Raw genomic sequence first — 72,089 nt, 5'->3', positions numbered from 1 at the left:
GCTTGTCTGTTAAGAAAAAAATAAGAAGCTACTATTAAAAATAGTGGGAATTGAAGCAGTTCATCTGGTCAAGGGATGGACTATAAAGCATAAGGAAGAGAAGAGAACAAAAGTGAGATTTACAAGCCTGGATGTGGTGATCGTTATCACTTGAACTGCGTCACTATCATTCGGACAAACATGACCACAGGAAATAGCACTGAGTTCAAAATCATAACAGCATTTACCCACTAAGAGAGGAGGAGGTAACAGCCAAACACACACACACACAAACATGAGGATCATAAAGCATCAATTGATTAGAGTGTAAATACCAGACTTGTATTTTACATAAAAATTATTAACCTGAATTTTTGTCTGATAGAGTGTATAAAAGTAAGTATTTTGTAGATGGAAATAATGAACAAGTGAAGACACAAAAGAATAACTCTGAAGCTGCTTATGGGCAAAGGTGTTAATACCATACAGACATAATTGGGGGTCCTGTTTATACACAACATTGTAAAAGGAACTGTTTCTCCCTAACTTCCTCCAAGTGATGAAGAACTAAAGAGCCTTCTGATGAATGTGAAAGAGGAGAGTTAAAAAGTTGGCTTAAAGCTCAACATTCAGAAAACTAAGATGATGGCATCTGGTCCCATCACTTCATGGCAAATAGATGGGAAAACAGTGGAAACAGTGTCAGACTTTATTTTTAGGGGCTCCAAAATCACTGCAGATGGTGATCGCAGCCATGAAATTAAAAGACACTTACTCCTTGGAAGGAAAGTTATGACCAACCTAGATAGCATATTAAAAACCAGAGACATTACTTTGTCAACAAAGGTCCGTCTAATCAAGGCTATAGTTTTTCCAGTAGTCATGTATGGATGTGAGAGTTGGACTGTGAAGAAGGCTGAGTGCCGAAGAATTGATGCTTTTGAACTGTGGTGTTGGAGAAGACTCCTGAGAGTCCCTTGGACTACAAGGAGAGCCAACCAGTCAATCCTAAAGGAAATCAGTCCTGAATATTCATTGGAAGGACTGGATGCTGAAGCTGAAACTCCAATACTTTGGCCACCTGATGCGAAGAACTGACTCATTGGAAAAGACCCTGATTCTGGGAAAGATTGAAGGCAGGAGGAGAAGGGGTGACAGAGGATGAGATGGTTGGATGCCATCACCAACTCGATGGCCATGAGTTTGAGTAAGCTCCAGGAGTTGGTGATGGACAAAGAGGCCTGGCATGCTGCAGTCCATGGGGTCACAAAGAGTCAGACCCAACTAAGTGACTGAACTAAACTCAACTTCCTCCTGAACTAGTATTATGACAGAACAGTGAGGAGAACAGAAAGTCTTCAAGACAGCCAATTCACATGAGAGGAAAAGAAAGCAGGAATGTGGCAAAAATAATTCCAGAAGAAAATGTGAATCAAACAGTCATGATTTAAAAGCCACCTATTCTTAGCAAGACTATACTGTACTTAAATGTCAGTTTTAGCAGGAACACAATCTGAAGTGAAAACATATTTTACAAATAACAGTAAGGTGCTTTTAAAAATAAAGACATGTTATTCTAATCCAGGTTAACATTAAATATCACCAGTATGCTTAAGCAGGTGACACCAATAGAAACCAAAGAGAGAAAAAGATAGACAGAGACAGGAAAATCAAGCAGAACACATGAGAGATTGTTCTTTTATATGGTGTTTTCTTGCCATTTCTTTAAAGAGTTAGAATGGAAAATTAAATGCTGTTTAAGATATAAATATAGTCTCTAATTTTGTATCCAAAATCCTTGGGGAGAAGTATAATTTAAGATTCACAGTTTTGCACTTTAAAATATAGTATGTACATATACATATATAAATAAACAGTGCCAATGGAATTTGGTGGTTCACCTTATAACCAAGCACATCAATATTTCCTCAGAAAAATGCATCAAACAAAAAACATACTTAGTTCATATTTTGGCACCAAACTTATAAAAATATTTTGCTTTATAAATATGTTGGTTTTAAGCATTGCAGAGGGCTTCCCTGGTGGCTCAGTGGTAAAGAATCTGCCTGCAAAGCAGGAAACACAGGTTTGATCCCTGAGTCAGGAAGATCCTCTGGAGGAGGGCATGGCAGCCCACTCCAGTATTCTTGCCTGGAGAATCCCATGGACAGAGGAGCCTGGTGGGTTACAGTCCATAGGGTCACACAGAGTCAGACATGACTGAAGCAACTTAACATGCACACATTGTAGATAAGTGATTAGAGACTTGTATCTCTCATGTCAGTATACTGAATAAATTATTCCCAATTCTTTCTTTACAAGACATGTTTGAAAACCCACCTCCTAGTTATTGAACCCTTCTACACATGGTTCCGTATTGATAATTAATTCGAGTGACCTTACCCACATTTACAGTAAAGAAGCTGACATATAGATTAGACAAGACAGGTTCAGTGAATCTCTGTGTTAAGTCATACTTCCGTTTGGGTATGAGAAGTATCTCTTGCAAAACACTCTGGTCTTATGTCCTTGGGAGACCTGGTTTCTTTTATCCTGCATCAGTCACTATCCCTTTCATCCTCCTTAGCCTTCCCCATGCTTTGCTCCTAACTCAGGTGCCGATTCTTGCAACATACATTTCACGGTTTCCATGTGAACCAGCTTCCAGTTCAGTCAATGGGAGGAATTGGCTTGATATTTGGAAGGTGAGAAGTGGGGGAGAAGCCTGGTGTTTTTGCTTTTCTCTCTTTGCTTCAGGCTACATCTCCTGCAGTGGCTACACGTGTCATGTGGCTTTAACTCCTGCAAACAACAACAGCTTCCCACCAGATAGTGTCCACTGTGGTCCCAGGTCTCATCAAGTGGCTCTGGGGGCCCACCTGCTCCCTTGGCTCCTTCAGCCCCGGGAATGGTCCCATCTTTCTGTTTTACTCATCTCTGGACTGTCTTTCTCCTGTTTGTCTTTCAACCCTGCAACTGCTTTGTAACTATTTCTCTGCATTAAGTTCACTCTATTGAATGATCTGGCCTGGGCTTTGTTTATCTGCCTAGACCCTCACCAGTATTGCAAGGCACACAAAATCTTCCCCATGAAACTTCTAGTACTCTGCCACCAGAAGCTATGGTTCTAACATCTTTTTTCAGAACACCCCTTCCACATCCATTTCCAAGCATCTTTGCTGTACTCTGTGCCCCTGGAAGCTAAAGTCTAAAAATTACATCATTCAGGCTTTCTTGCCTTCTGGTTTCTGGCTGGTTTAAGCTCTTGGAAGATATTACCAGGAGATCAGAAGGTGAGAGGGAAAAAAACAGACAAATTATTTAATATTTTCCTTCTTGATGGATAAGTCCCAGCAATGCCTAGAATCTGTCCCTTTAAATGCTTGGTATTTTCTGACCGTTAACAGTGGAACACAACGTGGATCATATCCTGCTGCCCTACACAGTGTTACCTAGGATATAGATAGCTTAAAAAATTTATTTACTTTATTCATTAAGACATAAAGGGACTTCCCTGGTGGCTCAGTAGGAAAGAATCTGCCGGCCAATGCAGGAGACACAGGTAAATCCCTAATCCAGGAAGATCCTACATGCCTAGAAACGACAAAGCCCATGCGCCACAACTGCTGAGCCTGTGCTCTAGAGCCCAGAGCCACAACTTCTGAAGCCCGTCTGCCCTAGAGCCTGTGCTCCGCAACAAGAGAAGCCACCGCGATGAGAAGCCTGAACACTGCAACGAAGAGTAGTCCCCGCTCGCCGCCATTAGAGAAAAGCCCGCAGAGCAACAAACACGCAGCACAGCCAAAAATAAACAAATAAACATTTTAAATATATATTTTAAGACATAAAAACTGAGTTCTGATAAAGTGCTTTCTGGAAGTCTTTTTTTCTATTGACTGCTAAAAAAATTTGCTATGTATTTATTATTAAATAAACCATCTGCATTCTGATATGACCCTTTTTTTTTTTTTCTGAAAGATTACTGGATTTTTTTCTGTGATTATTTTTAGTTTAAGTGTCACACATCTGGTCAACACACTCTAAATATGTAAAGGTGTCACTAACATATTCACTCACTGTACACCCCTCAACAGAATTTTCCAACCACAGCGTGACCAGCACTTGCCAGGGCTTTTAACACCTCGACCACTCTTGATGTTATCGTATTGCTTCTTGGGTAGTCTAAAAGGGCTTTAAGGAAAGGAGAAAGAAATTTCTGGAAAAAAGTAAGATTCTACTGCAGAAGATATTGAAATGAAAAGCTGTAAGGACCTATGAAATTGGCCAAGAAGCAGTGGATTTAGCTTAAAGGTAGAGAAGCAAATCAGAATGGAAATTTACAAACTTGGACATGGGGATAACTGCCACTTTAACTGTCACATCAGTACTGTTATTCATTGGACATGCATCATCACCGTTAGCAACAATGGCTTTAGAATTAAGACTAAACTTTCTTTTGGAAGAGAAAGCAGGGAGAAATGAAGTAACACAAATGCAAGTATGACTATGTAAATGTTACAGTCATGTTCTAAATGTGTACTTCTTGGAGATTTCTTCTCAATTGGGTATATTAAGGTAACATATTTTGTAAAGAGAAATAATGGGCAACTAAGCACATATATAAAAACCTGTCATACTGTTTATGGAAAACAAAGTATTTTACAATTTTGAACTTCTGAAAAAAATAAAATGGGATGAGGTGAAAGAACATTTTCAGAAAACATATTCAGGCATTCATATTATAGAATCAGAAAGCTAAACCATGATAAAATAATTCCTGAAATTATAAGTAAATTAAACAGCCATGATTTGCAGAATATATTGAAAAAAGTAATTTACTTTTGGCAATCAGTGGCAGAAACTGTACACTTAAGTGGCAGTTTCAGGAAGAATATAGTTTAAAGCTAAGGAATTATTTTGCAAATATTACTAGGTGGGGTTTAAATTCATGGAATAGCCTATATGGGATACACAAGAGAGTAACTACAAGAAAATAAAAAGGAATCAAGACAGCATCAGTTCAGGAATTATTCTTAAATACATGTTGAATGGAACAAGAGGAAGTGAGAAAGGTAGGGTCAAACATTTCTTTTGTGTATTTTTGAGGAGGTCATACCAAAGCCCAACAATACCAGGCACCTAGGTGTGGTTGGACGCATGGAGATGCATCATATACTTTAAATATTAGCCATTTTGAATGGTTTTTCATTCAATATAATGTGCACCAGCATCAGATTGCAAATGTTCTGGAAAGCTGAAAATTTGACAGGTTATTCTTGTGGAGACAAATTGGTATACTTAGAGATACTTGCTGTTGTATCTACCAAACTAAAGCCAATTATTTTAAAGGGACTACAAATATTTGAATATTAAGATTTTTAATACATGCAGGAATCCACAGCGAGTAGGTATTTGCTACTATATTTGATATACATAGACATGTGAGTTTTATAATATTTCATTTATTTATTTTTTTCTAATTGTTATTTTTATTTGATTTTGGTTTCAGCATGAATACAAATTTACTTAATTAGTATTATAAATTGGGCAGAAAATGTTTAGATTTGCATTAATTCTATTAAAAAAGAAGTTATGTAAGAGTAGGCCTGGCCTTCTCAGGTGACTCAGTAATAAAGAATCTGCCTGCCAGTGTAGGAGATGCCGGTTTGATCCCTGGGTCAGGAAGATCTCCTGAAAAAGTATGGCAACCCACTCCACTATGCTTGCTTGGAGAATCCCACAGACAGAGGAGCCGGGCAGGCTATGGTACATGGTGTTGCAAAAGAGCAGGCACAACAACAACAACAAACAACAATAGGCATAGAAATGGGAGCCTAAAGGCATAGAACTGAATAGTTTTGTAAAGCGTATTTTGATAGTCGAATTACATTTCTATTAAAGCTAAAAGACTGTATGGTGGCTAAGAAGTGCTTGGCACGATTTCTTGTGATCTGGATTCAAATTACCATTGACAGAGCAAAGGAGGTGGTTAGAGAAATATGGTCTTGAGTACAAAAATATCCAATTAGTGTGAACTATGTAATTGGACTAAGATTATACAACATTTTCTCAATATATGTAAACCAAAGAACTGTGTATCACAGAGTCACCAAAAGAGCAAGTTAACAATTTTGTATTAAACTTTGGATGACCACTTTTCCAGTCTTTCTTAAAGAGTAATCAGTAAAACACCCACCTCAATATCACCTACTATACTTGCTTCTACTCCAGATTCCTTAGTTTCAGCCCAGACGTTGATTCAGTTTCTCTAGTAGAACATGAGAATCTGAATTTTGGAAATTCTTAAGAATAATTAATACTGAAAAGCACTCTCTGCCTCCATAAACTTCTACCTGAGTTCTTTTAATTTAAATTTAAATTTTCTATCATAAGCCCATTCAGGTTTACCAGAGAAGTACAAAGTCCGTTGCAAAAGAATCAACAAAATATGTACGTCAACATCTTGCCTTTGCCACTATGCTTGTATTCTCTAGTTCTCTTCCTGTGGAATCCCTTATTGACTGAGGACCATTCACATAGTCCTTCACATATTCAGTTAATTGCTTTAATTCTTTTACCTTCCTCCACCTTTCTGCTCTATTTCCAGAGTCTCACTGTCAAATTCTGCTCATAAGATCTGGTTTTCTATGAATGTGTAACTTGTAAAGATATCCAGAATGTCATCTATACCTGTGCCGGATTCATTTCAATGTTTGGCAAAACCAATACAATACTGTAAAGTTTAAAAATAAAATAAAATTAAAAAAAAAAAGATGGGGAAAACCATGCTGTCTAGAACCTAAAGAGAATATGAAAAGACAAAAAAAAAAAAAAAGATTTCATCCTGTACCAAACCAGGGCAAATGCCACTGCAGTGAAAAATCGATTGAAATCCATAAAGACGGCAGAGATGAAGTCACCACAGGTAGATATATGGCCCTGGAAACAGAGCTGCCAGAGGAAGTCCTAAGTAACCAGAGGCAAAACACTGACCAAAATCAATACCTTTTACAAGAATGACAGTGAGCTTCTGGACAAAATTTTCCATTACCGCCTTAAATAGATTCCCAAGAAACAGAGTCATCAGGGAAGCCCAATTCTAGAAAGAGAAATACATTTTTAGAATCATTTTAGTAACATTACATTTAAAAAGGCAAGTTATGATTACATTATGAATTAAAAATTAAAACATTTCTTTATATTTTCCCCTTAAATCACAGACTTCTGCAGGGATGATTTATTATAGTCTCTCAAAAACTGTGGAATTATACATACATCTTTAATAGGAATCTACTTCTATGGCATTAATTTATAGTTAGGTTAGTTATACTAAAATATCTATTAAATTAGAACATAAGATACTTCATGGAAAGACCATGTCTTATTCATATCTTCTAAAACTTAAAATTTTTGCCTTTTCATACTGTCCATGGGGCTTTCAGGCAAGAATACTGGAGTGGGTTGCCATTTACTTCTCCCATGAACCAGATTTTGTCAAAACTCTTCACTATAACCAGTCCATCTTGCATGGCCCTGAATGGCATGGATCAGAGTTTCATTGAGTGATGCAAGCCCCTTCACCACAATAAGTCTGTGATCCATGAAGGGGAAATGAAGATTTTATAGGATAGTTGCTGTTTTTGTTGTTGTTTAGTCACAAAGTCTTGTCTGCCTCTTTTGAGACCCCATAGACTGTAGCCCTCCGGCTCCTCTGTCCATATAATTTCCTCGGCAAGAATACTGGAATAGGTTGCCATTTCCTTCTCCAAGGGATCTTCCTGACCCAGGGATCAAACCCATGTCTCCTGCATCTCCTGCATTGGCAGGCAGATTCTTTACCACTGAGCAACCTAAAGGCTGAAAGTAAAGAAGACCTAAAGAGCCACTTGATGAGAGTGAAAAAGCTAGCTTAAAACTCAACACTAAAAAAACTAAGATCATGGAATCCAGTTCCATCATTTCATGGCAAATAGAGGGCAAAAAATGAAAGCAGTAACAGATTTTATTTTCTTGGGCTCCAAACTTGCTCCTTAGAAGGAAAGCTATGACAAACCTAGATAGCATATTAAAAAGCAGAGACATCACTTTGCTGACAAAGGTCTATACAGTCAAAGCTATGGCTTTTCCTAGTAATCATGTACAGATATGAGAGTTGGACCACAAATAAGTCCAAGTGCTGAAGAATAGATGCTTTTGAATTGTGGTGCTGGAGAAGACTCTTGAGAGTTCCTTGGACTGCATGGAGATCAAACCAATCTATCCTAAAGGAAGTCAGTGCTTAATATTCATTGGAAGCTGAAGCTCTAATACTTTGGCCACCTGATGCAAAGAACTGACTCATTAGAAAAGACCATGATGCTGGGAAAGATTGAAGGCAGGAAGAGAAGGGGATGGCAAAGGATGAGATGATTGGATGGCATCACTGATTCAATTGACATGAAGTTGAGCAAACTCAGAAGATAGTGGAAGACAGAGAAGCATGATATCTGCAATCCATAGAGTCACAGAGTTGGACACAACTTAGCAACTAAACAAAAGCATATACTAGAGTACCTTTGCCATGGAAGACTTTATATTTGCAGAATTGATATAAATATTGAAGGTCTTTGTATTTTAGGTATCAAGGTGTAAAGCCATTGCTTGCTTTTTGCAGAATTGTGAGAGAAGTTTATTTAGACTATGCTACAAAAATAGATATCATAATTAGATCATGTGAAAGTGTGAAAGTGTTAGTCGCTCAATCGTGTCTGACTCTATGTGACCCCATGGATCCACTAGGCTGCTCTGTCCATGGGATTCTCCAGGCAAGAACTCTAGAGAGGTTTGCCATTCCCTTCTCCAGGGGTTCTTCCTGACCCAGGGTGCATGCTTACCTGCTAAGTCGCTTCAGTCTCATCCAACTCTGTGTGACCCTATGGACTGTAGCTCCCCAGGCTCCTCTGTCCATAGCATTCTGCAGGCAAGAATACTGGAGTGGGTTCCCATGCCCTCCTCCAGGGGATCTTCCCGACCCATGGATCAAGCCCATGTCTGTTATGTCTCCTGCATTGGCAGGTGGGTTCTTTACCACTAGTGTCACCTGGGAAGCCCTGACTCAGAGTGAAAGCGAGTCGCTCAGTCGTGTCCGACTCTCTGCAACCCCATGGACTATAGCCTACCAGGTCCCTCCACCCATGGATTTTCCAGGCAAGAATACTGGAGTGGGTTGCCATTTCCTTCTCCAGGAGATCTTCCCAACCCAGGGATTGAACCCGGGTCTCCTGCATTGTAGGTAGACACTTTACCACCTGAGCCACCAGGGAAGTCTATTGACCTGACTCAGGGTACTTTAAGCTAAATAGCAGAATAAAATACTATGTTGTATGGGAGTAAATAATCAAAAAAGTAAAGAAGGGAAATTTTTTTAATTTTTTAAATTGGAGTGTAATTTCTTTATAATGTTATTAGTTTCTGTTGTACAACATGAATCAGCTATATGTATAAGCACCTCCCCCCACTCTTGAGCCCCTGTCCCACCCCTCCCCAACACCACTCCTCTTGGTCATCACAGAGCACTGACATAGAGCTCCCTCCTTCCCCCCACCTCCATGTCCACAAGTTTATTCTCTACTTCTTTGCCTCTATTCCTGCCCTGTCAATAGATTCATCAGCACAATTTTTCTAGATTCCATGCATGCACACTTAGTCACTCACTCCTGTCCAACTCTTTGAGACCCCACGGACTTTAACCCACTAGACTCCTCTGTCCATGGGTTTCCCAGGAAAGATTACTGGAGAGGGTTGCCACTTCCTTTACCAAGGAATCTTCCCCACCCAGGGATTGATCTTGCATTGACTGTGTCTCCTGCATTGCAGGCAAATTCTTCCATATATATGCATTAAATACAATGCTTGCTTTTCTCTTTTTGACTTACTTCACTCTGTATGACAGATTCTAGGTTCATCCACATCACTATAAATGACCCACTTTCTTTCCTTTTTTGGCTAATATTTCATTGTATATACGTACTACATCTTCTTCATCTAAAAGACAACATTTTTGATAAGGTATCTAGTTACCACATTCTGTGAATTAAATAATGGTCTGAAGGGGAAGATAATTCATGTCACTCCAAATGGCTATGGACATCAGAAAAAGGCACAGGATGCTCAGTACTCCAGAAACAAGCCTCCACAGAAGAGGTGAGAACTCTCCTGAGAGGGAACTAAAAGCACAGGTAGAATCATAAGAGAGGCACCCCTACAAACAGAGACAGCTGTCCTTTGACCAAACAACAAAGGCCATTCAAGGGGGAAAGAGGCTTTTCAACAAATGGAGCTGAAACAACTGGACATTCAAATGAAAAAACATAAATCTAAACACAGACTTTAAACCTTTCCAAAAAATTGCCTCAAAATGAATCCTAGACCTAAATGTATAACAGATTTGGCAATAATTTTTAGGTACAACACCAAAAGCACAATACACACACACACACACACAAAAATCAATAAGCTGGACTTTATTAAAAACTAGACTGTGAAAGACATAAGAGAATGAAAAAGATAAAGTACAGAATGGAAGAAAAATTTTTCAAAGCACATATTTAGTAAAGGAGCTGTGTTCAAAATATACAAAGAACCCTTAAAACCCAAGATAAGAAAATACATAATCCAATTTTTAAATGAGCAAAATATCTGAACTGACCTCTCGAGTAAAGATATACAGATGACAAATATATATATAAAAAGTATTCAACATCATATGTCTTTGTTGTTGTTTAGTCCCTCAGTCGTGTCCAACTCTTTTGACTCCATGGACTACAGCACACCAGGCTTCCCTGTCCTTCACTATCTCCTTGAGCTTGCTCAAATTCATGTCCATTGAGTCGGTGATGCCATCCAACCATCTCATCCTCTGTCATCCCCTTATCCTCCTGCCCTTAATCTTTTCCAGCATCAGGGTTTTTTCCAATGAGTCAGCTCTTCACATCAGGTGGCCAAAGTACCGCAGATTCAGCCTTAGCCTCAGTCCTTCCTATGAATATTCAGGGTTGGAAATTCCAAATGACAGCAACAATGAACAATCATTACACTATTATTAGAGTGACTCAAATCCAAATTACTGACAGCATCCAGTGCTGATGAGGGTGTAGAAATACAGGCACTCTGGTTTATAGATGGTAGGAATGCAAAAAGGTACTTTAGAAGACAGTTAAACAGCTTTTTAAAATTTAAGCAACCTCTTAGCATATAATACAATGATTACACCCCTTGATTCACTCATCTAAGGGACTTGATAACTTATGTCCATAAAAAACCCACTAATAAACATTTACAGCAGCTTTATTCATAATTTCTGAAACTCAGAAGTCTAGATGAGATATATGGGAACTGTCTGCGCTTTCTGTTCAATTTTTCTATCACTTAAAGCTACTCTAAAAAAAATAAAGTATATGAATTTTTTTTAAAAAGCAGAAGAAATAGAGCAAGATCATAGGACAAGTAATTAATATAATGTTTATAGAACATTCTACAGTTAAATTATATTCAAATAATTTTAAAATATTTATTTGGCTGTGTTGGGTCTTAGTCTTGGCACAAGAGATCTTCTGCTGCAGCCCACAGGCTCAGTAGTTGTGGCACAAAGGTTTAGTTGCTATGTGGCATGTGGGATCTTAGTTCCCTGACCAGGAATGGATTCTTAATCACTGGACTACCAGGGAAGTCCCTCAAATACTTTTTAATTCTCACAGTCAGCCCATAAAATATTTTAATCTAATTTTAGACAATAATTAAATGTGAAAAAAATATTATTTCTATAAAGATTGTTGGTAAATATCAAATAATCAATTAATGGCAAAGTGTGTTAATAATTTATGAATTAAAATTCAGCTTCCAATTCTTCCTGTCTTTCAGTCTTTTCTTACTGTCTTTTCATTTCATAAAGTTGAAAGATAATAATGAGATGAATTAAAAATTAATTTTTAAACTGCACTAAGTCAAAATAGCAATTTATTCATTTAGGCAATGAACTCTTCCCTGCAATAAAAATAAAAGTGAATATATTAATTAGGATATATAATGACTTCTGCTTATTTTTCTTTCCTTCTTCCCTCCCTTCTCTAACCTAACTCAATGAACATATTTTAGAGTTCTCAATGTGCCATACAAGGATAGGAATTAATAGTGAAAATACAGAAAAATGTATCTCAGCCTCAGTTCAGTTCAGTTCAGTCACTCAGTCGTGTCTGACTCTTTGCATCCCCATGTACTGCAGCACGCTAGGCCTCCCTGTCCCTCACCAACTCCTGGAGCTTACTCAAACTCATGTCCATTGAGTCAGTGATACCATCCAACCTTCTCATCCTCTGTCGTCCCCTTCTCCTCCCATCTTCACTCTTTCTCAACATCAGGGTCTTTACAAATGAATCAGTTCTCGCATCAGGTAGCCAAAGTATTGGAGTTTCAGCTTCAGCATCAGTCCTTCCAATGAATATTCAGGACTGATTTTCTTTAGGATGGACTGGTTGGATCTCCTTAAAGTCCAAGAGACTCTCAAGAGCCTTCTCCAACACCACAGTTCAAAAGCATGAATTCTTCAGCGCTCAGCTTTCTTTATAGTCCAACTCTGGCATCCATACATGACTATTGGAAAAACCATAGCTTTGACTAGACGGACCTTTTTTGGCAAAGTAATGTTTCTGCTTTTTAGCACGCTGTCTAGGTTGGTCATAACTTTTTTTTCCAAGGAGCAAGCAAGCGTCTTTTAATTTCATGGCTGCAGTCAACATCTGCAGTGATTTTGGAGCCCAAGAAAATAAAGTCTGCCATTGTTTCCATCATTTCCCCATCTATTTCCCATGAAGTGATGGGACCAGATGCCATGATCTTAGTTTTCTGCATGTTGAGCTTTAAGCCAACCTTTTCACTCTCCTCTTTCACTTTCATCAAGAGGCTGTTTAGTTCTTCACTTTCTGTCATAAGGGGGGTGTTATCTGCATATCTGAGGTTATTGATATTTCTCCCAGCAATCTTGATTCCAGCTTGTGCTTCATCCAGTCCAGCATTTTCATGATCTCAGTCTCAAGGAGTCTATAAATTTGAGACAGAAAATCAGAAGCAACTCCATTTTTGGAACATTAAATATCAAAAAAGTCTGTGAGGATAACATTATCTGTTCTATTAACTTTATTCATCCCACTGAATTTCTTCTGGAATATCATTAAGGCACTTATCTCTGGACCTTTATTTTTTTCCTTAGTCATCACTTCTGCCATGACTTAATCACATCTTATGGTGAATGATTTCATTGCCACTAACTGCTTATTTTTCCAGAGCATATACCTAATTAACTGTTCCATTCAATTGATTAAATTTCATCTTCTTTCTTTCTGCATTGAGTTGCATATATCTCATGTAGGGAGTCAAACTATCTGATGCTAATTTGCATCAGGATCTCTAATCTCACTTCAATTCTTAGTGGCTTTTAATAAATTTATATTACTTATTCTTTGTATTTTTAAATTATACTTGATTTACAATGTAATATTAATTTCAGGTGTACAATATAGTGATTCAGTATTTTTGCAGATTATATTCCATTGAAAGTTATTACAAGATAATGGCTACAATTCACTGTTTTATACAATATATCCTTACTCCTTATCTATTTTATACAGAGTAGCTTGTAACTCTTAATCCCATACACTGAATTTGACCCTCCCCCTTCCCTCTCCCCTTTGGTAACCACAGTTTGTTTTTTATATCTGTGAGTGTTTCTGTATTGCATATACTTTAAGTTGTATTATTTTTTAGATTCTACATATAATTAATATAATACAGTATAGTGCTCTGATTTACTTTAGTAAGCATAATATTCTCTACATCCATCCATGTTGCTGCAAATGGGAGAATTTCATTATTTTATACAACTCAATATCCTCAAAAATCCAATCAATAAATAAGCAGAAGACCTGAATGGAAACTTTTCCAAAGAAGACATACAGATGTCTAACAGGTACATGAAAAGATGCTCAATATTAGTAATTATTAGAGAAATGCAATTTAAAACAACAAAGATATCACCTCACACCTGTCAGAATGGCCAAGAGCAAGTCTACAAGTAACAAATGTTGGAGACGACGTGGAGAAAAGGGAACACTTGTACATTGGTGCTGGGAAAATAAATTGATGCAACCACTGTGGAAAACAGTATGGAGATTCCTCAAAATAAAAATAGGACTATTATATGCTACTGATTTTTATATGCTAATTTTGTATTCTGCAGCTTTACTAAATTCATTAATTAGGCCTAATAGGCTTTTGGTTGAGTCTTAAGGATTTTCTTTTTGTAAAATTATGTCATTTTACTTCTGCTTTCCAATTCTGACATCTTTTTAAAAATTAATTAATTTATTTTAATTGGAGGCTAATTACTATACAATATTGTGGTGAGTTTTGCCATACATCAACATGAAGCAGCCATGGGTGTACATGTGTCCCACCATCCTGAACCTCCTCCCACCTCCTTCCCCACCCCATCCCTGTGGGTTGTCCCAGAGCACCAGCTTTGAGTGCCCTGCTTCATGCATCGAACTTGCACTAGTCATCTATTTTACATATGGTAATCGTCCTGGGTGTTCTTTGGAAGGACTGATGCTACAGCTGAAACTCCAATACTTTGGCCACCTCATTTGAAGAGTTGACTCATTGGAAAAGACCCTGATGCTTGGAGAGATTAGGGGCAGGAGGAGAAGGGGATGACAGAGGATGAGACGGCTGGATGGCATCACCGACTGGATGGACGTGAGTTTGAGTAAACTCAGGGGGTTGGTGATGGACATGGAGGCCTGGCGTGCTACGATTCATGGGGTCGCAAAGAGTTGGACACAACTGAGCGACTGAACTAAACTGAACTGAACTGAATATACACGTTTCGATGCCATTCTCTCATATTGTCCCACCCTCGTCTTCTCCCCCATAGTCCAAAAGTCTATTCTTTAAATCTGTGTCTCTTTGGCTGTCTTGCATATAGGGTCATTGTTACCATCTTTATAAATTCCATATATATGCATTCATATACTGTATTGGTGTTTCTCTTTCTGGCTTACTTCACTCTGTATAATAGGCTCTAGTTTCATCCATCTCACTAGAACTGACTCAAATATGTTCTTTTTTGTAGCTGAGTATATATGTACCATTCCATTGTGTGTATGTACCACTATTTCTTTATCCATTCATCTGCTGATGGACATTTTGGTTGCTTCTATGTCCTAGCTATGGTAAATAGTGCTGCAGTTAAGATTGGGGTACACGTGTCTCTTTCAATTCTTGTTTCCTCACTGTGTATGCTCAACAGTGGGATTGCTGGGTCATATGACAGTTCTATTTCCAGTTTAAGGAATCTCCACATTGTTCTCCACAGTGGCTGTACTAGTTTGCATTCCCACCAACAGCGTAAGAGGGTTCCCTTTTCTCCACACCCTCTCTAATATTTACTGTTTGTAGACTTTTTGATAGCAGCCATTCTGACTGGCGTGAGATGGTACTTCATTGTGATTTTGATTTGCATTTCTCTGATAATGAGAGATGTTGAACATTTTGTCATGTGTTTGTTAGCCATCTCTATGTCTTCTTTGAAGAAATGTCTGTTTGGTTCTTTGGCCCATTTTTTTTATTGTGTCATTTATTTTTCTAGTATTGAGCTGCATGAGCTGCTCAATGCCATTTATATCCTTTTCTGGCCTTATCACCCTAACTAGGACTTTCAGTACTATGTTGAATAGAAGTAGTAAGAGTGAGCATCGTTGTTTTGTTACTCGGCTTAGAAGAAAAATTTTCAGCCTTCACCATTGAGTATGATGTGAGCTTGTCATATAAAGCCTTTATTATACTGAGGTAGGGCTTCCCTGGTGGCTCAGATGGTAAAGAATTCACCTGCAATGCAGGAGACCCATGTTTGATCCCTGGGTCTGGAAGATACCCTGCAGAAGGGAATGGCTACCTGCTCCAGTATTCTAGCCTGGAAAATCCCATGAACAGAGGAGCTTGATGGGCTACAGTTCGTGGGGTCCCCAAAAGTCAGACACAACTAAGTGACTAAGCACACATACACATGTTCTTTCTATACATAAATTGTTTAGAGTTTTATCATAAATTGATAAAGAATTTTGTCAGATCTTTTCTTGTGTTTTTTGAGATTATCGTAATATTTTTTGTCATTGTATTAATGGGGTTTATCACGTCTACTGTGGTCAGAATGTAGCCATTCCTTTTACCCTTCAAACATAGTCCTTCTTGGTCTCTGTAGTCCAAGGGAGAATTTCACCCTCACCCGCATATTCTAGGATTTTCACAACATGTCTTATCTGTGGATAGTTGCTAGTTGTCTTCTTTGAGGGTGACTGGAATCAGAAAAGATCTATGTTTCTATTTTGGTGGTATCACTCCTCCAAGATTTTTCTTTTAAAGGTGTTCCAAATTAATGATGTTTCTATTAATATGTCACCTAGCAAAAGAAAATGCAAAGACTCTATAGCACAACTCTTTCATATCAGGTTTAATAAGCTCTCATAAATAAATTAGTGAAAAAAATGAAAATCTCAGAGTCAAAAGCAAACAAACTAAAAACTACGCACACAGGTAAGCAAGGGACCTTAGAAGGAAGCAGCAGGAATAAAAATAACAGCAGAAAATATTTACAGAATTATTACTGTAATAATCAGGGACATGTAAATTAATTGTATTTACTGTGTTCAAAGAAATATAAGACAAAATGGGCAATGTGTTTAGAGAAGAAACTTAAAATGATCAAGGAGATTTGAAAAAACACTAAATATAATTACTAATAAAACAGAATATTGGATAAGTTTACCTCTAATTTGACACAAATGAGGAGAAAATTAGTGAACTGGAAAATGTTTCTGAAGCCACTGTTTAAAATGCTGGAGATGGTGTGGAGAAAAGGGAACCCTCTTACACTGTTGGTGGGAATGCAAACTAGTACAGCCACTATGGAGAACAGTGTGGAGAGTCCTTAAAAAAACTAGAAATAGAACTGCCATACGACCCAGCAATCCCACTGCTGGGCATACACACTGAGAAAACCAGAATTGAAAGAGACATGTGTACCCCAATGTTCATCACAGCACTGTTTATAATAGCCAGGACATGGAAGCAACCTAGATGTCCATCAACAGATGAATGGATAAGAAAGCTGTGGTATGTATACACAGTGGAGTATTACTCAGCCATTAAAAAGAATACATTTGAATCAGTTCTAATGAGGTGGATGAAACTGGAGCCTATTATACAGAGTGAAGTAAGCCAGAAAGAAAAACACCAATACAGTATACTAATGCATATATATGGAATTTAGAAAGATGGTAACAATAACCGTGTATACGAGACAGCAAAAGACACACTGATGTATAGAACAGTCTTTTGGACTCTGTGGGAGAGGAAGAGGGTGGGGTGATTTGGGAGAATGGCATTGAAACACGTATAATATCATATATGAAATGAGTCACCAGTCCAGGTTCGATACATGATACTGGATGCTTGGGGCTGGTGCACTGGGACGACCCAGAGGGATGGTATGGGGAGGGAGGAGGGAGGAGGGTTCACGATGGGGAACATGTGAATACCCGTGGCGGATTCATGTTGATATATGGCAAAACCAATACAATATTGTAAAGATTAAAAATAAAATAAATTAAAAAAATGCAGTACATAAGACAAAAAGATAGAAATTATGAAAAATAAATTAAAGATGTAGCAAGCAGCATTTTAGAAAGAGTGAAGAAAGAGGCAGATGTGCCTTCTGTAAAATTAATAGCAAAGACTTTTTCAACCCAGTAATAATGAGAGACCAACCCATAGATTTATGAAGCCTACTTAACTTTAATCAAACAAAAGAGAGAAAAATAGTTCACAAAAATCACATTATAATAAAAACTGAAGAAGATCAAGAACAATGATACACTTCCAAAAGCAGCACTAGGAAGTCATCTTTGAATGCGTTGTTTATTCCCCTTCTGAATATGCATGTCATTTATCCTGGCTACATTTTGAAGTTATATTTAAAAATTATATTAAAATTATGATTACTATTGAACTGAAACTTTTAATTGTTATTAAAAACCCACCTTAAATACTATATTTTGCATTAGAGTGTATTTTGTCAGGTATCAAGAGCTTTTATTTGATCGGTGTTTGCATTTTTTATTTTTATTTTCAACCATCGTGCATCCTTATCTACTAGGTATGACTTCTGTAAATAACACATAACACTTAAATTTTTTTTTAATTTACACAATAGTTTTTATCTTTTAATCAGGACATTTAGAGCATCCACATTTACTTTTGAAGCATTTTATCTTTTTAATCAATATCATAATTTTGTGCTTTCTGTTTGTCCTGTCTATTGTTTTATTTTTCTGGGCTCCAAAATCACTGCAGATGGTGATTGCAGCCATGAAATTAAAAGACGCTTACTCCTTGGAAGGAAAGTTATGACCAACCTAGATAGCATATTCAAAAGCAGAGACATTACTTTGCCAACAAAGGTCCGTCTAGTCAAGGCTATGGTTTTTCTTATGGTCATGTATGGATGTGAGTGTTGGACTATGAAGAAGGCTGAGCGCCAAAGAATTGATGCTTTTGAACTGTGGTGTTGGAGAAGACTCTTGAGAGTCCCTTGGACTGCAAGGAGATCCAACCAGTCCATTCTAAAGGAGATCAACCCTGGGATTTCTTTGGAAGGAATGATGCTAAAGCTGAAACTCCAGCACTTTGGCCACCTCATGCGAAGAGTTGACTCATTGAAAAGACTCTGATGCTGGGAGGGATTGGGGGCAGGAGGAGAAGGGGACGACAGAGGATGAGATGGCTGGATGGCATCACTGACTCGATGGACATGAGTTTGAGTGAACTCCGGGAGTTGGTGATGGACAGGGAGGCCTGGTGTGCTGCGATTCATGGGGTCACGACTGAGCGACTGATCTGATCTGATCTGATTGTTCTATTTTCCCCCTATCTTTTCTTGTGCATTTATTTTTCTCAATTTATGTTTCCCTCTATAATTTTTGAAATTATTATTTCTTTTCTTCTTTTAGCCTTTACTCATATTTAAAGTATGTGTACCTAAATCATTAATGTCTATAAATGATCATTATCTTTACTCACTTCCAAAACAATACAAGACCCAAGAACATTCATAGTCTCCCTGTCAAATTACATTCTTGTGCTATGAAGTTCATTTCTATTGATCAAAGGTGAGGACAGGGGCCTCTGTGGTCACTGTGGTGTGTATATCTCAGAGCACACATTAGGCTGAGAATGAAATTTCACATGTACATATTTTAATTTTTTCAATGATAAAAATATGTTCATTAAAAGTAGCAACACAAAAATGGAAAACTACATATTTAAAATTAAGACTTACCAAGTTAGTCACTTAAATATTATTATATCAATCTTCAAGTACCAGGTTACACACATATTATTAAACTGTGAGCACATGGATAACAACAGATATTTTTTCTACCAAATATAATATAGCTTGCAATAATTTGAACCTTTTTTCTATTTATCACAGAACATTCGTACCAATATTTGTAGAACTGTCTCATTTATACTTAATGACTGTGAAAGTTTTATGGTAGGAATACATTATAATTTATCTCATTATTTAACTTATTGATAGTTACATTGTTCTTTTTACTTCTTTAAACAAAACATCAATTTGTCACTTGAAAAACAAAGAAAAGTTATGAATAATTATTTCAACAGAAGTTGTGTTGCGGGAACCGAGTTTTATGTCATTTTCATTTCCTCTAAGGTACCTTTTAACAATGATTATGAATATTTATAACCACAAAAAAGATATTTTTAAAAATCAGTATTTGTTACATTTTATTTGAATACAATATATCACTTGTTTACATAACAATGTTTTCATATTCTTTGTTCATTTATTATTTTTGAAAAATAACAGGGCAGAGAAAAGATCATTATAGTTAATATAATTTTAAAGTTTATCTTTGGAAATAAAGAGCTTCATTATACATGGAAGAATAACAAAGTTAATCTATTGGAGCTGAATTACATTGCCTTTTATTTTCTTAAGTGTAAAAAGTACTTTACATATTAAATTTAGAGTAAACATCCTGTCTGATGTTGCGTATGAAGAGATCTGTTTCCTTGATCCTGTTTCATTCTGACCCTCTGCTAAGCATCTGATCCATGCAATCTGCATTCAACTATGGAACCAAAGACACCAGCTCTGTCCGGCCCCTGTCCTGGTCATCAACGTTTGCCAGAGGAATTGCATGAACTAAATACAGGTAATGCTGCTATTGCTAAGTAATTCCTTTATTTACTGAGAAAATAATATTATAAATAACTAAGTCCATAGCTAGCTACTTTTAGAAGAAGGGTTTAAAACCTTTCGTTCTTGCAAATGAATTTTAGATTTTCCAATGGAAGGGAATTTAAAATACAATCACTGTCTGAGAAGTAAATATTTATAATTGATTAAGATTTAATATTATTTGGAAAAATATTATTGACTTGGTGGCTGTGAATTCTGCTTTTCTTGCACTGAAAGAGTACATATTGCTAAGAAAATTTATCTACCTAGCAAGAATTAGATGATTTTGTTTCTCACACTCTTTTCATTAACATTAAATTCAACTGTAAGAAGGAGCATTTGTAGACATTTAAATTATAGGTACTTAAACTAATTCTTAAATTTCTATTCTTTCTGCAACTGGTATTACTTCAGATACTATTGTCCATTATATTCTTATAATTACTATTCTAACTACTACTATGACTATTTTTATAATAATAAAACTTATTGCATGTTTATTGCTTCAAACACCATGCTATTGACTTTATATACATTAGCTTAATCTCCACAATATATATATGGATAAATATTACTGTTATTCTTATTTTATATAAGAAACTAAGGATAAAAAAAGCTTGCCACAATTCACAAAGCAACTGCCTAACTGAGCCAATTTTTAAAACTTTGTTCTAAGTCTAAAATAGGGACAATTTATGTTTCTAACATGCTTTTAATTCTGTCATTATAAATATATGTTTATATACATATGTATATATAAAATTATAATTATTTATTGCATGCATTTTTCTAACATACTTTCTAGAGTTTTGTGATGAAAGTGTAACATACTCAGAAGTCAAAGTTCGTGATTCTTCAAATATTCAGAAAAGAAAACTAACTAGGATTTGGAAAGCAAAAGGTAAAAAATGTAAAACCCTAAACTCCTTTTTTTGCCTTCATATTTTAATGAGAAGTCATGAAAATATAAGGACTAATCTTTCAAATGGAAATCATCTTTCATACACTTTTAAGCAGGTCATAAGGACCCAAAGTCTAGTGTTTAGAGCAAATGGAAATGAACAATGAACAACTGATCATTTTGCTCTGAATAATCAACCATGGCTTAAAATGATGTACCAAAGCCATAGAATAAAGAATGTTTCTAGATATTTTGGGGGTTGATATTTTAGCTTTGCAAAAGGTAAGTGCTCCTTTTATGCTACAATATTTCTAAAAATGAAATGGACTGTGGGAGGTATATCATAGTAGCCAGATTTTATCAAAACTATCACAGAGTATCTGTCAAGGTCAATAGCTAATGCAGAAGTTTTATTCTTAGTTCTGCTACAAAGATGGAAAAAAAAAATTGTTTAATTAAAGGAAGGTGATGAATTAAATCCCTTGTAGGGTTTCTGAAGTTCTCTTTTTGATTTTAAAATGTCTTTACTAGAGCAACTTGTTAGTTCAACATTCCTACATAAAAATATTCATATTTCCTTAGCTATATCCAAATCTTCAAAATAGTTTTTAAAGTTTTCCTTGCAGAGTGGGAATACCAATGATGCAGCACTCCTCTGGATTTAGATTTCATTCAAATTCTAATAGGATGAACATTCCTAGCCAAAATTCCTTCTAATCCCAACTCCTAATCTTGTTTCCATTGATCATCATGGTGAACTACTTTTTTTTCTCTTTGGGCAGAGTCTCCATGGTGCATTGCTACAGTGATATTTGCCTTGCTTTATTTAATTGCTCTTGCACTAGCTGCATTTATGATAGCTAAGGGTAAGTATTTTTCAGGTTTTCATTAACTTGTTAAAAGTTACTAGAATGGAATTTTGAAGCATTTGAAATTAATTCTAAGGCTTTACTAAAGTTATTTTTCTCATTTGTTATTTTAGTTGCATAAAAGTAATTTTACCAATTCAGTTTTTGAATTATCAACAATAGCTTTGTCCCAGGTGAGCTTATCAAAGATGTTGGTGGATAGCTGTGTATTTTGAAAAAAATGAAAAATAATAGCAATGTTCTTTATGTTATTGTATTTTTACTGACATTAGACTTAGCAACTGTGAGATGTAAGAAAACTTGGAGATATTTATAGAATTAATTATTTGGGCAGTTAAAAACTAACTGTAAGGACATCAAGTCAGAAATTTGAAAGAAATAATCTAATAGAAGAAATAAAATGATAATGGGCAGAGATTCATCAAAAAATGAAAAATTATTATCAGGATTTTGGACCAAGTCTATATATTGCTTGAACTCAGTGTCTTAATATTAGAAAATATATTAGCTTTTAAAAAAATAGACTCATAAATGGTACTATCTGCAAACCAGAAACATGAAAATTCTTTCAAAAATAGAAAGTAAGGTAATTTATGCTTACAAAGTAGAGAAAACAACAGCACAAAACATATGAAGGATAAATTTATTCAAAAGTTATAAGTAGATCTAAATCAGTAGAATATAGTATAATATATAATTTTCAGAAATAGAACTGCCATACGACCCAGCAATCCCACTGCTAGGCATACACACCGAGGAAACCAGAATTGAAAGAGAAACATGTACCCCAGTGTTCATCACAGCACTGTTTATAATAGCCAGGACATGGAAGCAACCTAGATGTCCATCAGCAGATGAATGGATAAGAAAGCTGTGGTACATATACACAGTGGAGTATTACTCAGCCATTCAAAAGAATACATTTGAATCCGTTCTAATGAGGTGGATGAAACTGGAGCCTATTACACAGAGTGAAGTAAGCCAGAAAGAAAAACACCAATACAGTATACTAACGCATATATATGGAATTTAGAAAGATGGTAACGACAACCCTGTATGCGAGACAGCAGAAGAGACACAGGTGTATAGAACAGTCTTTTAGACTCTGTGGGAGAAGGAGGCAGGGGATGATTTGGGAGAATGGCATTAAAACATGTATAATATCATATAAGAAACGAATCGCCAGTCCAGGTTCGATACAGGAGACACGAAGCTTGGGGCTGGTGCACTGGGATGACCCAGAGGGATGGTATGGGGAGGGAGGTGGGAGCGGGGTTCAGGATGGGGAACACAAGTACACCCGTGGCAGATGCATGTTGATATGTGGCAAAACCAATACAATATTGTAAAGTAAAAAAAAATAATAATAAAAATTTAAAAAAAAAGAAATAAACATAAAAACTTTGTGTACAATTTCAAACAAAGACATATATGATAATAAATGACAATGTAGAGAAATTGAATAAATATAGCTATATTTTATAGATAAATAAATATCTATTTGGATGCACAAAAATGGTAATTTTTAAGAATGAACTTGAAAAGATCTTAATAACAAAACATGCTGCTGCTGCTGCTGCTAAGTCGCTTCAGTCGTGTCTGACTCTGTGCGACCCCATAGATGGCAGCCCACCAGGCTCCCCCGTCCCTGGGATTCTCCAGGCAAGAGCACTGGAGTGGGTTGCCATTGCCTTCTCCGAACAAAACATGACTCCTAGACAAACTGTTTAGTAGCTAGCAAAAGATCAAAGAGTCCCATTCAAATTCATAAGGCAAGCGTGTGCTGTGCTATGCTTAGTCGCCCAGTCATGTCCGACTCTTTGGAACCCCATGGACTTCAAGCACACCAGGCTTCCCTGTCCTTCACTATCTTCCAGAGTCTGCTCAAATTCATGTCCATCAAGTTGGTGATGCCATCAAACCATCTCGTCCTCTGTCATCCCCTTCTCCTCCTGCCTTCTTTCCCAGCATCAATGTCTTTTCCAGAGAGTCAGCTCTTCGCATCAGGCAGCCGAAGTATTGGAGTTTCAGCTTCAGCATCTGTCCTTGCATTGAATATTCAGGGTTGATTTCCTTTAGGATGGACTGGTTGGATCTCCTTGCAGTCCAAGGGACTCTCGAGCGTCTTCTCCAGCACCACAGTTCGAAAGCATCAATTCTTTGGCACTTAGCCTTCTTTATGGCCCCACTCTCACATCCATACACGACTACTGGAAAAACCATAGCTTTGACTAGACAGACCTTTGTAGGCAAAGCAATGCCTCTGCTTTTTAATATGCTTCCAAGGAGCAAGTGTCTTTTAATTTTATGGCTGTAGTCATCTTCCACAGTGATCTTGGAGCCCAAGAAAGTAAAGTCTGTCACTGTTCCCATTGTTTCCCCGTCTATATGCCATGAAGTGATGAGACCAGATGCCATGATCTTAGTTTTTTTAATGTTGCTTTAAGCCAGATTTTTCACTTTCCTCTTTCACCTTCATCAAGTCTCTCTTTGCTTTTTGCCATAAGGATGGTGTTATCTGCATATCTGAGGCTGCTATTTCTCTCAGCAATCTTGATTCCAGCTTGTAATCCTTCCAGCCTTGCATTTCACAAGATGTACTCTGCATAGAAGTTAAATAAGCAGGGTGACACTATACAACCTTGATATACTCCTTTCCCAATTTTGAACCAGTCTATTGTTCCATGTTCAGTTCTAACTGTTGCTTCTTGACATGCACACAGGTTTATAATTGCTATTATTCTTTTGGATTTGATGGGCAAAGAAATCGATGTGGGAAAACCTTTTTAGATACAAATATTTGAAATTAAATACTAAAATTATCAGAGAAGGAAATGGCAACACACTCCAGTATACTTGCCTGGAAATTCTATAGACAGAGGAGACTGGTGGGCTATAGTCCAAGGGGTTGCAGAGTTGGACACGTCTGAACAGATACAAACACACACACTGAAAGTATATGTAGATGATGTGCTTTCTAACATAGATATACCAAGAAAATCTACTGAAAAAAAATTCATAATAAAGACACTTCAATAACAATGCTTGAAACAAAGTTAACAGAGTTTCATTATATACCATCTAGAGCTAACATCCAATATTCAGGTCCACATATTAAGCCTCTCACTTTGCATTTCTTCTTTGATATCTTGAAAAACACTTAGCCTACAATATTTTTAAATAGACTTTCTGCCCAGCCATGATCCTTACTGGCATCAGTGGGAAAGAAATACTTTAATACTGTTGTCTCTCTTGGCACCTGTCTAGTGAAACAAGCCTAGAAATCATCTGCATTGTTTAACTGCCACTGATTATTCCAATTTAGTGAATAAATACACTTCTCTACAGTTGCATTATTACCCATCTAATCTAAGCAATTCTTTCTCTCTCTTTCTCTCTCTTCCTTAGTCTAGGCTATAAACCTCCTAAAGGTCTAACTGCAATTCACCTTTGACCTCCTCCATTAAATTTCCAGAGTAACCTCTTCAAAATATAATTTTTTTTCTTTTCTTTTCTTTTCTTTTTTAACTTTACAACATTGTATTGGTTTTGCCATATATCAAAATAAATCTGCCACAGGTATACACGTGTTCCCCATCCTGAACCCTCCTCCCTCCTCCCTCCCTGTACCATCCCTCTGGGTCGTCCCAGTGCACCAGCCCCAAGCATCCAGTAGCATGCATCGAACCTGGACTGGGGATTCGTTTCATATATGATATTATACATGTTTCAATGCCATTCTCCCAAATCACCCCACCCTCTTCCTCTCCCACAGAGTCCAAAAGACTGTTCTGCACATCAGTGTCTCTTTTGCTGTCTCGTATACAGGGTTATTGTTACCATCTTTCTAAATTCCATATATATGCATTAGTATACTGTATTGGTGTTTTTCTTTCTGGCTTACTTCACTCTGTATAATAGGCTCCAGTTTCATCCACCTCATTAGAACTGATTCAAATGTATTCTTTTTAATGGCTGAGTAATACTCCATTGTGTATACATACCACAGCTTTCTTATCCATTCATCTGTTGATGGACATCTAGGTTGCTTCCATGTCCTGGCTATTATAAACAGTGCTGCGATGAACATTGAGATACACGTGTCTCTTTCAATTCTGGTTTCCTCGGTGTGTATGCCCAGCAGTGGGATTGCTGGGTCATAAGGCAGTTCGATTTCCAGTTTTTTAAGGAATCTCCACACTGTTCTCCATAGTGGCTGTACTAGTTTGCATTCCCGTCAACAGTGTAAGAGGGTTCCCCAATCAAAAAATGGGCCAAAGAACTAAATAATAGACATTTCTCCAAAGAAGACATACAGATGCTAACAAACACATGAAAAGATGCTCAACATCACTCATTATCAGAGAAATGCAAATCAAAATATAAATTTTATAAACCCACCAGACTTAGCCTATTAATACTCTGAATTCAATATAAATTTTAAAATCTTTAACATGGTGTATGAAGTCCTTCCTTACTTGGTCCATGGTTTCTATCCCAGCTAATATCACATACTTTCTCACTCTATGGGTTCCAATCACAGGTATCTTTTAGTTCCCTGAATGACTCATAGCTAGTATTACCATGTAGCATTATAAAAACAGGGATCATTTTAATAATGAAAATAGATGATGCTAATAATTACACTAGGACAACAAGCATAAATCAGGACTTCTCTGGGTAGACTGATATTAACCATAACTTTATCTGTAATCCTTCTTGCTACAAAGCATATGCTTAGACTGCTTTGGTTTTTTTGCCTGAAACAGCCTTTCTTCTACATTTCTTCTAAGTAGCTAATCCTTTAGTAATCAATTAACACTATCCATTTATAATTAAGCCAGATTTCTCTGTTACAATATCTTAATAGTGATTCATTTGTAGTACCTTTCACAATTTCACCTGTGTAATTATTTGTGTGATTATTTACTTAAGATCTGTCTCTCCCACTAGCTCGTTAGCTTCTTTAGAAAGAACCCACGTATATATTTGCTCTACATTTTAACCTTTGCTTTTGAAAACTATGTTGTCACATTAGAGGTACTTGGTAAATTTTTTATTAAATAAATTAATACACCTAATAAATGAATATGGCTTATTATGTAAAAGAGATTGTAATCCTTTTAATATTAAAAGACATAAAGAAATACATCTAATGAACTCAGTATATATTAAGTGTACCTTGGTGGGAAGACTAATACTGTGTAGATAATTATACAATTCTAGATTTATTTAAGATTTACATGATCCCAATACATGTGTATCTTCATGACAAGTATGTTAATTATAAATTATGTTGTTGTTGTTCAGTCACTAAGTCATGTCCAACTTTTTGTGACCTGCAGCACACAAGCATTCCCTGTCCTTCACTGTCTCCCGGAATTTGCTCAAATTCATGTCCATTGAGTTGGTGATGCTATCTAACCATCTCATCCTCTGCAGCCCTCTTCTCCTTTGCCTTCAATCTTTCCCAGCATAAGGGTATTTTCCAATGAGTCAGCTCTTCACATCAGATGGCCAAAGTATTGGAGCTTCAGCTTTAGAATCCAGTCCTTCCAATGAATATTCAGGGTTGATTTCCTTTAGGATTGACTCATTTAAGTCCCATAGAAGTAAAAAAAAAAAGATTAGCAAAATACATATTGAAATATATTAACAAGAGCAATAGCAATCTAGTCTTTCCAGGTACCAAAACAGTCTATAAAGCTAAAGATAATTTAACATTATAGTATTGGTATTAAATAAATATATTCAAAATAGGAAAAATGAAACAGCTTAATCATAAAATCATATGAATATGTATACCTATGGTATAGATATATTTAGCATTTTAGTTTGCTTGTTTTTTAATCAACATCCTGGCTTAAGTGATACTCAATCCTTACTATACATTTGCCTTTTCTGTTGGGATTTTCTCTTCTCTGTAGACTCTTTTTTTTTTTTTTTTTCTTTTCCATTTAGAGAAAACCCTTTAACATTCTTTTAGGGTAAGTTTAGTGCTGCTGAATTCTTTTAGTTTTTGTTTGTCTAAGATGTCTTTATCTCTCCTGCTTCACTCAATGATAATCTTGCTGAATATAGTATCCCAGGTTGCAGGGTTTTCCCATTCAGAACTCTGACTATATCACCCCATTCCCTTCCAGCCTCTAACTACGCAGAGAAATCAGCTCATAGCCTTATGGGTGTCCCCTTGTGACTGACTTTTTGTTTCTTCCTGCCTTTAGAATCCTCTATCTTTAAATTTCACCATTTTAATTGTGACATGTCTTCGTATGGGTCTGTTTGGTTTCATCTTATTTGAAACCCTGTGTGCTTTGTGTACCTGGATATCTGTTTCCTTCCTTAAGTTTAGGAAATGTTCAGCCATATTTTCTCCAAATACGTTTAAAAAAACATTTTATTGGAGCATAATTGCTTTACATTGTGATGTCAGTTTCTGCTCTACAATAAAGTAAATCAGTTATATGTACACATATATCCACTCATTTTTAGATTTCTTTCCCATTTAGGTCACCACAGAGCATTGTGTTAAATAGTAGGGTCTCATTAGTTATCTATGTTATAGATGGCATGCACTGAGTGAGGAATCTAGGAGCACAGTGAGGCAGCAGCTGCTACATCAGACCTCTTTCTGCTTTGTTTGAAGTGGAGTTTAAGCTTCTTCAGCCCCTCTCTCCATCCCAAATCTTCTCCAACAAGCCTAAGGGGCTTGCATCGTCCATGAAGGACCCCTGGACTGGGACACCTGGGCTGTGGCACAATCCTCTCATGTCCCTGGGCGAGTGTTCACCTGTACAATCCCCCTTTTGCTCTTAGTCTCCTCCAAGGACACAGGTTCTGCTTTTTTTTCCAGTCTTACCCAATTACATGTGTGTCATTCTCGTAGTCTTGGTTGCATAGGAGTACTTCTGCCAGTTTCCAGTTCATTTTCCATGACAATGATTCCACAGGTAGTTGCATTTTTGATGTGTGTAGGGGGTGGTGAATTCCATGTCTTCTTACTCTGCCTTTTTGATCCTCTTCTAGTACATTTATTCTTACGAGTCCAGCAATGCATCTGAGACTCAAACTGCAGTACTATGGTCAAGAGAATTTAAAGTCTCCCTCATATGAGCCTGCACTTGGCTGATTGAAACTTTATGTCCAACAAGTTACATGATCTTGTAGTTGGACTAGGATCAGATCCTTAAAAAGTAGGCATGCAGAAAGATTTTCTTTACAATTTGTGTGAAGTCTCCAAATTATCTTAGAAGCAACCATAGGCCATTCAGACTGAATAAAATAAATTCAAGCTAGGAGCGTTCCAGTCACTCTATTTTTTTCAAATCAAGTTTAGCCAATGAGAGGGCCAAATTCACCAAAACAAAACAAAATACATCATGTGAAATGATGTGGGTTAAAGGTTTCATATTTGAAAATAGAAATATGGATGTTAAGAAAAATGGCATAATTTTAGAAATTGTTTATTTTAATGAGCTTGAAATTTAAAATATAAATAATTGATAGCTTGAAGATCTTTGAAAGGGTAGCATTAGTAAAGCTGTGTAATGGGGGTGTTAATTTTAGAGGCATCTTGAAAAAAACAGTGGATAGTGATAGAGAGTTTGTAGAATATTATAAAAGTTCCACATAAAAATAATGAAAATCTGAATGGGGAAAAGGTTATGGTGCTGTGAAAAAGTAAATAGATATGTGAAGCACTGTAGTAATAGAATAAACAGTACTTTGTGACTAACTGGACGTGTGCTATGTCAAAGGCATTTGCTTCAGAGGCAACTTTGGTCATTATGTCCTAATTGGGTTTACTAATTGCTTAGAATAGCATCAATCAGATGTGGAAATCTGCAATGATTAAAGCATGGGTCATTACCTCATAAACATCTGTCATAAGAAAAATGTTTTATATTTAATGTCAGTTATTTGCAAGTGATAATTCCAATTTACTCCACAGCTAATCATTTTAAAAATAAATGGATAAGTTATATTTAAACTTTTCTGAATTTCTGTTTGCATTCTCAAAGGTTTGAAAGTGATAAATCTTAAAATGTATTTTCATTTGTAAATCTTACAAATTCCAGTTAATTGTCTAGAAGAAATTCTGAATACACAGCAAAACAATAAGTCAATTGTGCCTGGACGCTGCAACACAATATAGCAAAACAGAGGTAAGTATTGAATTGCAATGAGAATCTTGCTATCAATGTAAGTTATTTAAATTTAGATGCATATATACAATTAATAAATACAAAATCAAAGTTATAACTATGGCTCACTTTTCAGAAAAATTCTTAAATATCATGGGCTTCCCTTGAAGTTAGGGAGGATAATTAAAAACAATAATACAAAAATTATGATACACAGAGTTAGCATGGGTGACAAAGTTATCCTCATGGATGCATTTTTTGTTGTCAAGGTAATTGGTCCTTCTCTGAAGAAAACTGATATCTTATTTCTGCTGAAAATAATATCTTGGCAGCAAGGAAATTGTCCTGAAGACATACAACAAAGAAGAATTGGAAATGTATGGCACAATAACCCTTCCAACATTTTCTTATACAGAAGATAATTATAGAGACATTTTAACATTTTGTGTTCATTCAAGCATGCTAAACTCAACATACTGTAATAATTGGAGATCTCTTAATCAAACCCAAACATCAAAATGGTTATGTGATTTTTAAATTTTAAATATATTTGCACATAGAAGTAAATGCTAATATATTAAAATCTCAGACCCTGGTAAATAAATGACAGGAAACCACATATACACTAAGGAGCATTTAGTCACAATCAGCACTTAAAAAAAACCTAACATTTATTGATTGCTTCTAATGTTCCCAATACTACTTCAATGTATCACATATTAGATCATGTACTGCCCCAATAATTCCTACAAAACTGTACTATTTTTATGGCTGTCATATTAATAAAGAAACTGAGACGCAGAAAGAATGAGGAATTTTCCAAAGTTGTATAGCTAGTAAAAAATAATTTAAGCCAAGATAGGTTTACTCTAGAGATTACACATGGAACCATTATGCTATGCTGACCTCAGAACAATAAGTCATGTCAGATTAAGATGTAAAAATATTGCTTCTTCAAAAATAGTGAAGACTGCAGATTTACATTTTCCCTACCCGGCTGTATCTTTCAGAGAGAAACAAATGAGAAAAATAACTTTCAAGAATGAAATATTATACTAGCTCTTTATAAAGAGTATTTTATGAATATTTTATACTAATCATTCTCTGGAATATGGAAGAAAGAGACTAATAGAAGTGATATTTTTCACCTTAGTAGACTCCAGCAAGCTTAAAGAATATAGATCTCCTTTATTTTTAGTTCTCATCTACTATGTGACTGTATATTATTTCTTTTTTTATTGCATTCAAGTTCTGTTATTGCCTTTAATAAAGACTTCAGTCTATAGCATGATGATAAGTTGATGGCATATATGCTGACAATTTCCATATGATGCCTTTGGGAGACACACCTCATAATTTCAGCATTCCTCCCTGCCAAGGCTGGCCTCTGCTCTAAATAATTCCTGACAATCTTTCCCAGTTGCACTGCTACCATCTCAACCACACAAAATGCTCTAAATTGAAGTTGTATATACAGATCATTGGGCTTCCCGGGGCTCAATGATAATCTACCTGCCAATGTAGGAGATGCAGGAGACATGGGTTTGATCCCTGGGTTGGGAAGATGCCTTGGAGGAGAAAAGACAACCCACTCCAGTATGCTTGCCTGAAAAATCCTATGGACAGAGGAGTCTAATGGGCTACAGTCTATAGACTTGCAAAGAGTCAGACACCACTGAGTGACTGAGCATGCATACATATCAATAGTGAACTCTTTCCTCTTTCAGGAAAAACAATTTTTAAAATGTATATACAAAGTAACACATTTGTTAAGGCAGTGTCTCCTAATGATCTCTTACCTCAAAATGTGATTTTGTAAATACAGGTTACCCATAACTTACAGTGGAATAGCTAATATCTGTGAATATTCCAAAACTGATAGAAGACATCAAACTACATAATGCCAAAGCATTCTGAATTCCTGTCGGGTGAACAAAATAAAGACAGTGTTACATATATCATGTTTAACTGCTGAAAACCAAAGATAAATGGAAGCTGAAAGGCAGACAGTAAAATACAGAATATTTGTATTTGTATATAAATATACAAAATATATATTTGTATATTTATTTTTAATGCTTTTTTTTGTCTTTATTGAGTTTGTCACAACATTGCTTCTGTTTTCTGTTTTGGTTTTTTTGCCCATGAGGCACACGGGATCTTAGCTCCCTGACCAGGGATTAAACCCACATCCTCTGCATTGTAAAGTCGAGTCTTAACCACTGGACAACCAGGGAAGTCCAGAATTTACTTTTAAAGAAGTAATCAGTAGCTAATATTGGAGAAGGCAATGGCACCCCACTCCAGTACTCTTGTCTGGAAAATCCCATGGACAGAGGGGCCTGGAGGGCTGCAGTCCATGGAGTCGCTGGGAGTCAGACACGACTGAGTGACTTCACTTTATTTTTTCACTTTCATGCATTGGAGAAGGAAATGGCAACCCACTCCAGTGTTCTTGCCTGGAGAATCCCAAGGACGGGGGAGCCTGGTGGGCTGCCATCTATGGGTTCACACAGAGTCGGACACGACTGAAGCGACTTAGCAGTAGCAGCAGCAGTAGCTAATATATAAAAAGAAAAAAGAAAGCATGGAAGTATTGAAAGACAATTGTTATACAAAACTCTATCCCCAGAGAAAAGATAATTATATGAGAATCATATGAAGATATAATTATATTCCATAGGTGAAATAAAGATAATTTAAGATAGGTAGAGAAAAATTGTCATTACCTTAGGTCTATGCTAAGGATATACTATAATGTCCATTAGAAAATAATCCCAAATGGAACCTCTAAGATTCAGGATAAAGGGCAATGAAATAGGTAAATGCAGGTGTAAATCTAAATGAATAGTGATTATATAAAACCGTATTAGTGTCTCTAGTTTAAAATTGCATAAGCTTGAACTACACTGTAAATGTTGCATTTAAATTAAAAGGAGGATATGGAGTTAAAAGGACCTAAGACTATGGCCCAGAGAGTAAAGAATCTGCCTGCAATGTAGGACATGCAGGTTAAATCTCTGGGTCAGGAAGATCCCCTGGAAATATTGCTTGGGAAATCCTATGGACAGAGGAGACTGGGGAACTACAGTCCACGTGATCACAAAAGAGTTGGACGTGACAGCAAAAACAACAAGAAGGCTATTAAAATGTCTAAGAGGAGGTAAAAGAATTATTTATCTTAGTCATTACTAGGTCAAGAATGCATGTTGAAATTTTTAGTTATTTAGAATAACTGCTAAAATAATAAAATATTATGTAGTTATGAACTAATGTGGAGAAAGCAATGGCACCCCACTCCAGTACTCTTGCCTGGAAAATCCCATGGACGGAGGAGCCTCGTGGGCTGCAGTCCATGGGGTCGCAAAGAGTCGGATACGACTGAGCGACTTCCCTTTCACTTTTCACTTTCATGCATTGGAGAAGGAAATGGCAACCCACTCCAGTGCTCTTGCCTGGAGAATCCCAGGGACAGAGGAGCCTAGTGGGCTGCCGTCTATGGAGTCGCACAGAGTTGGACACGACTGAAGTGACTTAGCAGTAGCAGAAGCTAATGAAGGAATTAATTAATGGAATGATAATAATTTAGTGGATAATTCTTTTCCTTAATTTATTTATTTGTTTATTCATGTTTGGCTGTGCTAGGTCTTCCTTGCTGAGTGCAGGCTCTAGAGCTGAGGCTCATTAGTTGTGGCACACAGGCCTAGCTGTCCTGCATGTGGAATCTTCCCAGACCATGGACTAAACCAATGTCCTCCACATTGGCAGGCAGATTCTTAACCACTGGATCGCCAGGGAAGTCCAAACAGCTAATTCTTAATTAACAGATAATACTCCACGAAATCAATGAAGTAGAAGATTTCATATCAGAATCATTCTTAGACAAAGACAATCAATCTGAGGGTTGCAGGAGTTAAAGCAAGAATTTCAGCCTTATACTTTCTGGGTATTTAGGGGCCCATAAAGTATTGAGGGTGGATATTGGAGTATGAGAATAAATAATTCTAATCTCAAAAATGGAAGTAAGCTCAAATGCCTCCAAGTCAGAGTTTTCTTGTATTCTCCTTTTCCTATCAACTACTTTCACTACAGACTAATTTTATTTACTTCTGTCAATTGGTCATTTATTTAAAAACTACTTCAGCTCCCTTGACTTCTTCACAGTTCTTAACAGATTCATTTATCTCAGATGAATATATATAGTTTAGTAGCCCATAATGTAATTTTATCAGCCTCTTTTTCTAGAAAAAGAACCATGTGGTTTTGTGTGAGGAAGCCACACTAAGGAACTTCATCTTTGTGTAATCTAACTCCCCATTTATTTCAGCTTCAAGTAATGGCCTAATATAAATTTTCAAGGTCCTTTTTGCTCTATTTCTCTCCCTTAACATGTGTTTCTGTAAGAACTAGTTTATTATCTTCATGAGGAACTGATGGTAACTGATTCTTCAAATCATTTTAATAGCTGAGGCTCCAAATATACTTATTATCTTAATTTCTACTTTCAGTGAATTTTCTGCACTAGGATTTTACAGTCTCCAGATATAATTCCCGTGATTGTCTTATTACTGACTACTCTATTTAGGTTGAATGCCTCATCATTGTTCTCTCAAGAGAAAATGTGTGTATCTCACCCTAAGTTTGTTGTAAAGAATATGCTCCACTTCCAAAAGGCCATTATCTTGGGAAAGAGTAGTTTATAATGTTGATAATAGTAATAAACATGGCAGACACTGCAGGTAAAAGCTGAAGGACTCTACAGAACTATATATACTGGAGCAAGAGGTTAGAGGAAGAGACATACAACAGATCATCTAAAGACTCTGAGAACAAGCTGAGAAGTTAGGACATTTAAAAGCAGCCATATATGTGAGGGCAAAGAAGGCAATGGCACCCCACTCCAGTACTCTTGCTTAGAAAACCCCATGGACAGAGAAGCATGTTAGGCTGCAATCCATGGGGTTGCTAAGAGTCAGACACGACTGAGCGACTTCACTTTCACTTTTCACTTTCATGCATTGGAGAAGGAAATGGCAACCCACTCCAGTGTTCTTGCCTGGAGAATCCCAGGGACAGGGGAGCCTGGTGGGCTGCCTTCTATGGGGTCGCATAGAGTCGGACACGACTGAAGTAACTTAGCATAGCATATATGTGAGGGAATAAAAATCTGCACAGAGACTCAGGCAAGATGCAAGTTCAAAAAGGCCTGAGAATCTGGTTTGAGAAAAGCACGTTAGGAACTTGTTCGGAAATCAGTGATCTTTAACAAACAGCTGCTCTCATCTACTGATCTTGGACTTAAGCTGCAACAACAGCTCTTTAAGGATACCTGGCAACCCCTTAGAAATTTATTTTTCATAGCATTGGTGAAAGGTATATCTTCTGGATCACCTCCCACATGTGTGTGAGAGGGCCTTGAATGACAAATCCACTTTAATGTTCTTATCTCCTTAAGCCATTGATATTCCTTCCTCTACATTAAACCAAGGCAGGCCCAGCATTCAAGCTCACTCAGCATGGACTGTTTGTCGAATCTTTGTGTTGTACACCCCAAACTAATATATTGTATGTCAGTTATATCTCAGTGTAAACAAGATCTGTTGAAACTAATAAACTAAATCAGCAAAGTTACAGGATACAAATCAACACACAAAAATCAACTGCGTTTATATATACTAAAAATGAGCTAGTGAATTATGAAAAAATTAATCCCATTTATAATAGCATCAAAAAATAATAAAACACTTAATGATAAACTTAACCAAGGAGGTGAAAAACTTGTATACTGACAACAAATCATTAATGGAAGAAATTAAGGAAGGCACAAATGAATGAAAAGACAATCTATGTTTATGGATTGGAAGATTTAATATTGTGGAAATGTCCAAATATTGGGCTTCCCAGGTGGCGCTAATGGTAAAGAACCCACCTGCCGATGCAGGGGACATAAGAGACATGGGTTCAATCTCTGGGTCGGGAAGATACCCTGGGGAGAAGGCAATGGCAACCCACTCTGGTATTCTTACCTGAAAAATCTCCATGGACAGAGGAGCCTGGTGGGCTTTAGGCCATATAGGGTCACAGTGTTGGACACTACTGAAGCAACTTAACATGCACACACAGATGTCCATATTATTCAAACTGATCTGCAGATACAATGCAATTTCTATCAAAACCCGAATGGCCTTTCTTTTTAACAAAAAAATAAATAAACTGAATACTAAAATATGCATAGAACTGCAAGAGATCCTGAATAATCTAAGCAATTTTGAGCAAGAAGAACCAGCCTGAAGGTATCACACTCTTTGATTTCAAAACATATTACAAGGCTACAATAGTCAAAATAATATGATACTGGCATACGCAACAACACAGAGAAGCCTGGAAGACACAATAAGAGAAAGAAGCCAGACAGAAGGAAAAATACACATGATTCCACTTACATGAGGTAATGAAAAGAGTCAGATTCATAGAAACAGAGAACAGAATAGTGGTTACCAGAGACTGAGAATGGAGGAAACGGGGACCTGCTGCTCAATCAGTATAAAATTTTAGTTTTGCAATACAAATAAGTTCTAGAAATCTATGGTAGAGCATTGTCACTATACTTTAAAAATTTTTAAGAGGGTGGATATCATGTCATGTTCTTATCACAATAAAAATAAATAAAAATGTTCAGAGTGGTTAAAAAAAAGACAAGTTATTACACCCTATACTGTGATTAACTGAATTTCTACTACTATAGTTCTGTATGGTTAGAATGTATGGAGAAGAGAGGAAAAACCACATGCATACTACAGAAATTCTGACTCCAAAATAGTGTCCACTTTGTCACTATCTATTTCTGTCAACCCTTTAGAAAAAATGACTTCAGAAAACAGATTTTACCAGTTCTTTTTACTTCTGTTAAGTGACACTCCCATAACCATGTCTAAACCATTGCAGATTTTTTTTGTATTATCTCTTCAATGAATGAATGCATGCATGAATGTACAAATGGAGCCTGGACAGGAATAGCATTCTAAAATTGAGTAACTTTTAAGAACCAACCAAGATCTTGGGGAGTGGGAAGAAGAGAGGAGTAAGATAGAGAGAGGGGATTAAGTGATAAAATTACTATGTATAAAATAAATAGACTACAAGAATATATAGTACAGCACAGGGAGTATAGCTGATATTTTATAATAACTATAAATGAAATCTAACCTTTAAAAATTGTGAATCACTATGCTATATACCTGAAGCCTATATAATATTGTAAATCAACTATACCTCAATGAAGAAATAAATGCAAAGAATGTATTTTTATAAAAGAGGAAGAAAAGAATCAACTATGAATAGGTTCAACACCAATGTGAGAGTTGTTGTTGTTACTGTTAAAGCGCTAAGTCGTGTCCGACTCTTTAGAAACTCGTGAAATGCAGCACGCCAGGCTTCTCTGTCCTTCACCATCTCCCAGAATTTATTCACACTCATGTCCATTGAACTGATGATGCCATCCAATCATTTCATTCTCTGTCACCCTGTTCTCCTCTTGTCTTCAATCTTTCCCAGTATCTTTTCTAATGAGTTGGCTCTTCGCATTATGTGGCCAAAGTGTTGGAGCTTCAACTTCAGCATCAGTCCTTCCAATGAATAGTCAGGATTGATTTCTCATAGGATTGACTAATATGTAGGAAAGGAAAACTGAATTGAATAGATTTATTTAAAAATGATTATAATATTTCCAAGTTATCCACTGAGTGGGGTAATCTGATGAGAAAAAGTACAGAGTATCTAGAAAAGTAGCAGCACAAAGCTAAATGATATGACAACAGAATGACAAGCTATTTAGCATTCAAATCTAATTTTTTTTAACTTTTTACTGGGTATTGGAGTAACCAATTAACAATGTTGTGATAGTTGCAGGTAAACAGCCAAGGGACTCAATCATACACATACATGTATCCATTCTCCCCCAAACTCCCTCCCATCCAGGCTCCCACATAACATTGGGCAGAGTTCCCTGTGCTATAGAGTAGGTCCTTTTTGGCTATCCGCTGGAGTTTGAGATGGACAAATCTAATTTTAATTCATCCAAATTGGGTGGACATTCTCTTCCTTTCCTTCTTCAACCTGCTGAACAAGAGATGTCAAACGTCAATTGTTTCAAGTGCCAGATTCTGTTAAGTGTTAGATCTATAAACTTGAATAATATTCACAATGCCTAGAAGATTCATTCTCATCATCTGAAAAAAATGTGAAACTAAACTGAATAGAAATATGTCCTGAGAACAGTTCAATGTATAAACATATAAAAGTATTAACATATACCTAGCAACTACTACTACTAATAATAATTAGAAAAAAAAAAACATGTATGTTGGGGCTCACAGGACAGAGGGTGATATTTAGAGTAAGCTTGGAAATTAAATTTTAACTAAAGAACCTGCACCCTGATATGGCACAGTGCTGAAATTTTCAGAAATGCTACAAACATAGTCATTATCAATCAACCTGTCTTCTTTGTTCACACCTTTATGCATCAGTTGAATACGCTCTTATCAGTTCAATAGTTTATACATGTGTGGCTGAAACATCACACTGTACAGTACAGAATATTTCCAACCACAGATTTGTTGCTGCTCAAAACAACAGTTAACACTTACACTAGTCTTGATGTGACCATACAGTTCCGGGGAAGAGTTGGAAGGGTCACGGAAAACATGAAAACAGCATGGTTGATTAAAAGAACAAGCAGCAGCTGCAAAATATATTAGGAGTCAAAGCAGTGTACCTGGCCAAGGAGTAGAAGATGAAGTTTAAGGAGAGAAAGAGACCAAAAGTGAGGTGCGCAACCCTGGATGTGCGTGATCACTGTCACTTTAACATCATTGTTTGTGTTGTTATCATTCCGGCAGGCAAGTGTGATCACAGGAAATCACACTAGATTCAGAATCATGACAGCCTTTACCCACTAAAAGAGGAGGGTGAAAGAATAAAAACCCAAGCAAAAGAAAAATAAATAAATAAGTAAAGATGACAATCATAAAGCATTGACTGGCCTGTGGATACTCTAGCCACATTTTACATGAGATCTATTTTAACCTAAAAATTCATTTTAATATAATAGAATGCATGCTGCTGCTGCTAAGTTGCTTCAGTCCTGTCCAACTCTGTGCAACCCCATAGACGGTAGCCCACCAGGCTTCCCCGTCCCTGGGATTCTCCAAGCAAGAACACTGGAGTGGGTTGCCACTTCCCTCTCCAATGCATGAAAGTGAAAAGTGAAAGTGAAGTCGCTCAGTCGTGTCCGACTCTAGCGACTCCACAAACTGCAGCCTACCAGGCTCCTCCGTCCATGGGATTTTTTAGGCAAAAGTACTGGAGTGGGGTGCCACTGCCTTCTCCAAATAGAATGCAAAGAGGTAGCATAGAGGTAGCATATTCCGTAGATGGAAATACTGGAAAATAAAGACACATCAGGAACACCTAAATTGCCATGGGGAAGGGTCTCAATAATACCAAACAAAAGTTATTCTGCTTGCTATTAAATACGATTTTTAAAAAATATTTACCTTAGTAAATATCTTTATTGTCTGTCTCAATTTCCTCAGCACCACTGAACAGTGATTGAACTCAATGGAAAGTTTTCAGAACAGGCAACTCACACTGGAAGAAAAGAAAGCTATCATATGACAAAAATTATTCCTGAGATAAAAAGTGAATCACACAGCCATGGTTTTGCAGAATATATTAAGAGAATCAACCTATTCTTAGAAATCAGTTGTAAGACTGTGTAGTTAAATGTCAGTTTTAGCAAGAACACAATCTAAAATTTAAAGCTTATTTTACAAATAGAAGTCAAATTTCTAAATTTAAAACATGTTATTCTAATCCAGAGTGACATGAGACATAGCCAACATGAATCACACATAACATCCAACAGAGTCAGAAAATAAAGACAAATCAAACGACAAACAGTGATTGTTCTTTTATAGACAGTTCTTTCTCATCATTTCTTTAAAGAAAGTATAATGTGTAAAGTCCATGATATCATATGTAAAGCCTGTGAAGAAAAAGGAATTTTAAGATTAATACTTTTTATTAATAAGCATTACATATGAATACATATATGAATTAGTTCCCAGTGAGGTCATTTGAAAATCAATTATACAAAATTATATTTTATATATATATATACAAAATTATATTATATATATATATACAAAATCAATTATACAAAATAATATTTGTTCAGCAAAATGTGAAGTGGGAAATCTATAATTAGCTTAGTTCAGGCCCTGGGGCCAAACAGGTAAAAATGTTTTACTTTACAGAGATATGGATTTTGGCATTGTGGATAAGGGATAAGACACTTGTATCTCTCATGTCAGTATATCAAATAAAGTATTCTCAATTCTTTCTTTGCCAAACATGTTTTCAATACAACCCTCCCCCCACCATTCCTGAACCCTTCTACACATGGTTCCATATTGATAATTTATCTTAGTGATCTTACCCACATGTCACAATAAAGAAGCTGACATGCAGATTAGACAAGATAGGTTTAATGAATCTCTTCACAAAATAACTGTGTTAACAAGTCATACTTCTGATTGGGTACAAGAAATATCTCTCCCAAAACACTGGTCCTTTGTCCTTGGGAGACCTGCTTTCTTCCACCCTGTGTCAGTCACTACCCTTTTTGTCCCCCACCACTTTCCCCTGCTCTTCTCCTAACTCAGGTGCTGTTTCCCACAAAATATATGTCAATTTTCACACCAACCAAATCCGGTCCAATTCAGTCAATGGGAGCAAGTGGCTTGACATTTGAAAGGTGGAAAGTGGTGAGAAGCCTGGTGTTCTTGCATCTCTCTCTCTGCTTCAGGCTACATCTCCCACCATGGCTACATCTCCCACCATGGTTACACCAAATGGATTTAACTCCTGCCAAACAGCAACTGCCTCCACTTCCCAGGCCCCACCAGACACCATCCCACCAACTGGAACTGTGGTCCTAGTTCCCACTAAGTGGCTTTGAAGACCCACCTGCTCCCTCATCTCCTCCAGCCCTGGGAATGGTCCCCACTTTCTGTTTTTCTCATCTCTGGGCTGTCTTCTTTCTCCCTGTCTTTTCAGATCTATAACTGCTTTGGAAATATTTTCCTGTATTAAATTCCCTCCATTTAATGATCTGGCCTGGGCTTAGTGTACCTGACTGGACCCTCACCAGTGCTGCTCCCTTCTTCAAATAAGATCCAAACTAATCGACACATCCTTGCTTGCCTGACTAGTCCTCCAGTCTCATTTCCTATCCCTCTTCTCTTCATTCACTCAGCTCTGGTCACAATGCCTTCTTGCTGTTCCTCAAACAAACCATGCCATCTTGCATCTGAAAGCCTTTGCACTGTTTCCATCGCTCCTCCCCAAAATGTTTTGGAGGCTTGCTCCTTCATTTCGTTTATATTTTGTGCAGGTTTCATTCCTGGAAAATCCTCATGGAGCCCTGTACCTATAGTTGTCCTCACTGGGGCAGTGAACTTGCACCAATTTATTTTCCAATCATGATCATCCCCTCAAATCAGACATCCTGTGTCCCACACCTTCTGTTTGAGCTCTATATTTAAAAAATATATATTTATGTATTTATTTGGCTGTATCAGATCTTTTTTGCAGCACAAGTCATCTTTGTTGTATCATGCAGGGTCTTTGATCGTGGTGCACCAGCTCTCTAGTCGTGACATACATGCTCCAGAGTGTGCAGACTCAGGAACGCCATGGCATGTAGGACCTTTGCTCCCTGACCAGAGACTGAACCCAGGCCCCTGCAAGACCCTCAGGGAAGTCTGGTTGAGCTCTATATTTGACGAGACAATATTCTTATATAGTTGGAGAAGGGAATGCAACCCACTCCAGTATTCTTGCCTGGAAAATCCCATGGACAGAAGAGCCTGACAAGCTACAGTCCATGGGATCACAAAGAGTCTGACATGACTGAGCGACTGAGCACAGTCTTATATAGTATCTATATTTGTTTGCTATTGCTACAGCAAGGAATCACTACAATCTTAGTAAGTAAATGAAAACAACAGAAATTTATTCTCCTATAGCTTTGGAGGCTAGAAATCTAAATGAGGGCCAATGTTAAGATTTCATCAGGACTGGTTTCATCTGCAAGCTTCAAGTCTCATCCTTGCCTCATCCAGCTTTTGTGGCTGCCAGCATTTCTTGAATCGTGGCCACATCACTCCAGTCTCTGTTTCTGCAGCCACAACACTTTCCCGCCTCTCACTGATCACCTGTCAAGGCACACTCTACTTCCATCCTGAAAGGATACTTGTGATTACATTTACGACACACCTGGATAATCGAGAATAATCTTCCTATCTCAGGATTCTTAATTTGCAAGCTTAGAGGTGTGGGAACATGAACATTAGCATTATCAGTTGGGCATACATTATCACAAGTAATAGAATTAGCTTCAAAATCATGATTGCTTTTATTTGGAAGAGGAAGGAAAGAGGAAGAAGAGACAGAAAAAAATGTGAAATAATATGAGGCTGGAAAAGTCTTTAATGAAAGTTAGAATTATATTAGGATGGAGAAATCATTCATGCAAGTCATATATATGATGATATAAATGTTACAATCATATTCTAAATGATATATTTATTCCCCAGAGATTTCTTTTCAAGTGAGTGCATTGAGTAGCATATTTTTTAGAAGAAAATACTGGGAAAGAAAATGCATTATCAGGAAAAGCTCCCAAATACCTGGCATACTTTCCACTTGTATTAAAAAAAATAAAATTTTTTGAAAACTTGAATTATTCCCCCTTAGGGAACTAAATTGTAATTGGACAAGAAAGTTATAAGAACAGATATATAGATATTCATGCTAAGCAAAACAGAAAACTAGACTATGCAACCATGGTAAAAATAATTCCTAAAATAATAAGTGAATGAGACAGGCATGAGTTACAGAACATGTGGAAGGAAACAATCCATTCCTAGCAACCAGCTCTAAAACCTCTGTATTTAAATGGAAGTTTTAGGAAGATTATAGAAAGCTAAGAATTTAAAGCAATAAGATTTTAAAATCCATGTTTGTTATGAGACAAAACTTTAAGAGATGAATAAGAAAACTAACAGACAATAAAAAGGGTTAAAGACAGCACCAGTTCAGGGATTGTGTTAAGTACAAGATACGGTCACACTACTTCTTTTCTCTCTCTCTCTCTGTAGATTTATTTAGAGAGAAACACATTCCACAGACAGAGAGTAGCCATCTCAGAAGGCAAGAGGCCCCAAAATATGGGGTGATTAATTTTCATGGACTGGGTAATTTCAGTGCTTCCCTGATGGCTCAGCAGATAAAGAATCTGCCTGCAAAGCAAGAGACCTGAGTTTGATCCCTAGGTCAGGAAGTCCCCCTGAAGGAGGAAATAGCAACGCATTCCAGTTTTTTTGCCTGAAAAAAAACCCATGGACAGGGGAACCTGGTGGGCTACCGTCCAAATAGTCATAAAGAGTCAGACACAACTGAATGACCAAGCACACACAATGAACAGGAGAATTTTTTCAACATTTTGGGGAAGGGGCAGGGATTTCCAGGAATTGGTCCAGTGCCCACTCTGTTTCCTTTTATGGTCAGCTTCAGAACTGCCATGGTGCCTGTGGGTATGCCCTTTAGCTTATGCTAATGAATTATAATGAGCATATAAAGAGGCTCAAGGTCTACTGAAAGTTAAATCTTCCACCATCTTGGACCTAGTTGGTTCTAACTACATTTTCTTTTTCCAGTAATAGAACTAGATATAGATGCCAAATCCCTTATATGTTTTATTTTTGGTTGAAAATACACACACACACACACACACACGCATGTATCTTTCTGGGGAAAGCCTCATTCAGTGATCAAATTGCCTTACTAAGAAGAAGGAAAGGAGAGTCTTTCTTTCATTTCTTTCATAAATTTTTGAAGACGCCATACTAAAATTCAAAAACCACTAGATGCCCAAGAATGATATGGGTCATGGTGATCCGTTAAACACCTTAACTATTACCATTTTGAGTGGCTTTATATGAAAACAATCACAACGGTCAGAATATAAATAATCTCAAAAACTGAGGGCCTGGTACAGAGTAGTCATGTTGCTGGAATTGGTTGAGTAAAGTGAAATAGAAACACTATTGCTTAGAAAAGTGCTGACAACAGTGAGGCATCATGGGTAACTCCAAGAAGGGGTCAAGCATCTGATGTAATTAATCTACCAGGAGTAGGAAGGGAGAAATGCCCAGTGCTCTGTGGTCTCCTCCACCAGGAAACAATGGAGCCAACTTTAAGAATCAAAAGTCTAGTACATAGTAGAAGCCTATGCAATCAGAAGCAATCCTATACTTGGTGCTAATCTGTGATAACACGGCACCAAAACCCGACTGAATTCCATGAAAATGGTGAAAATGAAGTCATCATTTCTGGAAGTATGACTGTCAAAGTAAGGCTGCCAAAAGAACTCTAAAGTACAAATATAAAACCTTGCCCACCTTAGGAAAAAAAAATCAGTGGAAATTAATATCAATTTTTGTGTGAAATCTGAACATCACATATAATAACATAGATGAATCACACAAATATTACACTGGAAGAAAAAATGTTTTATACAAAACATAACAAAACAGAATTTGAAATAATTCTTGAAAAAGAATATACAAAATATACTAGAGAAATATCAGAATAGTGGTTGACTTTAAAGAGTGGGTAGGGATCTATTGGAATGAACTTGAGGGAATCTTCTGGGAAAGAGTAATAATCTTCGCCTTTTTAGAAAATAATTTAATTTATTTGTTTGTTTATTTTTGGCTGCACTGAGTCTTTGTTGCTATGAGCAGACTTTAGTTGCAGGGAGCAGGGGCTACTTTCTAGTTGCCGTGCAAGGCTTCTCATTGCGGTGGCTTCTCTTGTTGTGGAGCACAGGCTCTAGGGCAAGCAGGCTCAGCAGTTGTGGTGCATGGGCTTAGTTGCCCTATGGCACGTGGAATCTTCCCAGACCAGCAACTGAACCTGTGTCCCCTACATTGGTAGGATTCTTAACCCCTGGACCACCAGTGAAGACCAATACTCTGCATCTTGATCAGAATTTGCAGCAGACTGTATGATAAACTTATTGAATAATAACACAAAAATCTGTGCACTTATTGTATGCAAATTATAATTCAAAAGAACAAGAGAATTGTAAACAAATATTGAACTCTAGTGAGTGATATACATGCTATAGTACTCAGGAGGGAAGTGTGCTAATATCTGGAAATTATTTTGAAATGTATAAAAAATAAGGTGTATCAAGGTAGATAAAAGCATAGGAGACAGATAGGTAATGGAAAAAATATACTCAAATGTTAATGGTACAATCTGGGTGACGAATATATTTATGCTTGCTATAAAATTCTATCACCAGTTCTGTTAGTAAATTTTCACAATGTAACAATGATATGAATGGCAGTGCTTAATTTATTCTGTGGTTCAACAGCTTTTCAGGTTCTTCTTCAAAGGATAATGTTAATATATACTTCAGGGATATTTGGGGGAAATGTCTATAAATTATGTATGATATTTGCCTGCTTATACTAATAATTCAGTTATATTATTCACTGACTTCTAAACAAGATGAGTTGTAACACGGCATGTCAATGCTTCAGATATTGCCCTTCAAAAGTAGATAATAAAACCATGTATTGTAGCACGTGGGCTGCGTTGTTGTAAGTGATTATATAACTTTAAGGGAATCAAGTTGAAAGCATAGGCAGAGCACTCTCTGACATAAATCACAGAAAGATATTTTTGATCCACCTCCTAGAATAATAAAAATAAAAATAAACAAATGGGACCTAATTAAACTTAAAAGGTTTTACAAAGCAAAGGAAGCCATAAAGAAGATGAAAGATAACCCACAGAATGGGCGAAAATATTTGCAATGAAGTGACCCACAAGGGATTTATCTCCAAAATATACAAACAGCTCATGCAGCTCAATATCAAAAGAACAAACAACCCAATTAAAAAAATGGGTGGAAGATTTAAACAGATCTGCCAAAAAAACACATGAAAAGATGCTCAACATGATGAATTATCACTGTTATTCAATTCAATTGTGTCCAACTCTTTTCAAACCCATGGACTATAGTGCGCCAGGCTTCTCTGTCCTTCACTATCTCTTAGAGTTTGCTCAAACTTATGTCCATTGAGTGGATGATACCATCCAACAATGTCATCCTCTGTAGCCCCCACTCCTCCTGCCCTCATTCTTTCCCAGCACTAATTATTAGAGAAATGTAAATCAAAACACCAATGAGATATTACTTCACACCAATCAGAATAGCCATCACTAAAAATTTTACAAACAATAAGTGCTGGAGAGGATGTGGAAAAAAGGGAACCCTCCTATACTGTTGCTGGGAAGGTAAATTGGTACAGCCACTACGGAGAGTAGTCTGGAGGTTCCTTAAAAAACTAAATATAGAACTACCATCTGCTCCTACAATCTCACTCTTTGCCATATATCAGAGAAAACCATAACTCAAAAAGGAAACTTTAAAAAAAATCCTCATGAAACTACATACCAGAGTACAAAGCTAATAAACTCTGAAAAGTTGCTCTGATCTGCTTTTTTGCTTAGAATGACCATCTAGGAAAGAAATTTTTTGCTTAAAATGACCATCTAGGAAGGGAAATTTTTTTGCTTAAAATGACCATCTAGAAAGGGAAATATTTAAAGAATAAAAGCATAGTCAAATAAGTATGGAGGAGTGGAAGAAACCAACAAAAGGAGTTTTGACTTAATGAGGGATGTGGAAGTCATTCTGGCTTATGCATAAGTTAACTTGAATTTTATACTAAAGTTAAAGTGTTAGTTGTTCAGACATGTCCGACTCTTTGTGACCCTATGAATTGTAGGCTTCCAGGCTCCTCTGTCCATGGAATTATCCAAGCAAGAATACTGCAATGGGTTGCCATTCCCTGTCCAGGAGATCTTCCAGACTCAGGGATCGAGCCCAGGCCTCCCACATTGCAGGCAGATTCTTTGCCATCTGAGCCACCAGGGAAACTAACACCCTATTTGTGGCCTATCAAACATACACTGTACATCTGCTTTAATTATTAAAGAAAAGGACACATTGATCAAAAGTAAAGAATGTCCATGTTAAAAATAAAGATTAAATGCTCCCTTCTGGGGATGCCAATGCTGATCCTCCTTTGATGATAAGATTCTCTTCCCAGATGCCACAGCCACACTGACCCTCTGCATACATGCTAATCTTTTTTCTTTTTTTGTGAATCCTTGAAGGAATGCTGGGCTTCCCTGGTGGCTCAAAGGGTAAAGCGTCTGCCTGCAATGCGGGAGACCCGGGTTTGATCCCTGGGTTGGGAAGATCCCCTGGAGAAGGAAATGGCAACCCACTCTGGTACTCTTGCCTGGAAAATCCCATGGACGGAAAAGCCTGGTAGGCTACAGTCCATGGGGTCGCAAAGAGTCGGACAAAACTGAGCAACTTCACTTTCACTTTGAAGGAATGTATCCCTGACTTGCTTGTTGTTCTTTGTTCTAACAGGATATGAAATGATGCTGAAAATCCTGCTTCTCCAGAGAAGTTATTGGAGAGTCTGCCTTCCAGATTATAGTCCTCAGTTTGCCTCAAATAAAGCTCTTGTCTGCTCCTATTAGAGACTGTTTATTGGTTATTTTCATCAATGGAAATGCTTGGATTAAGAACAAATACAGCACAGTTGGACCTCTGCACCATGGGTTTTGCATCTTCCAATTCAACTAATCATGAATTTTTAAAAAGCTAGAAATTTCTGAAAAGCAAATCTTGAATTTGCCACACCCAGGCGACTATCTACATAGTACTTACATTGTATTAACAACAACTTACATAGTATTTACATTGTATTAGGTATAAATAACCTAGATAGGACTTATATGTACATTTGTTATGTGTAAATAATACACCAAGGTTATTTTTGTACATAAGCCATACATTTATATGGAGAAGGCAATGGCACCCCACTCCAGTACTCTTGCCTGGAAAATTCCATGGACGGAGAAGCCTGGTAGGCTGCAGTCCATGGGGTCGCTAGAGTCAGACACGACTTCACTTTCACTTTTCACTTGCATGCATTGGAGAAGGAAATGGCAACCCACTCCAGTGTTCTTGCCTGGAGAATCCCAGGGACAGGGGAGCCTGGTGGGCTGCCGTCTATGGGGTCGCACAGAGTCGGACATGACTGAAGCGACTTAGCAGCTATACAAATATTGTAAAATATATGCTAATATTTTATATGACGACCTTGACACATCTACACAGTTTGGCACCCACCAAGGGTCCTGGGAGCAATCTCCTGTAGATATCAAGGGACGATTATATCTAATTCTGGCATTATCACGTTGCTTCTGCTCTAGTGAAATAAGAACTTTGGTAAAGCATAACTTTTGCTCTTTGCATATAATTTTAGACCAAATCTTATTAAATAAACATAAAAGGGAGCTTATTGTGTCTGTATGTGTAAAAGGTATAGAGGGTTTTAAGACTAAGAGAAGATGAACCACAGCTTGTCATCACTATTGTTTTAATAATTCTAAAGGCTTTGATACAATTAAAATGAAATAAATACTAATCACTTATTTTTGATTTTTTTAAAATACTATGCAACAGAATAACTTAAAGGAATGAACATTTCACAATTGAGACTTTAAAGCAAAATCCTTTTAAACCACATTGTCACCTGTGGGTCTAATTAGCTATCTCAGAGTCACCATGTTACAAAATAAACTGGACTTTTGGGTAGTAATCAAGCTGAAAACTAATTTTGAAAAAATTATGGAACAATTCTATTTCTTGTGCAGTTATACTAATCTCTATATCTGGTCGTGTTCTATCGCTTAACAATATATTTTGACAATTTTATAGACAAAAAAAGCAATACATACATCAGTGACAATAGTGTAAGTTTACATAAGACAACTGTTTAATGTCCAACACAGTCTAACCTTGTCTCATTAACTTTATCTCATGGCGTAATTCAGAAAATATTTAAGGCAATGTCTCCTAAAGTGCATTGGCATATATATTCTGAGTATTATCACAGTGTTATTTCATGAAAAGTCATATAAATGAAAGTATATCCACTCAACAAAATTATAGTACATTTATAAAATAGCATTGCAGTATATTTTGAGAACATATCATTTTTACTAAAGGTGTTCATTTACATATTTTCTCTATAGACCAAGATAGTGACCATTGGCGATTCTATCAAGGTGTAGAATTAGATAAGAGTAATGCTCATCTTTGCTTTGAATTTACAGAATAAATAAGGTGATTCTATTTTTTATTTATTATTGGAGTATAATTGCTTTACAACTATAGGTCACCATAGAGCACTGAGTAGAGTTCCCTGTGCTAGATAGTAGGTTCTCATTAGTTATCTATTTTATATATGGCAGTGTATATAGGTCAATCCCAATCTCCCAATCCATCCCACTCCCCCTTTCCACCCATCTTGGGGTCCACAGATTTGTTCTCTACATCTGTGTCTCTAGCTTTGCTAGAGGTTTTGCAAGTAGGTTCATCTGGACCATTTTTCTAGATTCCACCCACATATATGTATCAAAAAATAAGGTGATTCTTACAAATGTAAGTCTGTTTAATTTCACAGCTTTCACTTAGATAAACTTCTCCTGATTTGTAAGATAGACAGTTATGTCTTAATACAGGTGTAGGAAGAGAAAACCTGAAACAGAAGAAATGGTATAGTCTTCGTGAAATTGTATAACAAGTAAATACCAAAGAGAAGAAATATAAAACTTTCATTTTATATATAAACACTTAAAATGCAATGTACATATAATATAATTGAATCAAATTGAATTTCTATCAGTAGCACAGATAACTAAGATTTTTACAAATTTAAAAGTTATTGATAGATTACTACTACTGCTAAGCCACTTCAGTCCTGTCCAACTCTGTGCGACCCCATAGACGGCAGCCCACCAGGCTCCGCCATCCCTGGGATTCTCCAGGCAAGAACACTGGAGTGGGTTGCCATTTCCTTCTCCAATGCATGAAAGTGAAAAGTGAAAGGGAAGTCACTCAGTCGTGTCCGACTCTTAGCAACCCCATGGACTGCAGCCTTCCAGGCTCCTCCATCCATGGGATTTTCCAGGCAAGAGTACTGGAGTGGGGTGCCATTGCCTTCTCTGTATTGATAGATTACAGAACCTTAAATATTTGATAAAAACTCAAGTAAGGATGTAAGCGTCTGAGAGGATGGAGAGCAGGCTGATTATCATTGCTTATAGAAGTAGACAGACAACTTAAAAACAAAAGAGTGAAAAGCCTATGAATAACAGGTATCATCACATTTTTCTGGTGAGGAAAATAAACATTTTTATTGTCCATAGTGTTTAGGCAGATGGTGGGTAGAATGTAAAAATGCAAGGAGATTTTAAAGCTATATTAATGACCTGGAAGTTGGGTCTTATCGAGCACTATGGTTAGTGAGGAAGTAAGATTTTAATCCATGATTTGTGTTATGAGCTGAATTGTGTCCCATTAAAAATGCATACATTGGGATCCTACCCTCCATTACCCTAGAATATGAGTGTAGATAAGGTATTTCAAGAATTATTTCAGTTAAAAGGGGTCATTAGGGTGGGCCCTAATCCAATATTGCTGCTGTCCTTACAAAAGGAAATTTGCACATAAACAGGTATAGGGGGAAGACCACCTGTAGACCCACAGAGTAGACAGTCAAGGAGAGAGGCCTCAGAAGAAACCAAAGTGCCAGCACCTTGACCTTGGACTTCTATCCTCTGCATTCAAGAAAATAAATTTCTGCTGTTTAAGCTACTCCATCTGCAGTGCTTTGTTATGAGAGCCCTAGCAAACTGAGATGATGTGTAAGAAAAATTCTCAGGAGAGGACTTATTAAGGAACTGAGTTATGTTATCTGCTTCTGGAGGCTACAATTCTGAACATGGGATTGGATTTAAGTTACTGTCTCTTTTCCCAATTACCTAAATGTCCTTGAAATTGTGTCTTGGGCACCCTTTATTTCTATTATTTTGGGCAAATGCAGCAATTAAACCAAGGGCAAAGAAGATTGCAATTATGTCAGATAGATACTTACATATCATAAGGCAGAAGTGAATCATTTTCCCACAGCCAGTGCCTGCCAGTTTCATTATAGTAGACTCCAATCCAAAAGAAAGACTTTAAGGAGAAGAAATGCTAGTGATAAACAAATACATGCAAATACAAAGTTCTCGTTATTATCTTTTCATCAACTGCATGAGAGTCCTCTTTAAAAAATTCAACACCGTGTTTATCTTTATTCAATTCATCCTGTCCACAAACTCATTATCACATGCTATATTCCAAAACCATTTTGAGATTTAGCTAATGATACAGCAAGAAACAAAACAAAATTCCCAGTTCTCATGGGAGACGCAGAAAATAAATAAATATGAGTAAAAAGATAGTGTGGGTTTGGTGAATAAGGGAGTAAGGTTTTTAAAGGAATAGCAGCAGGGTCTATAAGCAAGACCTTTATAGATGTCTTGAAGATTAATTTTACCCCCAATGTCCAACTCCTGTCTCTTCAGGTACAGAATGGAGAAAACATCCTCTATCAGAAGAATTCTTACAGTGGATGCTTTAACCCGATGCTGATGTTCATTGGCAGAGTGAGGGAAAGCTCTTCCATCTCCTCGCATCCTGTTTTACATTGTGAGGCACTGCTCACACATTGCCATTAACTTTTGGACCACAAAGGCTATACTACCTGGTTGTTGGGCTATATACCAGGTTCTTTTTCCTCTAATTGGGATAGTTCTTGTAATAACTGTCTCCTTCAAAATTCATTCAACAGGCATATTTTCTAAATGTCTTTTTTTGAGAGAGGTAGAATTCACCTGGGCTAGGAAGCTTCCCTGGAGAAGGGCATGGCAACCCCCTCCAGTATTCTTGCCTAGAGAATCCCATGGAGAGAGAAGCCTGATGGGTTACAGTCCATGGAGTCACAAAGAGTCAGACACAACTGAGCGACTAACATGTTCACATAACCTAAAATATATGATTTGAACTATATTTAACTGTACAGTTAATGATGGCACTAAGTATATTCACATTCTTATGAAACTCTCAACCTTCATCTGTCTCCAGACTTTTGCACCTTCCTAAACCAAAGCAATCAATGCAAAGAAATACATGAAAACAAAGAATGGGAAAGACTAGAGATCTCTTCAAGAAAATTAGAGATACCAAGGGAACATTTCATGCAAATATGGGCTCAATAAAGGACAGAAATGGTATGGACCTAACAGAAGCAGAAGATATTAAGAAGAGATGGCAAGAATACACAGAAGAACTGTACAAAAAAGATCTTCATGACACAGATAATCACGATGGTGTGATCACTGACCTAGAGCCAGACATCCTGGAATGTGAAGTTAAGTGGGCCTTTAGAAAGCATCACTACGAACAAAGCTAGTGGAGGTGACGGAATTCCAGTTGAGCTATTTCAAATCCTGAAAGATGATGCTCTGAAAGTGCTGCACTCAATATGCCTGCAAATTTGGAAAACTCAGCAGTGGCCACAGGACTGGAAAAGATCAGTTTTCATTCCAATCCCAAAGAAAGGCAATGCCAAAGAATGCTCAAACTACCGCACAATTGCACTCATCTCACACACTAGTAAAGTAATGCTCAAAATTCTCCAAGCCAGGCTTCAGCAATACGTGAACTGTGAACTTCCAGATGTTCAAGCTGGTTTTAGAAAAGGCAGAGGAACCAGAGATCATATTGCCAACATCCGCTGGATCATCAAAAAAGCAAGAGAGTTCCAGAAAAACATCTATTTCTGCTTTATTGACTATGCCAAAGCCTTTGACTGTGTGGATCACAATAAACTGTGGAAAATTCTGAAAGAGATGGGAATACCAGACCACCTGACCTGCCTCTTGAGAAACCTGTATGGCAGGTCAGGAAGCAACAGTTAGAACTGGACATGGAACAACAGACTGGTCCAAATAGGGAAAGGAGTACGTCAAGGATGTATATTGTCACCCTGATTATTTAACGTATATGCAGAGTACATCATGAGAAACGCTGGGCTTGAAGAAGCACAAGCTGGAATCAAGATTGCCAGGAGAAATATCAATAACCTCAGATATGCAAATGACACTACTTTTATGGCAGAAAGTGAGGAGGAACTCAAAAGCCTCTTGATGAAAGTGAAAGTGGAGAGTGAAAAAGTTGGCTTAAAGCTCAACATTCAGAAAACTAAGATCATGGCATCTGGTCCCATCACTTCACGGGAAATAGATATGGAAATAGTGAAAACAGTGTCAGACTTTATTTTGGGGGGCTCCAAAATCCCTGCAGATGGTGATTGCAGCCATGAAATTATAAGACGCTTACTCCTTGGAAGGAAAGTTATGACCAATCTAGACAGCATATTCAAAATCAGAGTCATTACTTTGCCAACAAAGGTCTGTCTAGTCAAGGCTATGGTTTTTTCCTGTGGTCATGTATGGATGTGAGAGTTGGACTGTGAAGAAGGCTGAGTGCTGAAGAATTGATGCTTTTGAACTGTGGTGTTGGAGAAGACTCTTGAGAGTCCCTTGGACTGCAAGGAGATCCAACCAGTCCATTCTGAAGGAGATCAGTCCTGGGTGTTCTTTGGAAGGAATGATGCTAAAGCTGAAACTCCAGTACTTTGGCCACCTCATGCGAAGAGTTGACTCATTGGAAAAGACTCTGATGCTGGGAGGGATTGGGGGCAGGAGGAGAAGGGGACGACAGAGGATGAGATGGCTGTATGGCATCACTGACTTGATGGATGTGAGTTTGAGTGAACTCCGGGAGTTGGTGATGGACAGGGAGGCCTGGCGTGCTGCAATTCATGGGGTTGCAAAGAGTCAGACATGACTGAGCGACTGAACTGAACTGAACTGAAACCAAAACTCTGTCCCCACTACACAATAACTCCCCTTCACCCCTCCCCCGCAATGTACTCCCCTGCCGCTAGCATCTACCAATGTACTTTCTGACTCTGAGTTGACTATTCTAGGTGCCTTGTGTAAGGCGATTCTAACAGTATCTGTCTGTACATGAAGGTCTTTCTACTTATTATTTCAAAACATCTCTCCCCTTTACATAAGAGCCTGATCCAGTGGCACATTTTGCATATTAAAATGTAAACAAAAGATAAACTAGTCATACCCTTCAGCCATTTGTCTAGTGCTGAGGTCAGGTAAATTCAAATAATTCTCAGCTTAATCCACTCAATCGACTTCACGTATTTCACATACCATTATGATGCTCTGTTTCACAACTTACCATCTCCTCCTTGTTTATCTTGATGAGACTGGAATTTAGAGATGAACAGGCACTTTGACTCTCTATCCAAGTTAACTTTTCCTTGGAAAAGTAGTAACAGCTGCATCTGAACCAAACCCAATTCTCTGGACAAGAATGACACTGAGGTCCAAGACACAGGTTCTCTATGATTGCATTGGGGAAAAAAAAATCACAAAGCCTGACTTTAGTATTTCTTAGATACACCTTGTGAACAGAAGTGCACCTTTGTCATGAGAGTAACATTTCATAAACACAAAAATTACTCATAATAAAATTATGAATTAGAATGAAAATTTTTCTTCTTCTCTCACTTCTGAGACGTGTTGTACCCTTCATATAGTATATGATACTGGTGACCTAGAATCTATTCATGTTCTTATCTCCATACTTTGATATGACAGCATTTCAGGGCTAGAATGTCTTCACATTACATCCCCATTAGATTAATGTTTGTTAATATTTTGCCCCTGTAATATAAACTCTACTTCTCCAAAATTTGTTCTCATTACAAGTATTTCTATTCCCCTACAAACATATGAAGTCTTACAACAATTTCTTAAAACATCCCAGAAAACCTTACCCTTGTCTTCCTGTATTTCAGTTAATTATACACAAACCTCAGTTTCACAAGACTGTAAGTTATTTGATGGCTGGAATTATGTCTTATATTTTCTATTACACATCCTAGAGTAACTTGCCCAGAGAAATCTCCGTGTGTGTGGATAGATAGTGATAGTGTTAGTCGCTTAGTCATGTCCGACTCTTTGCAACCCCATGAGCTGTATAGCCCGCCCAACTTCTCTGTCCATGAAATTCTTCAAGGCAAGAATACTGGAGTGGGTAGCCATTCACTTCTCCAGGGACCCAGGGATAGAACCTGGGTCTCTGACCAGCACAATAATACTTTTAAATCAGTTTAAGAAATCAGTCTGTAAAACCTACCTTTCTGCTGGATTTTGAGAGGTGGTTTTTTGGAAGATGCTGCAAAAACAGTCAAATATCATGAGCAGTTCTTATTTTAAATTGAAACCTCAAAAATGAGATACTCAAAGACTATATTTCATAAAAATAAATCAGCAATTTTCAAGAAAATAAAAAAGGAAGAATTTTGGTAAGCTAAAATTATTCTCAGACTGTTTTGGCTTATCATATTCTATGAAATGAAACAGCGCTCCTGAGGGGAACACAGTTTGGAAGTTTCTGTATTTACTTACAGTTTGCAGTAACAACAGCTACCACAATGGCCATGGCCATTAGGAGAAAGCACAAGACACCCAGGATTTTAGAAATGAGCCTCCATGGAAGAGGCAAGACATCTGAGAGGATTGAAAACACAAGCAGAATCAAAATTAGATGAAGCAAGATAACTGGATGAATAAACACAATGCTTAAAGAGTAGTTTACAGTTAAGAACACATCAAATACATGTCAATTTTTGATTCTCACAACAGGCCTGCAAAATATTTTCAAAACAGTTTTAGATAATACTGAAATAGAAGTTTTAAAAAATCTCATTTTTTTCCATAGGCTTTTTGTCTAATATAGCAAAACAGAGTCCCTAATTCACTAATGCTGCCTCCAAAGCTTACCATCATTCTCCCCACCCCAAAAAAAGAAAAGAAAGATAAGTTGAGCAAGAAAACTGCAGAATGCCAATTGATTCATTTAGGCACTGAGCAGTTTTCCAACATGAAAAGTTAAAAGAGGCTACAATTTAGATTAGGAAGTCAACAAATACCGTTTGTTTATTCTTCTCTCACATATTAAGGTTCGTAGTGTTTCATGCAAGTATAGAACCAGTGATGGTGTTATGGTAAGAATAAGAAGCTAGGGACTTCTCTGATGGCCCAGAGGTTAAGACTTTGCCTCCTAATACAGGGGCTGTGGGTTTGAGACCTGGTTAGGGAGTTAAGATCCCACATACCTCACGTCCAAAAAGCCAAAACATAAAACAGAAATAATACTGTAACAAATTCCATAAAGACTTTAAAAATGGTCCACATCAGGAAAAAAAAAATCTTTAAGAAAAAAAAAGGCCGCCAGCATCCTTGATGGACCTATACTTCACCGGTTGGAAGATCAAAAGCAATAAAATGCAGGCTTATATTTGTCATTCAACTCGGGGACATTTAATATGCAAAAAAAAATAACTTTTGAGTATCACCTTTATCTTTCATATCAACTTCCTTCCTCCCACTGAAATTCTTCCCCAATATTATTGTCACGCATCTCTTACAGTCTCTTCATTAGTTATCACCACCATGCCTTAATCACCCAACTTAGACCTAGTGATGGGTCACCTGAGTGATTGCACTGATGCCAACTGCTCATTTTCCATCTTACACACCTTGTGCACTGTTACAGATATCTGATGAAGGAAGTCAAACAGCTTGCTACTAGTTCACATCAGGATCCCAAACTTCATCTGGATTCTCAGTGGCACTTGACAATGATTTACCCAATCTATTTTGTGCTCCAAATTTAAAAGAAATACATTTATGTTCTGCTTATGTAAATAGTTACATCAAAGATTATGGCACTCTGGCCCAGAGATCAATCAGTCGAAAATATTTATTTCTCACACTATACAACTTCTGGCTTCCAATCAAGGTATCTAACTCAATCCTCTCAAACAGCCACAGCTAGTCATTGTCCTTCATTTACCATTGTTGTCTCAAGGGAATTACTTTCCAACGCTTTTCTATTCAAATCATATTCTTCCTCTAAGGTCTAAATAAACTCCCACTTTAGCAGTGAAATTTCTAAACTATCCAAGGTATCTTTTAAATTATTTACAGTATTTAACATTTGGCCTTTAGCGTTATCTGCACTAAATTAACATTTACATTTTTGCTTGTACATTTTCATTTTCTAACTAAATTTAGAAACTGTTGTATTTTTGTAGCCCCCAGTGCATAGCATGTCAGTATACAATTTTAGGCATTCTCTACATGTTTACTGAATACTCTGTTTTAATGTAGCTTACCTTCATCATTGACATCTTCTGCTATATTTTCGTGCTGTCTTTTACAAGGTTTCTGGTGTTTCAGCTTCTTCTTGGTTAATGGCAATTCATTTGGATCCAATTTATGCTTAATATTTTTTGCTGTATGCCTCTGCTGAAAATCCTGGTTTAGAGTAGTAATACTATAAATTATGGGTTCTTCATCCATCTTTATATAGGAAAAAAACTGTAAGGGATAAAGTGCTCAAATATCAGTATATCCTTCTATAATTTGGGATGGTATATTATAATATAGAAAAATGAAACAATAATATAAAATCTGAGTTGTGGGAAATTCCCCAACAGTCCAGTGGTTAGGACTCTTTACTTGCACTCTGAGGTCACAGGTTCAATCCCTGGTCAGGGAACTAAGATCCTGCAAGCCACATGACATGGCCAAAATAAAATAAAATGAAATAAAATCTGAGTTTATAAATATATACATCTATTACACTTCCCGGAAGCATGTTCTCAACAGTTTGAAGCCCTGAGTACAGGAAAAAAATGTCACCAAGAACATAAAAGTAAAGGAAATAGAACCCTACGAAAGTTAAGCTGTCTTAATTCTTAACCAGTTCTTATATAAAAAGTAATCATTGCTTTTAGTACAGAATTTAAAAATTCTAGGTCTGCAATGAAGTCACCCAAAAATCCCAAGCCTGTTTCTAACATAGTTGCAGTTTGCCTCATGGAACTGAATAGTAAAAGACAGAGTTGGTGTTCTGCTATTATTAGAAATTGAAATATGTTTATTAGCTGTGATTCTCGGAGGCATTGCACAATTTACGGTTAGAACACAAAGTTAACCATTTCACTTTTCCTAAGTGACTCTATGATTAACAACACGACTTATGAACAATATCTTTTGTATTATTTTGTAACTGAAATAAGACACCCCATAAGTGGACCTAATAGCTTGTTTCTATGTTTTATATAAATTCTCTTTATTGTTAAAAAATAAACAAAATAGGTTAAGTATCCAAATAGCTAAACTTCAAAAGTGTGAAGAATTTTGTTGTGAACACGGGCTATCAGATTCATTGCTGGCAAAACACTAAATGGGATGAAGTCCCTTACTTGTCAGGGTTCTAAATACCTTCAGTTTAAACTTCTCAGAGAAACTTTATTTAAAAAAGATTACTGGACATACATCAAAGACTTGAACATAGTCAAATAAAGCAAAATGCAATATGTTGAAGCAGAAAAAAATATTGTACTTTATGTTTAAATTTATTTAAAATGTTTAAAACTAGAAACTGCACAAAGAAGAACTGTCTAGTGGTCACATCTTTCAGGAATTAGAGGAGGAGGGATTAGAAAAGAGCCAGAAACAGGAAAACATACCTGAAATGAGGAGGGAATTCCTTGTGCTACAAATTAGTTTGTGTAAGTCTGAGGAAGCAGGACCTGGTAAGTTGGCACAGAATCAGAAACTGGGCCTCGGTAGAAAAACTACTTGTTGTGCAAGGTTTTATAATTAACCAACAGGAAGCTTTATACTTTTTTTTTTTCTGCATTTGTCCTTAGCACCCACAATATTGCTGATATAATCTTATTTCTTGTAACTTAGGCCAAAGTTATAAGAAAATATTACATGCATTTTATTCTCAGCCATACTAAATAATAATGTTTGTGAACTGAAAAGAAAACATCACTCCTCTATATTATTTACTATACTGCAGTATAATTTTGTGTTTGTGTATCAGTCATTCCACTGGACTAAAGTCCTGAGAGAGACCATATATTTTGATAATTTTACCTCTAGGTAATTTTCTGTTTATGAGAACATAGTAGACATAAAATTCATCTATAGTGGATAAAGAAATTCCTTGCAATTTCTTCATTCAGGATACATAGACGACTTTGCACTGACATCTTTCGCATCATTTCTCTTCACACATTCATACACAGAGAGAAATTTAAAAAGGTAGGAACAATTTGCAAGTTAGAGGGGAAAATTGCCTTTAAATAAATCTCAAGGAAATCACAGTATTGGCTCTCTCAATGACAATATGATAATAAAATGAAGTTTATTATATCAAAAAGTATCACAAAATCCTAAAATAAACAAAGGGAGAGTGAGCTACTTTTTAAGTCAATATATGCTCTAGGATCAGAGAAGGCAATGGCACCCCACTCCAGTACTTTTGCCTAGAAAATCCCATGGATGGAGGAGCCTGGAAGGCTGCAGTCCATGGGGTCGCTAGAGTCAGACACGACTTCACTTTCACTTTTCACTTTGCTGCATTGGAGAAGGAAATGGCAACCCACTCCAGTGTTCTTGCCTGGAGAATCCCAGGGACGGGGGAGCCTGGTGGGCTGCCATCTATGGGTCGCACAGAGTCGGACACGACTGAAGTGACTTAGCAGCATGCTCTAGGATTCTTGCCTGAAGAGTCCCATGGACAGAGGAGCCTGACAGGCTACAGTCCATGGGCTCACATAGAGTCGGACATGATCTAGGGACTAAACCACCTCCACCACTGTGCTCCTTAAGGGACAGAACATGGGGAAAGAAAAACACTAGGAAATAAGGCACTTCATGGAAGCATGCCAAAATTCCTCAAACTACTCTGCTTATGACAAAATTGACAACATACCCCAAAATTTATGTTTTGGCTCAATGAAGATGGGTAGATAGTAGGCAGTCAGGTGCTATATACAGCCATTAATGATTAAATAATCAAGGCACATGTAACACGTACATGTCTGTTTACAAAGCTAAATTTAAGCTACAAAATAACTAGGGTAAATTACATAAAAAAATACTTTCTGTATGCTTATCTCTCTGAAGTAAGACAAGCCTTTTTTAGGCTATTAGTTCTTTTTTTTAATTTTATTTACTTATTTATTTTTGGCTGCAGTGGATCTTTGTTGCTGCACACAGACTTTCTCTAGTTGTGGTGAGTGGGGGCTACTCTTGCTTGTGCTCAGGCCTCTTAGTGCAGTGGCTTCTCGTTGCTGAGCACAGGCTCTAGGGTAACCGGGCTTCACTAGCTGTGGCTCGTGGGCTCTAGAGCGCAGGCTCAGTAGTTGTGGCCCATGGGCTTAGTTGCTCCCATGCATGTGGGATCATCCCAGACCAGGGATCGAACTCGTGTCCCCTGAATTGGCACACGGATTCTTAACCAATAGACCACCAGGGAAGCCCTGTTACCAGTCTTTTCCCCGTGCTCAGCCATTGGCCCAGGATTCAGTATCTAATCTCCCTATACTGAAGAAATATCTTTAGGTCTTTGGAGTCTTTCTTATTAAACTGTTAATAAATCAGTTGAGTAGCCACAACAAAAACCAGCATAAGGTAACAGGAAAAACTTTGGTGAACGTCAGGCTTCCCAGTCAAGACTTGCAGAATTTCTGAGCTTCTAGAACAATTTAGTAATAATTAAGTGACTGCCCAAGAAAAGTGGGGGGTGGGGGTGCAGTGGGAGGGAAATCCAAGAGGGAGGGCATATGTGTGTGCATATAGTCGAAGAACTGATCCTTTTGAACTGCGGTGTTGGAGAAGACACTTGAGAGTCCCTTGGACTCCAAGGAGATCCAACCAGTCAATCCTAAAGGAAATCAGTCTTGAATATTCATTGGAAGGACTGGATGCTGAAGCTGAAACTCCAATACTTTGGCCACCTGATGAGAAGAACTGACTCATTGGAAAAGTTCCTGATGCTGGGAAAGATTGAAGGCAGGAGGAGAAGGGGACAACAGAAGATGAGATGGTTGGATGGCATCACTGACTCAATGGACATGAGTTTGAGAAAGCTCTGGGAATTGGTGATGGACAGGGAAGCCTGGAGTGCTGCAGTCCATGGGGTTGCAAAGAGTCGGACACGACTGAGCAACTGAACTGAAATGAACTGATAGCTGATTCACTTTATTGTACAGCAGAAACTAACACAACATTGTGAAGCAATTATCCTCTAACAAAAAAAATTAAAATAATTGCAATTTTTTTAAAAAAAGCTTTGAAAGTCTGACTGAGTAGATGGATGAACTGGAAAAATCACAGGTCAAAGACCACAAACACCACCTTAAACTCACATTGTTATCCTTCTTCAGATCAGAGTCACACAATCCTAATGAAAGGAAAGTCACAGTAACCACAGGTTCAAGTTGAAACATCACGCTAATTTAGACCCAAATGGGCTGGCTTTGTCTCATTTCACCAAATTTCAATTCATCACTTTGTTCAACTAATATTGTATGTTCAATTATTTAGGTTACATAGTTCTGGTTCTGTGATATGTGTTCCACATATACAAATTCTTAGGTTAGTGAGTTGACTCATTGGAAAAGACTCTGATGCTGGGAGGGATTGGGGGCAGGAGGAGAAGGGGACGACAGAGGATGAGATGGCTGTATGGCATCACTGACTTGATGGATGTGAGTTTGAGTGAACTCCGGGAGTTGGTGATGGACAGGGAGGCCTGGCGTGCTGGGATTCATGGGGTCGCAAAGAGTCGGACACGACTGAGCGACTGATCTGATGCACTTTTCTCTTAAATATCTTAATAGGTGCATATATCACATTACTTCCTTACTGATATGGAAATAGGATCATGTGCTTATTTCAATTTCTGAACTTCTGAAAAGTTCAAGAGTTTGAACTTTTACTACTTGATTCTCTTTATTTATATATAGAAAATTTAAAGGAGAGAGGGTTCCCTCTAAAGAGATACTGTTATTCATTTAACAGTTATTGAGTGCCTAATGGTATACTCCCTGATAAAGAGTAGACACACAGTGGACTTCCCTGGTGGCTCAATCTGCCTGCAATGCGGGAGACCTAGGTTCCATCCTTGGGTTGGGAAGATCCCCTGAAGGAGGGAATGGCAACCCACTCCAGTACTCTTGCCTGGATAATTCTACAGACAGGGGAGCCTGGCAGGTTACAGTCCATGGGATCACCAAGAGTCAGACATAACTGAGAGACACATATACACACACACACACACATTAAATATTTAAGTGACAAAATTATGGAATAATTAAAAAACAGACATGGTCTCTGTTGGTCTCATGATCTCCATGGTCTCTGGATTCATGGAGATTATAGTCTTCCTAATAAGAGAAATTTTAAAATCTAAGTAAAAAGGCAAATTTAAAAAATGCAAGTTCCAGACTTCCCTGGTGGTGCAGCAGATAAAAATCTGCCTGCCAGTGCAGGAGACATGGGTTCAATCCCTGGTCTAGGAAGATCCCACACGCCACAGCACAACCAAACCGGTGCATCACAACTACTCAGCCCAGGCTCCTAGAGTCTGTGCTGTGCAACAAGAGAAGCCCAAGAACCACAACAAAGAGTAGGCGTGGATCACTGCAATTAGGGGAAGCCCTCACAAAGCTATGAAGCCAAAGATACAATAAAAAATACAAGTTCTAATTTGTGTTACAAATGAAACAAAAAAGGGTTTGAGATTCAGAGCAATAGTGAAGGGGGCCTATAATCTCTAACATGGTGATCAGAGATTATAAAATTTCAGTGAAAACAAAGTATAGGAATGAGCTGGACATACAGAGTGAAGGAAGGAGCAATTCAACAGAACATGCGAGCATGCACACAGCCCTCAAATAGGAAAATGCTTAGTGTAGTTTCCAAAAGAAATAAAGGACTGGTACGGTTCAAGATTAATTAGTGAGAGGGCAATTGACAAGTAGTGGTTGAGCCTGCAGAGATAAGCCGAGGACTACTGTATATGTGTGTGTGTGTGTGTGTGTGTGTGTGTGTGTGTGTATGTATATATATATATACATAAAATCTCTTTAGATCTGAACATTATAAACAAACTCAGGAGTGTATTTTCCTAGCTTCAGAGGTTCTTTTTTTTTTTTTTTTTTTCTGTTGGCCTTTTTTCTTTTTTAAGGAAGTACCAAAATGTAGTTCTAGTCTTTTATTCTTGAAAGCTTGCATGCATGCATGCTAAGTCACCTCAGTCGTGTCCAAGTCTTTGCGACCCCATGGACTGTAGCCCACCAGGCTCCTCTGTCCATGTGATTCTCCAGGCAAGAAGACTGGAGTGGGTTGCCCTGTGCTCCTCCAGGAGAGCTTCCTGACACAGGGATCAAACCCGAGTCTCTTATGCTTCCAGCACTGGCAGGAGGGTTCTTTACCACTAGTGCCACCTGGCAAGCCCCCAGGAAAGGTTAGTCTCCTAAACATTAGGAGTAGAGCACATTTGGAAAAAGATGCTCGAAAGTGTTCATTTCCTGCCTCATCTTCCTCTATCACCTACCACAGGAGGAAGTTCTTCATTAATTGGTAACACTGAAGCAATGAGACCAAAGTCAGTTTTGAGAGACTTTTAAAGGAATTTATCATTGATACCTACTTTTTGGATTGTAATGATGGTCTGTTAACAAAACTTCACCTTTTCCAGAGGCAAACACTCTCAGAGGTGGAAAAACAGAGACAAAGCATACAGCATTTTGCTTCCCTGCGCTGCCCCCCACCCCCATAAATCTTTACTTGGGCTTCACTCTTTTTTTCAACTTTTTAGGTAACTCAGACAAAACAAATAGGGGATCAGGTCTCTAGCTGTATTATAGATGTTGCATTCTTTACAAATTGAAGATCTGTGGCCAACCTTCACCAAGTCTGTTGGCATCACTTTTTCCAAGACCATCTGCTCACTTCATATCTGTGTCACATGTGGTAATTCTCACAGTATTCAAACTTGCTCATTATTATTCTGCTTATCATAGTGACCTCCGATTAGTGATCTTGCAAAGATTATAGCTCACTGAAGGCTCAGGTGATGGTTAGCATTTTTTACTAATATAATATTTTTAATTAAAGTACACAAATTTGAACAAAATGTCATTCTACTCAGTAGGCTACAGTATAATACAAACATAGCTTTTATATGCCCTCAGAAACCAAAAGAAACTTGTGACTCACTTTATTGCAATATTCATTTTATTGCTGTCGTCTAGAACCAAACCCACAATATGCCACAATAAAATTACAGGTATGCCTGTAATTGCATTCCTAGATTTCCATCACTGTTAACTCTTTGAACAGAGACATTTCCATGTATCTGAAATAAGAGTGTTAGTGTTTGTCTTAGATTCTGGAAGGGACACTGGAAGATCAGAATAACAATTTAAAATGTGTAAGCAACCTCCCTACTTTGGAAGATATTAAAAGACAATCAATGATCAGGATCATCTCATATTTCTGTCTAGTTCTAAGATTCTGTACTCTTCATTTGTAGAAGGGTGATACATTCTTACTAGTAACAAATGGGGAAAAGATCATTGCTGCTGGTGGCAACTGAAGCTAATGAAATTGTCTGGCCCGCCACCTTGTGGCCATTAAGTGAAGTAACTTTTTTTTTTTTTTTTTTCCAAAACCTAGTTGTGACTGAGTACGAAAGAGTCAGGTCTTGAGGGGGTGTCTTGCTCATCAAAGTCTTTCAATCCGATCAAAACTGCAACAGGGTCACTGCAGAAAGACAGGTGGCTTGTTTTATTAAAGATGTGTGAGAAGCCTTGTAACACCTACTCATATGTAGCAGAAATCTAGTTCATGGTATTGTCTTAGATTCTGCAGCCCTGCAAGTATTAATGGAGAAGGAAATACAGATCTCGCAAGAATTATTCTAGGACTAGGAAAATGATGCTTGAACTTTGGTGTTGGAGAAGACTCTTGACAGTCGCTTGGACTGCAAGGAGATCAAAGCAGCCAATCTTAAAGGAAATCAGTCTTGAATATTCATCGGAAGGACTGACGCTGAAGCTGAAGCTCCAATACTTTGGTCATCTGATGAAAAGAACTGATTCACTGGAAAAGAGACCTTGATGCTGGGAAAGATTGAAGGCAGGAGGAGAAGGGGATAACAGAGGATGAGATGGTTGGATGGCATCACAGACTCAATGGATACGAGTTTGAGTAACCTCTGGGAGTTGGTGATGGACAGGGAAGGCTGGCATGCTGCAGTCCATGGAGTTGTAAAGAGTAGGACACAACTGTGCAACTAAACTGAGCTGAAGGAAAATGAAGTAAAGTCAGAAGAAAAGCCATTTTCAGAAGGGGTACCAATGAGTTTGTTAGACAAAAAGCATCCAGTTGAGTTGTTCAGAACCCTGGCTGCAGAGATTCCTTGAGAGGTTTGTGTAAACGTAAAGATGCCAGGACCCCGCTATGTCCTGATGCCGAAGTGGGGCCCTGGTTGGTGTCAGTGGTTTTTTTAAAATGTACCAGTGATGCCACGCAGCTGGACCTGGAAATACATACCTTAAACCCATTCAGTGGGATGTTGATAGTTGTTGTTTTTTTTTTTAATATCTATTTTTGGCTGCATCAGGTCCTCATCGCTGTCCCTGGGTTTCTCTAGCTGTGGTGCACTGGCTTCTCATTGTGGTGGCTTCTCTTGGTACAGAGCACGGACTCTAGGGCATGAAGGCTTCAGCAGCTGCGGCTCCTGGGCTCTAGAACACAGGCTCAGTAGTTGGGGCATAAGGGCTTAGTTGCTCTGAGGCATGTGAAATCTTCCTGGACCAGGGATTAAACCCATGACCCCTGCATTGGCAAATGGACTCTTAATCACTAGACCACCAGGGAAGTCTGATGGTTGGAAATTTTAATTGAATGTGGTTATAAAACACAGGTTATTCTGTTCAAGAACAAACAAAACTCCCTACATTACAGCAAGTCACGTGCAGATGATAACAGCAATATTATCTGAATCTTTAGAATGATTATATGAAAGGAAACCTCAAATCTTTCTATAATGGGCTCAATAAAGTTCATATATCCCAAATGGTAGTCTGGTTTTCATTCCTCTTTTTCATTCCTTTTTAAATCTAGATGCATTTTACTGTGGCCATTTGTATGTTGTGAGTTTCTGTCATTGTTTGGCAAGTTTTAACACTCTACCTAGTAAGTCTCAAGATTCCATCTGTTTAGGTAAAGTCTTGCTTAAAATTCAGTTTCTTTTATTTACCCCTCAGAAGTTCATATGACTAACTTTGAAGGGGTAAGTAGAAATCTCCTACATTTAGCCACCAATCCAGGCAAGTCAGATGCTAGTGATTTCCTTTATGTTCTTATTCCATAGCAATACATTTAAATCCAATTTTAATTTTTTTAAATCATTGTAATCAGATAACTGCTTTACAATGTTGTGTTTCTGCAGTACATGAAACAAACATAAGTATACATACATCCACTCACTCTTGAGCCTCCCTCTCCCCACCCCACCTCCATCCCACCCCTCTAGGTCATCACAGAGCACCAGGCTGAGCTACAATTTCCCACTAGCTATTTTACACGTTAGTGTATATGATTAATTGTACTATATGTTCTTATCAGTAATAAAGTTTTGAACCAGGATAATGGCCACCTAGGATAGAGACTAAATTTTACCAATTCCATTTGCAAGTAGGAGTGGCTGTGTTACTCAATTCCAGCCAGTAGAGGTCAGTGGTGCTGTCCTTAGTACCTGCAGGGAGCTTTCCTTCAGAGAGCTGGCCAGTATGCTGTCCTTGTCTGGGTCTCTTCCTCTATCTGATTACAAGGAGTAGATCTTGTGTCTGACTTTCAGGATGAGGATTACACCCAACTGATGTGGAACAGAGGGCAGAAGTAGCCTGGGCCTCAAGAGGCAGTTTGTTGTGACCCACACAGTCAAAGGCTTTAGCATAGTCAATGAAACAGACGTCAATGCTTTTTTGGAATTCCTTTGCTTTTTCTATGATCCAATGGCCATTGGCAATTTGATTTCTGGTTCCTCTGCCTTTTCTAAATCCATCTTTAACATCTGGAAGTTCTCGGTTCACATACTGTTGAACCCTAGCTTGAAGGATTTTGAGCATTACCTTGCCAGCATGTGAAATGAGCCCAACTGTGAGGTAGTCTGAACATTCTTTGGAATTGCCTTTCTTTGGGATTGGAATGAAAACTGACCTTTTCCAGTCCTGTGGCCACTGCTGAGTTTTTCAAATTTGCCGTCATATTGAATGAAGCACTTTAAAAGCACCATCTTTTAGGATTTAAACAGCTTAGCCAGAATTCCATCACCCCCACTAGCTTTACTTCTAAGGCCTACTTGATTTCAAAATCCAGGATGTCTGGCTCAAGGTGAGTGACCACACCACCATGGTTATCCTGGTCATTAAGACCTTTTTTGTGTAGTTCTTCTGTGTGCATTCTGTGTATTCTTTCGTGATGTGAAAGGCCGACTCATTGGCAAAAGACCCTGATGCGGGGAAAGATTGAGAGCAAGAGAAGAAGGGGGCGATGGAAGATGAGATGGTTGGAGCACACCACGGACTCAATGGACATCAGTCTGAGCAAACTCCAGGAGATAGTGAAGGCCAGGGAAGCCTGGCATGCTGCAGTCCATGGGGTCACAAAGTGTCGAACACAACTTGGTGACTGAACAACAGGAGGCAGTCATTATGCCAAACCTGGACGTTTTTACACAAGAATGGAGTCGATGCCTTGTGCATGTATTTTAAATATACAAATACTTGTGTATTTAAATTTTAATATACAAATATTTATGTATTTTAAACATGTGCTTTAAATATTTTTTAAATACTTATATATTTCAAATATTTTCACATATTTATGCTGGTTCTAGCCTGACAAAGCTCTGAAATGTTCTAGCTACTCTGTCCCACATCTAGGTTTTACCTGCACCCGAGGAAAAGGAGACCGGGCAAGATCATCTTCAAAGATGATGATCAGCTATTTCCATCAAGAAAATCAATCCTCAAGGAGAGTTTACTAACCAAAAGGAGAGCCTTCTCAGCTTATTTCCCATCAAGTCTGAAAACTGTTTTTAGAGACACCCAGCTCAACATATGCTACACTTTCCCTGACTCATGCCATATCCTGCATTTTCCAAATAGATGCAGGATTTATTATAATAAATGTCCTGCAATATTCAGTCAGTTCAGTCACTCAGTTGTGCCCAACTCTTTGTGACCCCATGGACTACAGCACTCCAGGTTTCCCTGTCCATCACCAACTCCCAGAGCTTACTCAAACTCATGTCCATCGAGTCAGTGATGCCATCCAACTATCTCATCCTCTGTTGTCCCCTTCTCCTCCTGCCTTCGATCTTTCCCAACATCAGGGTCTTTTCCAATGAGTCAGTTCTTTGCATCAGGTGGCCAAAGTATTAGAGTTTCAGTTTTGCATCAGTCCTTCCAATGAATATCACCAGTGAACAAAAAAATAAAAACCTCGATTATTCTGGCTAGTTAGCCTAAGTCACTGCCATTTTAGTCTTAAATAAAACTTACTCCTAATATGCAACAATGTCATTTAATTTGCAAAGGATTTCAGTCACAACCTCTGATGTAATTATATCTAACAGGAAGGAAATTCACCACTTCCTTTATACAAAAAATAAATTGGCCCACCCATGTCACAGAGCTAGTTTAGTGGCAAACCTGGGATTTGAGACCTACGCCCAGCCTCCAAATCTTTCTAGTAAGCTCCAAGGTGTTCCCAACGGTCCTTAAATGGCCCATTTGAAACTTGTGCTTTTATGGATAATTTGGTTCTTCATGACCTAATCCCTGAACTGAAACCTTCAAGCCTATCAGAAGCTATCCTTCTTTCACTTTTTTTTGAGCATCAGCTCTAGGCCAGGCAGTGTTCTGACCAGAGTGTATGAACCATTGAACAAAATAAAACTTCTGCCTTTTGGAGCTTACAACCTAGTAAGAGTGGACCATAAACTTGAGAAAATGTTAGGATCTGGGTTCGGCAAACAGGACTAAAGTAGATCAACGTGGGAATTAGTGAGAGCTGCGAGTGGGTGAAGGTTGCTGAAATATTTAAAAAGGTGCTCTGGGTAGCCTGAAGTGATAGCTGAGCCAAGACTTGAAGGAGGTAGGGAATCAGAGCACCTAAAACACAGTTTTTTTCTTTAAATGGCAAGCAATGCAAAACCAAGCTTTGACTGAGTGATGTAAGGCAACACAGGCCCCAAGAGATAAGTACAAAGTTGTGTTTCAAACCTCCAACCCAAGAGCTCAGGATCACTTTTTGCAAGCTTCAGGCGCTAAACACATCTAAATGGAAGTCTTGAGGATCTTAAATACACTGCTGTGTTGAAAACAGAACTGTCAAAACTGATGGTCCACACTGCAAAATAAACACGCAGAGTGACGGAGGGTTGTCTCTTAGTCACTGTTGAAATATGCGCAGGCCTGCACGGTGGCACGTGGAAATGTCATTTGACTCCTTCTGGAGTGATCACTTCCTGTTACTTCAAAATAAAAATAATCTGTTTGCCTGTATTTACAAACTATTAAAGTGTCCTTAACCGCAAGAATAAAAGTAAAAAGAAAATACATGGTAAACAGACTGAGACCACAGGCTGAGAACATCTTACAGCTTTGGGAACAAGGACTGTTTTTTGTTTGGGGGATGGGGAAGATTAAAACACAAGAAAAACAAGTTCTGTAGCCCTGATTACCCACGGGACAGCATGCCACAGGCTGGAACTGACCAGATTGCAGGCCTAGCTCTGTAATATCCAGGTAAACAAAGGGGCGAGTGAGGAGCTGGACAGGAGGCAGGGCCAGGAAGGAAACAGTTACTTGGGGCTGCAGTAGAGTGACCAGCTGGACTCAGCCACTTAAGGACAAAGTAGACCAGTTTCTCAAAATAATTGGTTTCATGCAGTAAAAACAAAATGAGGATGAATGCTTGGAGTTTATTCAAATAAGAGTAAAAATAGATCCAAAAGAAAACACAGCTAGAAACAGTTGAATACAAGTTTTGTATTGAGTTAAAAACTGGACAGAATCAGTTTATCAACCAGTTTATTTTTCTGGAAATGACTGGTGTGTTATTACAGCTGACGTGGGGCTGTATTCATGGGCAAGAGCCAACTCACACACAAGACCTCAAATCACAACATACCTATTATATTGGGTGGTTACCGACACAGTCACCATACAGAATTATGTGGTTAATATGTGGAACATTTTCACAGCAACTTGGAATAACTGACAATATTATGTCCAAAGGGTGAATGCAACAAGGCAGAGAGCTGGGCCCTACCCAGCTCTGGAGAATGCCATACATACAACCAGGGTAGAGCGCCCCCCGGAGTTTGAGCATGGCGGTGCACTTGTCTGCCTAGTCACCACTATTCACGTTTGTTGTTCTTTCTCACTTTTAACCTGATTTCACAATATAGTCCTACGAACCTTCTTAGGTTCGTAGAAAGCACCAGGCTTTCTAGGGAAAAAAATAATTTTGTGTTGGGGAAAAAGTGGAATAAAGCAGAACCACCTGATTTCTTTCAGAAAGGAATTTCCACTCATCTGTTTTTTGCTGTCTCTTAACTTGTACCCCAACTGCCCATCTACATATGGGTTCCTGACTGAAGGTTCTAACCTAAGGTTGGAAGGGGCACCAAGCTTGTGCCAAGCCCAAAAGCCATCGAGGTGCCTTTTGCTGCTCTGGGAGATAGTGGCCTCTTACAGACCAGGATGTGATAGCAAGAACAGGCTGGCTTAGGACTTACAGGGAAGCCAGGTTAACAGAGCAGCGCCTCTGCAGCTTCGGTGTGCAGCAGAGTCACAAGGAGCCAGTTAACAACACAGCTGCCTACGCTGAGATTCTGAGTCAGCTAAACCCGGGACAAGGCCTAGACATCTGCATTTTAACAAGCACCCCCCACCTCCACTTTGCTATCTTCTGATGTAGGCAGTCTTCCACCTTCAGCTCTGAGGAGCATGTAAAGCAGTGACAAGGCATTTATCTGTAGAGGAAAAAACCACGCACATTCTGCCAACAGACACCCTGTGCACCCCGCTCCCAGCTCCCTTCGCCTTTGGCCTTTGGAGTGACTCCTGGGTGGTGAGGGGCGGAGTACACGTCTGACCACATCTAGGCGACCCCTCAAAAGGCCACCTCCTCCCAAAGTTTCCCACTCGGAGTCCACACACCGTCTACTCTAATACCTACTAAATAAAGGCAACATTTCTAACTCATTTTAAGGTATGCAATTCTTTTATTTCCTTGGTCTGACAGCAGAAACTTCATTATACAAGAGCCTGCATCTTGACAGAGCTGACCCTCGGACTTCCCCCACGGGAAGGACCCTTTTCATTCACGGAGATGAACTTAAGTGTCTTGAGATGAATTGAAATGTCCCATCTGGGTGCAAATTCCTGCTTCCCACCCAGATCATAACCCTAACGTGAAAATAATCAGAATCAAATGGAATCCCCAAGAACTATGAAAAGTCACCCTTCTCAAATTTTTCTAACTAGCAGCTGCGGGAAATTAAGACCCAAGGAGGGGGTGCCACTGGCCCTCACCATGCATCTCTGTGCATTGAGAAAGTGGAGGACAGCGGGCCGGGAGCAAGAGTTCTGGATAAGCGAGAGGTGCAGACAAGCCATCTTACCCCATACCTGCCCTTTCTGTACGTAACTCCGTTAACTCATGGAGTGAAGTCTGGG

At 37.8% G+C, this 72,089-nt stretch overlaps 2 protein-coding genes across 21 annotated transcripts in view; both read right to left on the bottom strand.

Moving 5' to 3' along the window:
* Positions 1–37,933: 37,933 nt before the first annotated feature.
* Positions 37,934–59,134, bottom strand: LOC102410075 (killer cell lectin-like receptor subfamily E member 1). Of its 20 annotated transcripts, none has more exons than XM_044941097.2 (10): positions 58,998–59,134; positions 57,636–57,840; positions 55,864–55,965; positions 55,592–55,630; positions 54,629–54,792; positions 51,417–51,517; positions 49,918–50,018; positions 39,804–40,294; positions 39,023–39,202; positions 37,934–38,364 (listed from the first exon to the last, which is right to left on the bottom strand). In XM_044941097.2, exons 2-8 carry the CDS (start codon positions 57,820–57,822, stop codon positions 40,221–40,223), a joined length of 768 nt encoding a protein of 255 aa, XP_044797032.2. In that variant the 5' UTR covers positions 57,823–57,840; positions 58,998–59,134; the 3' UTR covers positions 37,934–38,364; positions 39,023–39,202; positions 39,804–40,220. The 20 variants fall into 20 exon arrangements, with proteins under 20 accessions (XP_044797032.2, XP_044797034.2, XP_044797031.2 ...); XM_044941099.2 differs by having other exon boundaries at positions 37,934–38,361; XM_044941096.2 differs by lacking the exon at positions 39,023–39,202 and adding an exon at positions 38,895–38,989.
* A 12,481-nt stretch (positions 59,135–71,615) lies between these two features.
* GABARAPL1 (GABA type A receptor associated protein like 1) overlaps positions 71,616–72,089 on the bottom strand; it is a 9,330-nt gene continuing 8,856 nt past the window's right edge. The window contains exon 4 of the mRNA XM_006059798.4: positions 71,616–72,089. This exon is cut by the window's right edge and continues 912 nt beyond it. The gene's annotated coding sequence lies outside the window, so the exon portion shown is untranslated.

This window comes from Bubalus bubalis, chromosome 4 (genome assembly GCF_019923935.1).
Source record: "Bubalus bubalis isolate 160015118507 breed Murrah chromosome 4, NDDB_SH_1, whole genome shotgun sequence".
NCBI lineage: Eukaryota > Metazoa > Chordata > Mammalia > Artiodactyla > Bovidae > Bubalus > Bubalus bubalis.
Note: the sequence above shows the minus strand (reverse complement) of the source record. Positions and strands in the feature narration are given on the sequence as shown.

What these genes read in the sequence shown, in the direction of transcription:
- LOC102410075 (XM_044941097.2), bottom strand. Translation starts at nt 57,822, where the DNA reads ATGGATGAAGAACCCATAATTTATAGTATTACTACTCTAAACCAGGAT. An exon ending in AGAAGATGTCAATGATGAAG is followed by an intron (nt 55,966 to 57,635) that starts GTAAGCTACATT and finishes CAATCCTCTCAG; the next exon opens with ATGTCTTGCCTCTTCCATGG. An exon ending in AGCTGTTGTTACTGCAAACT is followed by an intron (nt 55,631 to 55,863) that starts GTAAGTAAATAC and finishes CTGTTTTTGCAG; the next exon opens with CATCTTCCAAAAAACCACCT.